At 31.2% G+C, this 72,089-nt stretch overlaps 3 protein-coding genes, 1 long non-coding RNA gene and 1 pseudogene across 4 annotated transcripts; 2 read left to right on the top strand and 3 right to left on the bottom strand.

The window, feature by feature from the left end:
* The first annotated feature begins 15,026 nt into the window (after nt 1-15,026).
* On the top strand, nt 15,027-17,614 carry LOC114181413 (protein trichome birefringence-like 19). The gene is made up of 2 exons (XM_028067865.1): nt 15,027-15,575; nt 16,773-17,614. Exons 1-2 carry the CDS (start codon nt 15,108-15,110, stop codon nt 17,562-17,564), a joined length of 1,260 nt encoding a protein of 419 aa, XP_027923666.1. The 5' UTR covers nt 15,027-15,107; the 3' UTR covers nt 17,565-17,614.
* Nucleotides 17,615-17,782: 168 nt separating this feature from the next.
* LOC114181748 lies at nt 17,783-21,504 on the top strand. The gene is made up of 4 exons (XR_003603908.1): nt 17,783-19,887; nt 19,973-20,599; nt 20,682-20,774; nt 20,924-21,504. It is a non-coding gene; the product is annotated as an uncharacterized LOC114181748 (long non-coding RNA).
* A 20,078-nt stretch (nt 21,505-41,582) lies between these two features.
* LOC114181291 lies at nt 41,583-47,271 on the bottom strand (annotated as a pseudogene).
* Nucleotides 47,272-50,857: 3,586 nt separating this feature from the next.
* Nucleotides 50,858-62,185, bottom strand: LOC114180351 (cell division cycle protein 27 homolog B-like). The gene is made up of 16 exons (XM_028066654.1): nt 61,950-62,185; nt 60,034-60,106; nt 59,716-59,825; nt 59,302-59,348; nt 57,916-58,013; nt 56,904-57,208; nt 56,587-56,742; nt 55,758-55,968; nt 55,116-55,339; nt 54,908-54,973; nt 53,711-53,830; nt 53,250-53,326; nt 52,791-52,910; nt 52,478-52,697; nt 52,080-52,361; nt 50,858-51,266 (listed from the first exon to the last, which is right to left on the bottom strand). The coding sequence occupies exons 1-16, from the start codon at nt 62,052-62,054 to the stop codon at nt 51,216-51,218; spliced, it is 2,265 nt and encodes a 754-aa protein (XP_027922455.1). The 5' UTR covers nt 62,055-62,185; the 3' UTR covers nt 50,858-51,215.
* A 4,916-nt stretch (nt 62,186-67,101) lies between these two features.
* On the bottom strand, nt 67,102-70,480 carry LOC114182668 (tryptophan synthase beta chain 2). Its single transcript, XM_028069581.1, has 6 exons — nt 70,318-70,480; nt 69,588-69,918; nt 69,131-69,347; nt 68,228-68,765; nt 67,769-67,867; nt 67,102-67,504 (listed from the first exon to the last, which is right to left on the bottom strand). Exons 1-6 carry the CDS (start codon nt 70,388-70,390, stop codon nt 67,248-67,250), a joined length of 1,515 nt encoding a protein of 504 aa, XP_027925382.1. The 5' UTR covers nt 70,391-70,480; the 3' UTR covers nt 67,102-67,247.
* Nucleotides 70,481-72,089: the final 1,609 nt, after the last annotated feature.

Raw genomic sequence — 72,089 nt, 5'->3', positions numbered from 1 at the left:
TTATAATGGTTATAAATTATAAGTAAATATCATAACATTTAACAAGTCTGAACAGTAATTACCTCAATAGAGGGCAACAATAGAAAACTATATTGAGGATCCCTTCCAATCATCTGTATAACTTCTTGATCACTCTCCATCCCCAAAGCCTTCATAACTACCATGAGAGGGACCTATAGAATAATTTTAATGTAGAGAAGATAATTTTAATGGAAAAAAGCGCTAAATGAAAGCAAATAAGTCATGTTTATAATGTAGGAAAAGTAAACATGTGTAGCGAATTGTTTCAATTGTAACCAGAATTTCTCATCTTCCATCACAATAATGGTTTTTGAGCTTATTTTTTGCGTGATGCTGGAAACAAATGATGTTATGCTGAAAGCCAAAATAAATAAATAAAAGTTAAGAAGAAATCATTAGCCCAAATGAGGCACTATCGTACCGAGAATCATTACTTACTTACTTTCCTTTTCTGTCAATGTATGTGATTACTCTATTTTTTGGCAAATGCTCTTGTATCAAAATTACTTGGAATTGATTGGTAAAATATAAAATATTATATTATATTCAAAAATGAAAATTAATTCATTCAATTTAGTCATTGTATCTAACTTGGAAAAGGGGAATATTACCTCCAAAATATCCTCCAGGATCAAGGGGGCACTCACCTAACGAAAGAAAAAAGTAAAACAGACAAGAGTTTTCATACAAAAGAAAAAACACAACGGGAAAATGAGAAAAAAGATATATATATATATATATATATATATATATATAATATCAAATACAAACCAACTTGAGTAAGTTCAACTTCGTCTCTCCCTGCAATAGACAGTTACAACTCCGCAACATGATAAGCATCTTCCCAATTTCAATGTTAAGCGATAAAAATAAAAAATCAAGTCAAAATTAATAATAAGATTCATTCAGCACATTCTTATAGTACTATTTACCCTTTCGTGTTGACTTGTGTCACCAACATTTCCACGTGTATACTCAACATCAACATATATACCTTTTTTATCAGACAACATTGAAGAAAATCATTATTCAACACAACAAATAAAATTGTCATATATACACTTAAAAACTTAATCAATCTCACGTTCAGTCACTTAAACGACATATATTTGGAGTAAGACGTTCTTCCCCTATCGATGGTTCCTTCACATTTAAAAACCTGCAGACGTGATCAAAAGCAGATCTAAGAAGAGGAGAATAATAAGATATCAAAATAAAGAATAAAATATGCTCTGTACCTCAGGTATATATGAGGATGCTTAGTAGCTACGATCAAATCATTATCGCGAACTATTCTTTGTATATTGATTTTCACAAAGGAATTAAATGAATCTAGGTGTGGCTTAGCCCATTCCATTTAGCAAATTTTAAACATATCAAGAAATTATATTACATATAAACACTAAACAATATATAAAAATGAGTTTATACTTAATTCAACCTCTTTGTATGGTGATGATTGCACATCATTTATATATGATAGTTTTACTTACTTTCTAATGGACATGGGATCTCTAACCCAATTCATTATTATTGAGTACACTACGAGGATTTCCACTCAACACAAGTCAGGAAACTGGTATAAAATGTATTGTTATACTATTTTCGTCACATTAAAGTAACTTTGACGTTATTTTAGACATGTATGTTCAATATTTTACGTTTATTCATCATTTCTGTTTATCTTAAATTAAACTACCACACATTGTCGAAATTGTTACGGTATTTAGAGAATCATTTCTTCCACCAACAATAGGACTTCTAGGATTTTTCACTGCAATATTAGTGAAGAATGTTGGTTGCTTTAGTTTAGCTAGCAGAATAGACTCACTTGATAAGAAAGATACAACATCTGACATAGTTAGTCTATCATCCCCTTGATCTTGCACACACAAAAGGCTGACATTAATGCATCTTAACACTTCATTATCAACACAAGACTATTGTACATACACTTGTTATAATATGGAGTATGAACCTTAATTGCTAAGTAGAAAGCAAGCCAAAAGCTATGAGTTTAACCATATCTAAGAACCTGGCAGGTAGAAATATAGATCATATGCATGCCTTAAAATGATGTGCAAAAAATCAAATGATGAGAAAAGCAAAACTATGATGCAAACTGTAGTATGAGCCAAGGAATACGTGTAAAAACATTATTACTTCCTAAATAACTTGGAATGAAAAAGATGAAAATCATGTAGTACTTAGCACTACTGTGGTGTACCCTGTAGTTCTAAATGTTGTTATTGAGCTCAACTAGTTTGAGATCATAGCCAAGGCAATACCACATGGTTCGTTCATTTCATCTCATGAAATTGCTTCTAAACTCCCAAACTCCTGAAACTAAAAAAACTTACGAAAAACAAGAGAGAAAAGAATGGAAGCTGAACAATTTCTATTTTAGTGAATTAGAAACCCTCAAGATTGAGACATTGGTACTCTAATTAATATACAAAGCACAATTATTGAGTTGTAAGCATAAGACGAACCCAACCGAACCTAGCCTACAACATAACGCAACACAACATGAGAAACATTGCACAAACCTAACAACGCATACGAGAAACAACTTTGAAGCAACACGAACCGAACAAATCTGAAGAAATCTCGATTAAATTAGACTGAACCTACAATCTCCAAAGCAACGCACAAAGCACAAAAAAAATGAACATGTAATCGCACAACACATAACAAATATGATGAAATGGGAAGTGAGAAATTAACATGAAAGTGAAAGAAAAATCGGAAGCCATTACTGATAATGTTAATTTTTACCATTATCCAAGTTATATTTCATTAGCAAAATCATCTCTTCCAAAGGTTTTAACCTACTTAATCCTCAATTTTACCTTACTTTTGTAAATAAATACATTTTGGGTTACATTGATCTAAATATACCACTAATCCCCATTTTTGTGTCCTTTTTGTACATTGGAAGCTTTGCTCCAAAAGTCCAGACAAATGAGTGACCCGAAATAGCAAGGAGAAGAGCAAAAATGTCAACAGGAAGCGCCCGACGACACAAAGCCAGCGCCAGGCGCAAGAGGCCACCACCGCTAGGCGCCAGACAAGCGCCAGCCAGGCGCCATTGCTGTTCATCGCCTGGCGGGACCTAGACACCGCTGGGCGGTAGATAGAAGCTTTGCCCACTGTTTGCTCGCTAGCGCTTGGCGGTGAGAGGCTTCCGCCAAGCGCCAGTTTTCGCTGATGTGGCAAGTTGGCTCTTTTTCTTCTGTTTTCACGAGGGGAAACGTATCTTTGGCATTTTGGAGGCACGAAGAACACATTTTGCAGAGCTTGGAGGAGTGCTAAGGCTTGTGGGAACAACTCCATCTTCCTCTTTGTATCTCTTTCTCTTCCATTTCTTCCATTTGTAAGCTTGAGCTCTCCATGACAATGGAGAGCTAAACCTATTTTTGTTGGGGTTAGATGTAGCCCTGAAACTCTTGTGTAAATGCAAATGTTTTGATTATATATATGACTTTTTCATTAATTGCTAGTCTTCTTGTTTCTTCACTTAATGCTTGCATCGATTTAGCCATCCATTGCATGATTTTTGGTTCATTGGGTGTGGAACTATCTTTTTAAACCTAGATTTGGAATAAGAAAACTCAATGGAGCTTGTACCTAGGAATGGGGCTTGACCCATTGGTTGTCTTAAACCTTAGTGCATAAAGCAAATTTGCTTATTAAGAGTTCAAGGAATTGACTTTTAATAAGGAAATTTACGCTCAATCCATTAAGGAATTAGGGTTTGAGTAAAATTGTGGGTTGGCATTAGCATATTAATGAAGAGGATGTCAAATTGTAGTTGCATGAGAGCATAGTTGGTGAATTCTAACCCCGACAATATCAAGTCATATCATTTCTAATCTTTTCCATTCACTAAGTGCCTTTAACTTCCAAAGTTAAATTTTAATTATTTATGCAAAATTTAATTTCATACATTGAAACTCAAAATATGGATTTATTCATTAGTTTAAATTAGTCACTAATTACGCAATTATTTAGTATACACAAGTCTCTTGGGAAACGATATCCCGATCTTACCGGTTACTACTTGCGCGACTTGGTACACTTGTCAAAGTCTTAACAAGTTTTTGGCGCCGTTGCCGGGGACCTGTGTCTAATACTAGACTTTTGTGTGATTTTTGACTTATTTAGACTTAATTCTTCTGTTCATATTTACTGTTTTTGTTTACTTATATACACATATTATTTGGGCTAACTTGTAGTTTGAGTTTGCTTTTGTTGTTGCTCTATAGTTTATGCAGGGTAGGATCCGTACAAGGAGGACTGCATCTTCAGAACCACTCTTTGTCGATCCTAAAATAGAGAAAACTGCCCACAGAAACAATAGTGCCTCAAGGAGAAGGCGAGCTCAAGCACAACAAGTCGCCCATCACTCTTCTGCTTCAGACACTCTTCCGTCTACTTCTCAGAATCTTGATTCTTTTCCAGAAGAACAAATGGCTGAAAATCTTAATGGGATGGTAGAGGTCGTGAAAGACACACTTTGGAAGATTATGCAACGTTCACAAACCATATTAACTTCAACAGTATTGCTAGGCCAATTGTCAATGCCACCAATATGAAGATGAAGCCAACTCTTATTCATCTGGTGCAGAGTAATCAGTTCAACAACCTGTCTCATGAGAATCCCTACACTCATCTGGCCACATTCTTAGAGATATGCAATACTGTGAAGATCCATCAAGTTCCTGATGAAGCCATACGCCTGAGTCTCTTCCCGTTCTCACTAGTAGGACCCGCAAAATCTTGGCTGAATTCTTTTCCTGAAAATAGCCTCACTAACTAGGATGACGTGGTTGCAAAGTTCTTGAGCAAATATTTTCCTCAGTCCAAGGTTAATAAGGGAAAACAGGAAATCTCGACACTTCAACAAGATATGGATGAGTCTTTAGGCCAAGCATGGGATAGATTCAAAGGACTGCTGAGGAAAACTCCCATTCATGGGTTTCATCAACCTACACAACTCACTCTTTTTTGGCAGGGCTTAAATCTCAGTCAAAGCTGATGTTAGATGCCTCTGCCGGTGGGAGTATCAAGTGGAAGACGCCAGAGGAAGTGTATGAGTTAATAGAGAATATGGCAGCTAATGATAATGAAGCTTATACTAAGAGAGCCATGGTATTCTAGAGCTTCAATCTCAAGATGCTCTATTGGCTCAGAACAAGATTATGACTCAACAATTGGAGACCCTCATGAAGAAACTGTCACAACTTCCTCAAGAGCTTCAAAATGCCTCTATAGCTCAACTCCAACAAGTGCAAAGTTGTGAGTTATGTGGAGGAAACCATACCAATGGGCAGTGTGCTATGCAAAGCACATCTCAGGAAGAGAAATTGGAAGCAGAGATGAAGTGGCGAAATCGATTGCTGAAATAAGGGAAAAACAGAAACGATTACTGAAATGGAGAGATGAAGCAGAGATGAAGAGAAAAAATTGGCCTCTGTTAGATCACGTGGTAGAATAGAATGTACTAAAAAGTTAGCAAAGAGGACCTGAAAGAGTGAAGAAATTTTTTGCGGTTCATTTAAAAAATCTCTCAGACTTCCTAGGGGTTTAAAAAACCTCTAGTGTGTATATAAATTACCAGAGGTTATAATAACCTCTCTTAATAAACCCCAACTAAAAATCGGAATTTTTGTAGTGCTCATCATTAATAAATGGGTGAATTTATTCCTTTTAACCAAATTTTATTAAGTTTATTTGACGTTTTAAACGCGTTTCTAAGTAAACATTGAAGCGAAAATGAGTCAAATGATGTAAACAACTCAAATACTATCATGAAATGCGTTTAAAACATTAAATAAACTTTAAAAAAATTGGTTTAAAAGGACTGAATACATGCATTTCCAAAGTTGAGGGACTTAGTTAGTCTAAAGTTTCGAGGAGGGACTATTTTCAATTTCCATCAAAAGTTAAGGGACCAAAAACATATTTAACCCTAAAAACTAAAATAAAATAATTAAAAAGACTACATTTTTTATATTATATTTTTGTAAATATGTAAATACGCAATACTGTTATAATTTAAATCATTAACACTTATAAATTAAGTTTCAATTATTAGCTCTAATAGAGCAATTTAACATGAAGATGTAATAATTATTTTACTTTATCTAATTAAAAGTATTAATTAATCGATTAAAAACTTAGAAAATATTTATATGATTAAATATACTTTAAATATTTATATAAAGTATATATACAAACAAATTTAAAAAGAAAATTAAATTAAATTAAAAAAAAGTGGCGAACCAAGCGTGAGGCAAGTCAAAACAGGTCGGGATGATCCATTTTTTCCACCCGTAGTCCTTACATTTTGATGGTGAAAATTTGAAACACTTATAACTTTTTTCTACAAACCTTAGATTAAACACATTTTAAATTAAAGTTACTCAAAACGAGGAGAGAAATTTGATGACCAATCTGAGACCCAAGAAATTATTATATCTCGAAAAAACAACAAATGAGGTTATATAGATATTTTAAGTAAAAGAAAAAATAGTTTATTAGTTACATAATTTAAAAGATTTATTTTTTTTTATTTAAAAGATTATGATAGTGTTAGAATCGTGCAATGGAATGTTTGCGTGTGAGCAAAATCCAAGAGGGGTGAATTAGTTTAATTAATAAAAATTGTGCTTTTAAAATTTTTCCCTTTTTAATATCAAAGTTCAATTAAAATCTTTTCCTTTATTTTAAAAATCACAATAAAGAGAGAGGGGAAGACACGATTGACACCGTGTATTTATACTAGATCAGATAAAAAGACCCTAAATCCAATTGTTAATCTCTAAAAAACAAGATTAACTGAATCAATAAAATAAACCACAAATACAATCACAAATAAGAAAGTTTAGGGTTTAGGCAACACCTCTCTTGAAGTCACAATGAAAGACACCTCTTTTGAAATCCACAAGGAATGACCACCTCCTTTGAGTCCGACAAAGGATGAAAACACCTCTCTTGAATCACACAAGAGATGATGAAACATCTTCCTTGAATCAATAATGAATGAATACCTCATTTAAATCACACAAATAATGAACAACTTCTCTTAGCAACAACAACAACCCTCAATCACACAAGAACCCTCACACAAATAAAGAGTTCTCAAATACTCAGACTTTTCTAACTTCTGTAATTTGTAAAGAGAACTTTCACCTTCATTTATAGGTTAAGAATATATTGCCATGTGTCGGGACGAGCGATAGACGGGTCCAAACATTGAACTTCTTTCCACCGCTTGATCATTTGTGCAACACCACTATCTATTTTGATTTCACTTGTGTCCTAGATAAGTTTATTGTTCACTACCCTCATGGGATGAAGGTAGTCAATATGAGTTATTATGAAATGGGGCCCAAAATGTATTCTCTGCGTTATTTTCTATAGAAGCTCATCAAAGCTGAAATTGTGGGAGATTGACATTGTCACAGTAGCGTCTGATCTAAAGTATACCCCATAACCATATAGGCTATCTATGATGTTTGCCCGTCTAAGAAGTCCTCCATAATATAACTTTGTTGGTGAACGCGAGATAAGGTTTGGGATTGTGGAAGAGGATGAGGGAGTTGGTTGTAGAAGACTAAGTATTTCGTCAACAGACCTTGTAAACGTAACAAACAATTCAATTATTGTGGTAATGGGTAGATGAGACTTACAATGAATCATTTCTGCAACGTCATCATTTGTTGAGATTTGAAGAGCATCATACATAATGGCTCCTTCTTCATTCAATGTGGGTCTTCTGAACTACATCTTATTTATGGATATGGTGGTTGGAACCTCTAGAGTGGAGCATACTTTCAGGCTCAGAATGTTGAATGTGCAATTTTCTAGTATGTGAAAGAGTTTTGGACTTTCACATTGGAACTTAACACCATCTTCGCATTGCATCATTTGGCCACTGGAAAACAAGGCTGCAATGTAGGAATTTGAATTGTTCCCTTAGGTGTTGATGCCAAAGTGTTCCATGTCAAAAAATTGGATGTGTTGATCTTTTGATAGTTGTTATAGTTGGTAGGTTTGTTATGCAATACCAAAGTACACTAAGTTGTTTATGGAGTTTCTGTATTTATAAGGGAAGTAGTTGTGGGTCTTGTTATGGATTCAATTAAGGTCTATATGACCCGGTATCCCAATAAAGGTGATATATCTTGTCATAGTGGCAGAGTGCATCTGAGCCCATTAATATTTAGTGTGAATCAGGTCATGCATTGTAAGACGACTTAACTTTAAAAATTGAAGTTAGTAACAAGCTTGCCACTCTATCCCAATAAAGTGCATACATCTTGTCATAGTGTCAGGTTGCATGTGATACCATTAATGATTACACAATGTAAGACCATGTGTTGAAGTATCCGTCAGCTTTTCAAGTGGTCAAATTATGTATCTTTATTGGCACACTATCTCAATAGCATTGACAAGTCTTGTCCTAATGACAAGGTGCCTTTGAGGGAATTTGTTTTTACATAGCATAATCCCATTTAATTCAACATATGTTAGCTTTTACAGTTGTGGAATTAAATATCTTCATTCGCATGTTATCCCAATTAAAGTATCAGTTAGCTTTTATAGGGGTCAAATAATAAATCAACTTTGGCACTTCCCAATAAATTTAAGAATCTTGTCATAATGAGAAGGTGCTTTTACAAGTATTTGAAATATGTGTCAGCTTTTACGGTGGTTAAATTTAATATCTTCCTTGGCACGCTGTCCAGTTGAAGTTAGTCAGTTTTATTTAAGGATGTGGTGGCTTATTTTGAAACTTGTGGAGTGTTGTACTACAATAAGTAAAAATGGTTTTTTGTGAGGAGTTCAATGCATATAATTCCTTTAATGATGCTACTGATTTCGAAAATGGAAGGTTCTCCTTATGTAGAATTCCACATGGGGTTACTCTTCACCATATGTGTATCATAATAAGAAGTCAGTTGATGGGACCATTTGAGCCCCAACTAAGTCATTTGTGGTATCATGCCCCTTCTGAATTTGTTGCGGAAGGCATTGACGAGATTTTTTTTTTTCATTTTAACAAATTTATTGAAATTTTTTTTAATTAATTTATTTTTTTCATCTCATTTTGTTTAATATTTCAAAAAAAATTAATTATACATTTTAAAAATATATTGTTAATCTAATACACATATAAATCTTTCTAAAATAATAATATTGATATTGATCTAGTTGATGCTAATCTTATATAATTTTAGTATTTATAAATTAGCTTGAATCCATGTCCTTTGTAATAATGAGTAAGAACCGTGAATAAATTTTAATTCAAATATCCTTATTTAAATATAACGAATTTTTTTAATCACAATTTTCCTATCATTTTTTATATAAATTTATTGAGACCCACCTCTTTCAATCATACTCATCTCTTTTTACTAATGTATTTTTAGCTTTTCAACTTGGTATTTATGCCTCGGTTGCACAACAAACAAAGCACATGAACATGTGGTAGTAATTTTGAAATTTTCGCAATCTTTGATGCCTCGGTTATCATAATAATCAAGACAAAAACCACTATTATGCTTCAGTTCACACTGACATGAGGCCTAATGCCTGCCAAAATTTTCAGCTTTCTCACTATTTTGAATTCTTCAATTTGAATGAAAACGGTTCTGCCTCGGTTGTCCAAGACCAAAGGCATAAACTTCTTATTTGCTTCGATTTTATTTGAACCTGAGGCAGATAAGAGGTTCAATGATAGAAAAATCATTTTTTTTTGCACTAAATGACCTTAGTTGTGTTTGAACCGAGGCGAAAAGGGGTTTTCTGCCTCGGTTGTGTTTGAACCGAGGTATAAAGGAGTTTTATGCCTCAATTTTTTTCAACCGAGACAAAAGGATTAGGTTAAATAAACCCCAGATCAAAAACAGACTCACTTCATCTTCTTTATTTCTCTATTGCACGAGGGGCCCTTCTTCTTCTCCATTTCTCTACACGCACGAGAGGCACTTCTCGACACCACCCATTTTCTCTTTTGTTTCGTCGTCGTGTCAACAGCTTCATCTCCTACCATTGTTGACCTTCGACCCCCATTTCGCGATGATGAGAACAGTTGTTGCGCCACCATGTTCGTTCACGCATTACTTGGTATTTTCATAGGGTTTGTACTAACTTTTTCCCTATAAACCCTTTCTAGGTTTTCCATTCCTCTGTCCCTCTCATTTTCATAGGCAACGACTTTTTCTTCTTCTTCTTCTTCTTCGTTTCTTCTCCATGATTGTGAACAATGGCGGCGTATGCGACAATGAAGCCCACCAAGTCAGGCTTAAAGGAATCCCAAGAACAGATCCACAAGATAAGGATAGCCCTTTCCTCTAAGCATGTCAAAAATATCAAGAAGGGTTTGATTTAATTTTTCTTATAATTTTTATTGCCTATTAGACCTCGATTATCCCATAATCGAGATAGTAAGTCTTAATTTTCTACCTCGGTTGGTTCCAGAACCGAGGAAGTAAGGGCTTAACATGTCTCAGTTGTGAACCGAGACAGAAAGGTTACCTTTTTTTTATCTCGGCTTGATATGCTTCGAGTCTTAAACCGAAGTCAAATAGTAAAAATAATTGCAGTCAAAATCCTTTCTTTCACTAATGTTTATCTCGTCTCTTTTATTTATATTCATCTTCTTTATTCACTATAATTTTTTTGTTTGTATTTTATTTTGTTGAAGATGGAGGTGTGTTATGGAAAGTTTTTTTAAACTATTGCCACTAGTGTTAGTTAAATGCAAAATTAAATTAATATTTAACATATGCTAAATTAAATCAATTTTAAAATAAAAATGTCTTAGCGTTAAAAAAAATCGATGTTAAATTACTTTAATTAAAAAATAATTTAAAATTAATGATAAATTAACGTTGGCAATGCTGACATTACTTAGGGTCAAGTTTTAAAGGTGAATGCTAATAAATTAACGTTAATGGTTTTAGAGTGAGTTGCACATACAATTCAAACATGATATTATTCACTAATTAGCATCAATTTTTACTTATTAATGTTTGGTTTTCTACCAATACTAAACGTTTATTTTCTACTAGTGACTAGTTATAGGTGTGTGTTAGAGAGAGTGAAAGAGAAAGTGTAGTAAGACGTGTGTGTGAGAGAGAAGATAGAGAGAGAAAGGAAGAGAATGAGAATAAGAGAGTAATCATTTATCATTAAAAGAAGGTGCATTCTCAATTAGTCATAAAATTTCTTTTTAACGATTTGAAGAAATATATTTTTATCAGTTTTTGTTTTTCTTAAAATCTATGGCATAATTTATTTAGTATTCGCCCTCTCTGGTCACTTACACCATGTTCCTTACCCTTCTACACTCCATTCCAAACTTTCCCAGCTTCAGCTAACATTTTAAGAACCTACCAATTGCTCGCAATTTCTCCTTCACATGCCTTAAACTATTTATTTTATATCTTTTATCTGTTTTTTCCTTCCAATGGAGGACAAAAAAAAACAGCTGTTGAATATCTACAATCTATTATTCATAATATTCTACCCACCATGCTAACGTTCTTTAAAACTTTATATATAGATATATAGTTCAGAGGGGCATGTTCTTACAATGCATATGTTTGGATATATTAATATTAATGTAATACGTAGCATTACTTATCTGTTATATAATAATATGTAATACAAGGTAAGGTCAAAGGCATTTTGTTTTTGTTTAGTGATGTCACATAATCATTTCATGTGTTTTACAATTTTATATTTCATAAAAGAAATACAGATTAATCAAAACTGGACAAATATTCTCCTTTGAGAATCAACTCTACGAATTAAAATAAATTGTGTGTCCAATTTGAAATTTCATCTTACAAGTATCAAAACCATTTAAAATTTCATCCTGATAACATTTATTATTTAATAGACCTATTATAATATTTATGTTTCGGATATAGGGACCTAGCACTTTTCTAAAAATACTCAATTTGTTCTTATCTTCTCCTTATAGCCGCTTTTCATGTTCAATCTTTTTTTATCCGTTCTTCTTTCTCCCGTTCGGTTGTCCAGACAATCGGGGTACCTGTCGATAAGGCTCTGATGCTTAAGTCAGTTCAAGTCCGTTCGGGTGAGTGCAATTAATGCTGTAATAAATGTGAGGTAAAAAAGTTCTTACCAACTTACCTTAAACCCCTATTTATAATGTTTGACATGCGCATGTGATTAGGATTTTCTTAATTACGGTCCAATTGTTTTTTAAACATGATTACTAACTTGTATTACCTTAATTGGTAGATTTGGTTTTAACATGGCTGCCCGCAGTGGCGGAACTTGGACAAAAAATGTAGGGGAGCCAAATAGATTTGTTATATATAATTTTTTTTAGTTAGAAAAAAAGCTCTTCATCATTTCTCTTCATTTCCTCTACTTAAAATAAGCACACATAATAGTAGAATTCAAAAAAAATATTACTATCATTCACTATTATATCATGCTATTATTTCATGATATCAAACCATGAACACCATTTTAGATAAGCTCTTTGTACCTTATCAATTTGATTTTGTGGTATTGTCAAATTTGAGGCCGTTTTTCTCGTGTTGTAATGAATTTTTAAATTCAGTATATTATAACTCTAAGAATTTTAGATATTTATTTTTTATTTTCTTGAATTCTTGGTTCTCATGAAATTTCTCAAGTTTAGTTAACGTAAATGCATTTTTTTTATCTTTATCACAAACCTACCTCTTTAAAAAAAGAATCAATTTTTTTATTTTTTATCATAATCTTTCTAATATAAATTTATCATCTCTCGCCTATCTGAAAAAAATAAAATTTATATTCACAAATCACAATGATCACAATGCAAAACATAACAAAACTCATACCACTTTAATTAAATAAACAACACCGTATGAGTTCAAAACTTTTTTAAAAAAATTACCATAGGCAGCAAAAAAATACAAAATCCCTGAATTTCAGATTAAGGATTATAATAATATGGGGAAAATTATAATTAGGGTTCATACCAATTTCATAAAAGAATCCCTAAAATCATAATTAGGGTTTTATTAATTTGGGATAAACATTCTAAAAACAATCATAAATTTAGCATACATAAATCATAATAAAATACTAACCTTGATCTGAGAGATCATGCAATAATGTATACTTCAATCTCAATTTATGTATTTTCCAACCTCTATTTCCCAATCTATCTCTTTGTATTTATTTCTCTTCACACACTTTCATCATAATTTACATGGTAGAAAAATCTTATAGCGAGAAAAAACAAATTTAATATCTTTTATAAATCAATGTCTCCATTAAATTTTTTTATTTTATCTTTTATTATAATTTCATAATATAAACTTAATATAAATAATATATAAATATAATTTAAAAAATATATAAATATATATAAAAAAAATTCAAAAAAAAAAAATTGGGGGAGCCACGGCTCCCCCGGTCACCACATAGGTCCGCCACTGGCTGCCCGACCGACGGACACGTGCATGCTGTCGAAGCCACAATATTTATGACAACAAAGTTCCACTAGAATGAGCGGACTATGACCGCTCGGGTCCACTCTGAAAAAATTGCCACATCAACAACCCACGAGATTATTCGCTTGTAGTAGGTGACCTTCGACCGCTTATCCTTAATCCGACCGACCGAAGGTCTGACTAGAGATGTTGATAGGTCATACGGTAAATTTGTTTTCCGTTATCCACCCACAAATATATAATCCCACACTTAAATTTGAATTAGGTTAAGGTAAAGTTTAGTTCTTAAAAAAAAGTAGGATTAGGGTATAAAAAAACTACTCAAAGAGTTTCATTTGATTTGATTTGAATTAATGAGGATAAAGCATGAGATAAATATCCAGTCTTGGGTGATATACGATTAATTGATTCTACTTTATCATAAGTTCACATGCATGAAACATATATCTGAAGAGATATGTTGTGTCTGCAGGTTGAACAAGACAAAATAAAACGATGTGACAGCCTGTGTTGAAGAGGGATTCCTCATCATAATAGGCCAGCAATGCACCCTTTCGTTTTACAACATCATTTATCAATCTTAGCTGTCAAAAAATGCTAGCATGGTCCATTCATTTTGTACCTACATAAAGTGTGATGAAGCAAGCACATGAACCACTACGTACATAATTCTTCATAAAGAAACAACATGGACCACTGTTTACGAAAGCAATAGTTCACCAACATTTGTTTTTAGATGAGTTTTATCTATATGTGGTAAAAATTAGAGGTTAATCTATTACTCTTTTTAATACCAAAATGTTAGAATTCACAATCTATAATTTTTTTTTATTATAAATTAATCTTATCTTATCGATTTTCTCTTTATTATAAATTAATCTTATTTCTTATCGGTATAAGATTTCGCTTTGAACAGTTATTCTCAAACTTGATCTCCATGAATAAAAATAATTTTATTTAGGGTTAAATATGTTTTGGTCTCTTAAATTTTAGTGAAATTTCAAATTAGTCCTTCATTGAAATTTTTGACAAATTTAGTCCTTCATCTTTAAAAGTGCATGAATTTAGTCCTTTTAATCAAATTTTGTTAAGTTTATTTGAAGTTTCAAACGCGTTTTATGACATTGAAGTGAAAATGGGTCGGACGATGTAAACAATTCAAATACTATCATGAAATGCGTTAGAAATGTTAGATAAACTTAACAAAATCTGTTTAAAAGGATTAAATCCACACATTTCTAAAGATGAAGGACTAAATTGGTCAAAATTTTTGAAGATGGACCAATTCCAAATTTTACTTAAACTTTTTGGGACAAAAACATATTTAACCATTTTATTTAAAGTGAACCGATTTAGTAAGAAGGTATTAGTTTAATAAATTGAATTTTCCAAATTATTAGAAAAAGGAAAAGGAATATAGACATGTGATAAGTCCACCAGAAAATTATGAAATGATAAAATATTATGGTTAATGATGGGTCTAAAAGCAACAAAAATGAATTATTGGAGAAAACAAAGCATGGTTTTACACAGAATATATTTCCCCTGTTACTTATCCTTTATCCCTTCCTCTTGTTTTTCTCCTTTTCCATGAAGTTCCTACATACTGAGCTTGAATGTGGGAACACAACCCCAAAACAGACAGTGTCAAACATAAGTAAAGTAGTATGCATAATCTTTGTCATATTTTCTGCGACCACAGCAGTGTTGAAGATGAATAAATTTAAGGTTGCATTTGGTGATTTGAAGGAGCCAGAAAGCTTGCCCTCAACATCTGTGAAGAAGTGTGAGATTTTCAGTGGGGAATGGGTGCCAAATCCTGAGGCACCATACTACACAAACACAACATGTTGGGCAATTCATGAACACCAAAACTGCATGAAACATGGGAGACCAGATTCTGAGTTCATCAAGTGGAGATGGAAGCCAAATGAGTGTGAACTCCCCATTTTCAACCCTTTTCAGTTTTTAGAAATTATGAGGGGAAAATCTTTGGCTTTTGTTGGAGACTCCTTAGCCAGAAATCACATGCAGTCTATGATTTGCCTCCTTTCAAGGGTTAGTGTTTCTCCTACTTTTTCAAGATTCAGATTCATAAGCTTCTTTCTGGTCTTTGATTCATCTATGTCTTTAAACTTTTTCAAACATGATCATTCTTGTAGATAAGAGGATGGAAAAGATGACTCTGAAAATAAAATTTTCACTACAACGTTTTCTATTACCTTATATATCGATATAACTCCTATAAAATTGAAACGTTCCATAATTGTTGGAATACTTTATGTTTTGGCATAATTGGTAGGTATCTTAAATTAACTTCAAACTGAAAATAAAAAGGTTGGATGTATGGAGATATATTTTCACCAAAAATCACTTTTAATTGTAGTTTTTTAATACAAAAAAAAATTCTGTTTTTTCTAGAACTTATTGCCAATTTCTTTTAAAAGTTGGTGTCTTACTATTAAAAGATTGTCACTAATTGATTACTAAGTAGGATTAAGTTGTAAAGATATAATTTTCTAAAATATTTACTATGGTAACTAAATTATAAATGTTTGGTAAAAGAAATATTTACCGAAGTAATAAATAAATATAAAATGGTGAAAAAAATTCGTACGACACTGTTTTTTAAACATCGTTTTAACTTTATAGATAAAAAATAATTTTAATTTTAATTAATTTAAAAATCTTATAATTTTTATTTAAAGATCCATTTTTCAATTTCATTTCTTATTTTCAATTTTGTTCATATTTTGCATCAAACTATATTATTATCTTTTATTTGTTAACAGGATTGCATACCTTTAGATATCATTTTGTTAGAAGATGGCTTTTAAATTTTTATTTTTACAACTTGAATATGAACTAATTTTAACTTATATTCATCTTTTCTTTTATTATTTTTCCCCTTCCATAAGTTCTTATAGATAGCAAACATATTAATAGTAATCCTCTTATCTTCTTCATCCTTCTCAAGAACAAAAAAATGTTCCTTTTTACTGTTAAATCTTCTATTCTGTTCCTTCAAATAACAGCTTTGAATATCTTTTGAATGCATTTTGACTATCACAAGAATTTTAAACCCATTTAATAATTGAAAAAGACAAACACTACTATAGTTTGTTTGAGCTCCAAAATCCAACAAACATTTTAATCTTTTTCACAAACATGTGTTTGTGTTTGCACACATTTTTCCTTGTTGTATTTGTAATCTAAATAACTAAATTTGAAGTCTTGGTCTTTCTATCTTTCTAGGTGGAGTGGCCCATAGATGTTTCCAACACGAATGTCTTTGCCTTCAAGCAATGGAAGTACTCAACTTACAACTTCACCTTGGCTAATTATTGGACACCCCATCTAGTTAGGGCTAAAAAAGTGGATTCAAATAGCACCCTCTTCAATGTTTTCATTGATGAGTTTGATGAAACATGGACAACTCACATTAAAGAGTTTGACTATGTGATCATCAATGGAGGACAATGGTTTTTGGGACCCCTTGTGTTCTATGAGAAACAAAAACTTGTTGTTGGGTGTCAACATTGTGACCTAGACAACATCACTCACTCAAACTTGTACTATGGCTATAGAAAGGTCTTTAACACAACATTTAAATCCATCATTAGTTTAGAAAACTTTAAGGGCACCACATTTCTTAGAACATTTTCACCATCTCATTTTGAAAATGGGTTGTGGAATAAAGGTGGAAATTGTGTGAGAACTAAGCCATTTAGGAGTAATGAAACAAAGTTAGAGGGCTATGATTTAGAGTTACATAAGATTCAATTAGATGAGTTTAGAATGGCCAAGAAAGAAGGAATAAAGAAAGGGTTGAAGTTCATGTTACTTGACACCACACAAGCAATGTTATTGAGACCAGATGGTCACCCCAATAGATATGGGTATTGGCCCAATCAGAATATGACACTGTATAATGATTGTGTCCATTGGTGCTTGCCAGGCCCAATTGACTCATGGAGTGATTTTCTACTAGAAATGTTGAAAATGGAAAGTGTAACATCTACAAGTAAAAATATGATTCATTCATAGATAAATTGATAATTTGATTTTAAAATATAGCATTATTGTAATATTTCATATACTTTTTTCTTGATTATGTGAAAAATGTAAATCATACTTTGGATATTATTATTTATTTTCAAAATAATATCTTCGATGAGATTAAAAACTAATTAACATCATCGTAATATTTGCTTTTAAAATTTCACATTTTGTATGGAATGTGTACTTCTATGTAATTTTTTTTTAATACTTGCTTAAAATTCATTTAATCTTAGATATTTGTGTTCGTCTAAAGCAATCATTCACCATATTGGAAAATTTGAAGATGAAAAATACTAAATTGGTTTTCATTAATAAAATACAAGTCAATCACAATGAATATGATACTATTGAACCATTTGTGCTAGTTTTAGAGTGAAGTGAAAATTCTTATATCTTTAGGAGATTTGGGTTTTTGTGGTAAATGGATGTATGGAATTTGTATCAACTTCATTACCGGTGAATCAGAGCCTTATTATAGAGTTGTATCCATCAAAAGGAATTAGAAAAAATGGTCCTTTAGCCATTCTATTATTCCTTGGCATTATAGAAGGGTTGGTTAGTTTGGTAAGGAAAACAAGATCCAAGAGTATGTTATATAAGGGTAAAACTAAGGGAAAGTCTAGTTGACGTGGGATTACTACAATTTGCAAATGATACATTTTTCATATGTGAGGCAGACATGAAAAATATTGTAGTGTTGAAAAGTACTTTAAGATTATTTAAATTAGGAGTATGACATGTAAAATCTTGATCATGTTTTACTATTCGTACTCATGTTGCAAGAAGTAAACTAAGTATTATTTTAACTTGGTCACTCTTCTATTCATAGAGGTCTTGAGGAAAAGTAATCCTTACAAAGCGTTTTTAGTCGACATATAGTCTTGAAATATTCTTTGTTCTTCAAGTTGTGTTTGCCCTAGTAAAACATTAAGAGTAATGATCAAATGACTCCTTTTTTTTACTATTTCTCTTACCACCTTACCTGGCCTGACATATTTAATTTTTTATATTTTTTTATAATTTAATTAAAATTTGAATTCATTATACGGAAGCTCAACGTTGTCACTCGCGCGTGTGTGAAACCCACCACCAAACCCTTTTCTCTTCATCACAAAACCCTTTCCCCAAACCCCTCTCTCCTTTTTAGTTTTCAAAAATCCACAAACCCTGAACCTTCAATTACGAACCCCACCCACATTTGACGAACACCACCCGCGCACACACACGAAACAAAACTTGCTCCCCTCCACTGTGAAAAATCGAAAACCAATTTCTCCTTTTCCCTCCACTCAAGTTATCTCCTTTAACCACACAAGAATTGCGAAACCATCGAACCCAATTCTTGCAAGAAGGGCGAAAGCCACCGAAGAATCCCACTATAATCAAGAAGCACCAACCAAATATATCTTTTTTCTCCTCCACTGTGAGAAATCCATAAACTCGTTTCTCTTTTCCCCTCCACGTTGTTCTGACGACAAACACCACAAAAATCGCGAACACCAAAGAATCACACCTACAAGAAGCGCAAAAGCCACCGAACAACCATCCCATAAAGAAGCAAACACGAAAGGGTAACATTTTCTCCATTTTCGGTTAGGGTTTATCTGTTCAACCATTGTAATGTTTTCCTACTTGGTTTGATATAATGTTTTTAAGAAATTGGTCATTCTATGGATTTAATGGTTTTGAGAAGTTCGATTGGTTGTGAATTTTGTGGTTTTATGCATTTTGATATCTTGTGGTTCTATTGGTCTTTGCTCATATTGTGACTTTTGTGACTTGATGGTTGTCAGTGAAATACAATCTAGCAAGGAATTGAGCTACCATATGGTGTTATTTTTTCCATTTTCCATTTTTATTTTTGTTGATTTGTTTCAGCAGTGGCGCAACTAATATGTACATCAGTTTGTGAAGCTAAATCGTGATGGTTGGGTAAAATAAGTTGTTTGCCAGACTATTATTACAAAGTGTATATTTGTGGTTAATCGCGAAGTAATAGTTAGGTGTGGTCTTCCCTATTATATTTTTTCAATAGTAGTGTTGTATTCATTGTTTTCCTCAATTATCTATTTTGGTGATTGAAGCTTTATATTTGAATACATGTGTGTGTTTATGTATCTTGGAAAAGTGTTACCATTCAATGAATAATATATCCCATGTGTGTAAGCATGAGATATTTTATTTACAATATATCCTCTGTGTGTAACCATTAATTATTTGATTTATATTTTTTTTGGTGAAGTGAAAATCTGATTTGGGAATGATGAGTGATGTTAGTGAAGACGATGGTTGTACAACTTAGAGGAAGGTATGACTTAGGAAATAGTTTTATAAGCTTCTTCAATATATTTATTAAATAATGACTTTATGTGGTTTTTTTATGGTGGATGCAGATTTATTTCAGACATTCATGTCGGACGCAATATGTTGGTTCTTTGAATAAAAGCTTAACACCAGAACAAATTATTTGTCTAGAAAAAACACCATTTGCCTGGATGCCCAAGTTGAAAGAGTCTATGAAGATAAGTAGAAATCTTCTGAATGAGTTGGTTAATGTGTGGGTTGAGAGGAGAGGAGGTTTTTGCCTTAGTAAAGAAATTGTTAGATTTTCTTTATTAGATTTATGCTTAGGTTTAGGGTTGAGGGTGGTTGGAACTAAATTTGATTTGAATGAGGGTTTTGCTCATAGTGAGTGTAGGAAACACTTTGATGATGAAAATGTTGATGTCAAAATCATTTATGAATTCTTATTGCAACATCATGAAGATTTAAGTGTAGTTGATTTTTGTAGATTGTATGTATTGATAGGCATATGTGAGTTTCTATTGTCAAGTCGCAGTGGTAGAATTTTTCCAATATTGTTCAACATTGTGGATGACATTGAAAGTCTTGAAAAATATAATTTAGGTAGTCTTGTGCATGAATACTTGGTTGGGAGTCTATGTACTGCTTCATTGTTGTTGAGAGATGAAGGAAATGCAAAATACTTTCATGTGGATGGTTGTGTTTATTTGTTACAGGTATAATAAATTAATCATAAATTTGTTGTTTTATAAAATATGATCTTGAATTATTAGTTAAGTCTGTTAATTTTTTTTACAGTTATGGGCTTTTGAGCATTTGTTGATTTGGAAGAGAAAAGGAGGAACTCCCACCACCCAATTCCCATGAATATTGCATTGGATGGATGTTAAAGTAAGAGATTCCATAGTTAGTAGTAGTTTGAAGAAGAAAGCTATTAGTTTTATCTTTTTTACAATTTATAATTTTATAATGTTTATTAGTGCATCAATTTATTCAATGAATTAATTAAAGTTGTTGGTTGATGTTGTTAACAATGGCAGGTTTTGCATGATGTTGTCGTGTCAGAAGAAGAGCTTAAACATGTTGTTGTTCAAAAAGGTTTTCATGAATATGGGTATGGATTTGGCAAAGTTCAAATGATAGATGAAGGAGGGGGGTTTTTACAAGAGAATGAAGAGCTTATGCATGAAATTTTACAACAAGAAGCGACTATTAAGGAACTTAAGCAATCAATTCATAATCGAAAAGCAAAGATGAAGGAGAGGAGCAAACAACTGCCTAACGAATATTTTCCATGTTATGAAGAAAATGGTTCTCTTGCTCACACACATCATAATAGTTTTGATTTGGGTGGCAATTCTGTTGTTGAAGATCATGAAGTTCATAAAAGTAATGAAATTTGTGTCCAAATGGAGGAAAGCAATGTGTATGCGCGAATGAAGCATCAACCACGCACACGTTACAAAAGTCGTTCTATTCGAACTCCGTATGCAAGTTATGGGATAAGGAGGTTGATGAAATAGTTGGAAAATATAATGATGTGTGAAATAATTTGAATTAGAAGTACTTTATGACCTTCTTATATATGAACAATGTTCTTTAAAAAGTACTTCTTAGTATTTAATGGTATCTCTTGTAATTGCTAATGACAGGTTCCTACTTTTTGACAGTTAAATTTCTGTGTGTTTCCTCATTACTATATTAGAAGATGATATTCCTCATGATAACAGTAACCCCAATGGTTTTGTTTCAGCCAACAAGGACTCTGGTGAATCCCACTTAGGTTTCTATCCAAAGGTGGGGATGACCTTCGAAACTTTGGATGAAGTAAAGAAATTTTATAAACAACATGCAATCAAAAGTGGTTTCGGTGTCCGAATCAGAACATCTAACAAAGACGATGATAATGAGTTGTGTTACATCAAAACTAGCTTGTTCTCGAGAAGGAACCCGTGTGTCCAACATCCCCTCGGAAAAGAAGACAATCCCGACTCAAAGAAAGGCTTGCCCTGCACGTGTAACTGCTGTTAAAAAGGAACGTCATTGGTTCATTAGAAGTGTGGTTGACGAACACAATCACCATTTAAGTCCACAAAAAACAAGGCTTATGTGTGGTCATACGAAGATAAATATGCAGGCAAAAAGAGTAATTGATATCAATGATCAAGCGGGTGTACATTTGAACAAAAGTTTTTGCTCATTGATATTTGATGTTGGAGGTTATGAAAACTTGGATTTTATGGAAAGGGATGTTAGAAATTATATTGGTCAGCAGAGATGAGTGATGGTTAAGGATGGCGATGGCCAAGCTTTGTTTCATCATTTTGAACGACAAATCTCATATTTGAATCATATTTTGCAATTCTTGCCAACAAAAACTATTTACGTTTATATACATCTAAAACTTGGAGGAAGTAATTCCGGTGAATATTTTTCGGGATCCATGAACCAATCGAATATGTAATGTTGCCTGAGTGCTTGAAGTTGTTCTTGCGATGTGGAAAGAAGTAAATTAAATTATAACTAGTGTATAGCATGAGAGGAAAACGAAATTCAATAAAAGTCAATTACAGAAGTGTATGTGGGCATGTTTTTTTCATTAAAAATTGTTTCACCATCCCACAACTCAATATATCTTAACACCATCATGCCGCAATCATATCTCCAAATATGTGAACATAAATTAAATCACAATATGATATGAATATAGTAATATTGGATAAAATGTAACACAAAAATTGGTACTTACAAATTGGGTTGAAGGGGAAGAAGGTCTTGGGTAAGGACTTCAAATTTAGGTTTATCACCATCAGGAACATTTAAAAGCAAACCAAATAAAATTTCCATGTTACGGGCCTTAAAAAATCCAATACAAAATTTCAACATACATTTTAGTAATGAATGGTTGAATTTGACAATTACAGCAATTATTTTAAGAAGTAAGCTTACAATCGCATTATTTATTCTTTTTCTTCCATGTTGTGTCCTTCCAAGAGAGTCAAAGACAAAAAATTGACGTGTCTGACAGTTGATTGCATAACACCACCAATGTTGCTCATTGATTATTGGAGCAATACCTTCCAAAAAAAACAAAACAGTCATTAAACATCCACAATAATTATTTAATAAAAAAATTAAAAATCTTTTTTCTTACAAAATCTACTGTCAATATATTGTTTACTGAAATCAGTCCACGCGTCAAGAAAGTGTTGTAGTCCCCTAAGCTCCAAACACGTCTCTTTGCCTTTGCCTTTCTACTATCTTCTACAACTATGGTCTGCATTCAACATATCACAATTAAATTTTGATACACCATCATCAACAACATCCATTAAATATATAAATTTAAAAAACAATAAGAATTATAATATCGTATACAGAGGACCAAACACAACTCTCTTGATCAACCCATTTAATTTTCTTTGTCTATACATGAAGGTGTTGCAAGCAAACAAAATGGCCTAACAAAATTTGAAAGCGAGAATGTAATTTGAGTAGGCAAAATAATAAATTTATAAATATACATGACTTAAGGTCATTACTATGTTGCAAGGCTTTCCAAGAGGACAAAATCCACAGCACTCAATTGTGGTTAGTATTTGATGATTTATGTTAACAACAACTTTCCTGAAAACTTAAAATTTAGAATTAACATTATATAACCGTGAAAATACAATGATGAAATTTATATCCACAACAATAACATACCTGTCGTTTTCTAAGACAAGAATCTGATACAATTGAGAAAAGTCTACATCTAATGAACAATTTTCTGGTTCAATAACGGGAATAATTTCCATTCCATAATGATTGTATTCAAAAGTACATTGCTCTGGTTGATCATAATTACATGATTGAGGCTCCTCAACACCAAAGGCATCACCTTTATGAAATGAAGAAGCTTGATGTTGATGAAAGAAAGATGCATCAGGTTTCTCACCTCCACGAGCATACTTTTCTTCCATACTGCTTAGTTGGTCTTCTAATTGACGAACAACCTTATAATTTCTTATCAACTTCCTTTTGCACCATTGCTTGAATTCAGTAAAGGACATGTCATCTATTCCTCTCTTTTTTATGCCATCTTCAGCAATATTTAGGGCATCACGAACAACATCAATGTTTCTTTCCTCTTCAGTTAATTCCCAATCAAGAACAATCTGCACAATGATGTCCAAACTTTATACCTTATTGGTACACAAAATAGAAATTAATCAACTAAAGTAAAATCAATGCAATGAAATACCTTGTTATATTCAAATGCAGATTTGATTTTGTGAGTCCTAATCATCAAGGACGGCCAACTCAAAATTCTTGGGAAAATAACATCACCTTCAAAAGATCCTAACGAAAGTAATCGACAAACCAAAAGCTGAAAAAATTTAAGGAACTAAATAATCATCAACTTCACAAACACAAGGCTAACAAAATACAACTTGGCTAACATAATAAATACCTGCAAAATAGCCACTGACCTAGCTACAGTTATGGTAGACGCATTTTGATCTTGCCTTAAAGTGATAGACCTTGACCAGTTGTATTGATTCAAGTTGTCAAGGCTATCCAACAATCTAAATGGCATGTTTGTCACGGTCCTAGAAGTCTTAGGAAAATATAAAAGAGCAAAACATAGCAACAAATATAAACGACAAACATTGTCTACATTGTCATTGTCATCATCATCGTCACTTCGTAAAAAAATATATATCTTATTATAATGTCATCTATTGTTATTGGTTGATGTTCAAATAATGACCTGATCACCCCGCACACAAGACTATTGAATTCTACATCAACTCCAACAACATTCAAACCCAAACAAACACAAACATCTAAAACGGACAATCGTACCAAATGTTGCCTGATACATATACTTTCATGTTTAGGCACCCACTGACTAAGAGTATGTTTTAACAACACTCCATTGATATCCAGCGGTTTCACCATCTCAACACACCACCAAAATGGAGTGACTCCAATTCGATAGCTATGTCTTGGTCTCAATAAACCATTTACTTGAACAATGTAGTCTATTTTACAACGATTGCGAACCATAAGCTAAAATACCAATCAAATTGTTAAAAAACCATGTTAGAAAAGAACAAGATATGAACTTCATTAACTAAAATAAATAAATGGACCATAATCACAAACATTTACCTTCCTTGACACATCATCTTCTTCTTCTGCCATAGATATCCAAAATCTCCTACTCGAACAAACACTTTATATAAATAAGGTATTCCAATAAATAAACAGCAAACACGACACCCAAATAATTAACTTAATAAAAAATAAAAAGTAATGAATTAGTTAACATTTTTTTTAATTATGTCCATAAAAATTCAAAGTAGTTTATATTTAAGTTTACACAAGTATTTTAAAAAACATTTTTAATTATGCTATTAATCTCTTCAACTTAATAAATTTTTCATTTAATTAGTATTCTCAACTTAAAAGGAAATCCTTTAAATTCATAAAACAAAATGCATTGTAATTTTAAAATGATAAACTTAAGAACCTAAATAATTTTGTATATAACTATTTACTCCTTCAAATATAATTTCAGAAACTAATACCATATTATCTTACACATTAAAGACACTATATTTAAATGTAATTTCAGGAACTAATACCATGTGTTAAAAAATAAATATAATTAAAAAATAATTAACTTTAAAAGAAAATTTGAACTTTAAATCTAAAATAAATATAAATGAAAAGAAAAAAGAATTATATATATATATATATATATATATATATATATATATATATATTTATATCCAAAAGCCTTTTTTATCAAAAGTTGACTTTTGGTATATATATATATATATATATATATATATATATCTATATCTAGAAGTATTAGTCGATATTCAAAAACAATTCCGGAGTAAGATTTGGATTAATATGATTAAATAATTAAAGGATATTTTTTAAATTTAATTCTTTTTTAAGTGTAGAAGAAATTTTAGAAATACAGAAAAAAATTTCCATATGCTATTTGTGATTAACCACCGTCATGGAATAAATGGGCTTTTATATGGGCTTGTTAGGCCCACACAATTTCTAACTCAAACAAGTTAGTCTCAAATAGCAATTCGTTAATTATAAGAATTTCTCTAGGAAAAAAAATGACAAATTTAATTTAATTTACAAAATTTCAATTAATTAATTTTTTTATCTTCTAGGAAGAAACTCGTCCCAACATCGCATCAAAGTAATTTTAAATAGTTTTATACATAATTAAAAAGTAAGACCATGTTTTCCACAAATTTTCTTTCTCAGATAAATCTTTCAAGGACACATCATGTCAGTTTACAATCAATTTTCATCAGAATTAATGTAATTTAAAATTAGTTTTGCAGAAGTTCACCAAAAATGCTCATTAAATATTGTGTTGCTTTCCCTAGAAGTATGGGCCACAATAAAAAATTTAACATTCATCACCAACCTTTTTCATATATTTGAACTTTTAAATTAATTATTAGAATTAAAAATATTTCTTGACATTAATTTATGAGTATGAATTATTTAATAATTTTATGAATGAGTAATTTCTCTAAATTGATTTTCTTTAGTAGAGTCTTGTTTCTCTACATGATTTCTTCGTTTAGGATTTTATTTGGAATTTTTTAGAGAACATATAAAAGAAAGTGTTAAAATTATTGACAAATTAATTTTATTATGTGATTTATTTAAAATATTATGATAAACTTAATTGTGATTAATAAAGTATAAGGACATGGTGATTATTATGGAAAATGATAATAAAATAAAATAAATATAAAATAAATACTAACTTGAAGTTGATTTATATTTTATATTAATCTATTAAAAATGTGTGAGAAGAAAAAAGAAAACAAAAAAAAATAGATTAAATAAAGATGGTTGAAGAACACATAAATTAAAAAATGCTTACTTATATGATCTGTTATAAATCGATGCCAATACTTTAAAACTTGTATATGCATAACATAAAAATTAAAAAACTTAGAGAAACTATATGGGAGAATTCTCTTTTAACTTTTGAAAAAGGTCATTTATGTTTTTCTTTTTCATCTTCAAAAACTATTAATGAAAAAAATTATCCTTGTCGAAAACTTTGCACACATACATATATATATATATATAAAAGCTACTTTAAATAAATTTTTCCCAAAACTCTATCAAGAAAAATAAAGTTATAAATATTTGTTTCATAAATTTAAAACATCTTTACATGTCAACTAATTGTACACTACAAAAAATTAATTAAATATTAATTAATGATAGAGAAAAAAATAATCGATCAATATAGTAATTACTACTAAAATAATCTTTACTATAAATAAAAAAATTATAATTAATATGTGACTTGAAATTTAAATTAATTTCTAACATTAATTACCAAAGATTTAGTTACTAATTCTAAACAAATTAATCTTAAATAGCAACAAATTTTAAAAACCAAAAAGTTGATTATTATAAAAATAATTTTAACTAATTTATAAATTAAAATTTTTTTATCTAAAATAATTTCTATTATGAATAATAAAATTATAATTATTTTGTGAATTTGACTCTAAATTGATCACTAACATCAATTTAGATATTAATTATCTTGATAACCAAAAACTTGATAGTTAATATTAGTGATCAAAATAGAGTATAATTCATAAAATAATTATAATTTGTTATTCAATGACTATTGTAGAGATCGATACTTTTTTTTATATAAATTGATGTTTAAATTAGTTCCTAAGATAACAAATTATTTGTTATCTTTAAAATTAATTACTATTTAAAAAATTGTAACAAAATTTAACTTCTTTTTAGCTATGAAATTGAAATATTGAGATGGTCCAAAATGAAGCATTTGGGCAAAAAGATGCAACATGGTCCAATGCATGTTGACATGGTGACATTTAAGTAACTATGCATATTCACAAGATGCCATATGTTCACAATGATCCCAGACAGATTCAATGCTGCACTAAAAAAAACCACAAAAACGGTGAGAGAAATATATAAATCACAAAAAGTAAAATGGGTATTTCAAAAATATTAAGTATAGAAAGAAAACATGGAGTTAGAAAAAGTAATCTCACAAATTATGTTTTCTTGTTTCTTCACTGGGGTTGTTAATTATTACTACCTTCTTTTTCTTTTCTAAACTCAGAAAAATTAACAATATAACCAATCTTATTTTAACTTTTTAAAATGACATAGGAAAAGTAAAATATTTTCAAAAACCCAACTTAAAAATATAATAAATAACATTATTTAGATATATTAAAAATAAATAAATTACATATAAATATTAATCTACTATCATAAGTTTATAATAGTTTAAAAATTTAAATGTTATTATTCTTTAAATTATTTTTAAAAAAATGTTATATTTTTAGATTATATATATTTTGTCTCTGTATTTTGTGAAAGTTATGCAAAATATTAATTTTAAAAAATAACATGTAAATGTTATATTATATAATTAACAGCGAAACTTTATTTTGTCGCATAAAAAATACTATTTGTTAAAAATAAAGTTTTAGAGTGGATGTCATATTATATAATTAATAGTGAAACTTTGTTTTTCAAATAGAAATTTACATAACTTACATAAAATACAGGATAAAATAAATATATAATTTAGTTTAGGGAGGGAACATAAATTTTTAAAATAGTTTGATGACAATATTTAATTTCTTGAACAAAATTAGAAACATTTTAAGAAAAATTCTACTACCAAAAAACTATATTTTTCTTGTTATAGTATAAGATCTGTTATTTATATTTTATTAAAGAATATTAAAACTATAAATTTACTTTTTTGTGCCAATAGTTTTTTGAATGTGAAAGTTTGGCCAAGTGTACATTTGATTAATTTTTTTGTTTTCTTAAATTAAATAACTTTTATAGCTCATTACTATTTATTTAATGGTTAACATAAAAGTATTAATGCATACGTTAATATAACATATATTAAAACTAGTTATTAAATTGTATTATTATCATCTCACGCAAATAAATAATTGACATTATTATAACTTATAAACAAGTAACGTTTTTTATTAGCAGTTGGAAGACATGCATCAACGAATCAAAATGGTTTAGCTTCAAAGGATACATGTAGTAAATATAAAATTCAAAATCGGATTATATAAGTTTCTAAAATCTCTTCAAAATTATTTATATATCTCTAAATTTTTTAAAGTACTTTTTATACTCAATATTTAAAAAATTTATTAATTTTTTGTCTTGATAATTACTATGCTACTCTCACCATTATACCTTAATAATAATAAAGTTACTGATGATATATTTGTATTACATATTTATATTAAGTATCAACAATAACAAATTTCTTAAAAAATATCAATTTTAATATAGACCAATTCAAAAATTTCAAAAACTTATTTAACCGATATGCAATTTAAAGATTGTTGTCACAAAAGTTCAGGTTCAATCATTATACATTTGTAGTATTATCGAGTCTATGTGTTAGGATCTTATCTTTAAAAGACGTTTTAAAAAGTGAAAAAAAAATAAAAAAAATATTTAAATCGTTTTAGATCTCAATTTCTAAACGATGTGAGATTGATAGCAACTTCAATTATTTTAGTTTTTAATGTACAATAAATTTGATCTTATCCTTGGTGATTTACTGATGCGAATTTTTAAACAATTATGAATAAGAATTGATAAACGGACACCGAATATACCCACAATTCATTGAATGCACTTGTTATTCGTTCATTCCCATTCACAAAATATATATATATATATATATATATATATATATATATATATATATATATATATATATATAAAAAGAGAGAGAAAGACCCTTTTTTTCTGCACTCTATATAACATCAGAAAGGTCAAAACTTTTCACAATCACTCCTTCAAAAGGTTTGTTTCTATGTTCCTCTTCCTTTTGAGTACCTCTCACATGTCCCTTTCTTCTTCTTCTTCTTCTTATGAGTTATCATGAATTCTAGTTCTGTTATTTTTCTTTTTTGTTCTAACTGTGATTGATGAACAGAGTGAAGAAGGTTGAAGGAAGAAGAAAAAAGAAGCAATGGGGTTGGGAAGGTTGATGGTGAGTTTGAAATCAAAGATGAGGAGTTTGAAGATTGCGAAGAAGAGTGAGTATGATAAAGTGGAGAAGAGTGAAAGCATGAGAATGGAGATTAGAAGCAGAAAAGCCAGAAAACTCATTGAACAAACTCTCAAAGTGGCTGATTCACCAAAGTCCAAAACTTTTGCTTTTTGATGATGATGATGATGATGATGATGATTTCTACTCAAACATTTGTTAGTTCTTCTTCAATGTTGTTTTGCCTTCAATTTTGTTTCATGCATCATATGTAGTTTCAATTAGATCTTTGTTTTTGCTTTATGTTTATGCTCTTTCTTTTTCTCTCTCTCTTCTTCTCTCTCTCACTCTTTTCTTTTTATCAAGCACATCAACCAAAAGCTAAAGTTTTTTTATTTTCAATGTTTGGAACAATATGTGTGAGCTTTTTTCATGCCATTTTCTCAGATAAGAATGGAAAACCATACAAGAAAGGGGAAAAAAAAGATAAAATCTAATTTAGGGAAACAAAATCTTATACCTCTTTTTTTCTTTTTTAATTAAAGCAATCCCTTAAAAAATTTAAGGCATTTCTTGTTAAATTTCAAAATACTTGATTAGGGCAATTTTTGTCTTGTTTGGCTCTTCAAAATAATTATTCAGGTCTTATTACGGTTTCAGTATGTTGAAAACATATTGATGTTTTTTAAAAAAAAACAACATGAACAAAAATTATAAATTTAATATTTTTATTATTTTTTATTACTTGTCTCAGTGGTTATTATTATTATTATTATTATTATTATTATTATTATTATTATATTTACTTTAAAATGAAGTATTGGCTGCAAGATTGTTTTTTGACTACAGGATCAGTTTCTAATTTTATTGCCGTTTACACTATTAAAGAAACTTAAACAAAATTAGAAGTTGAATCAAAATTACTGTTTTTTAAAAATATGATTAACAAAAGGGTTTAATAACAGTTTAATTAAAATAAGTAGTTTATTTTATATATTGGGAATACGGGGAAACAATCATAAATCAAATTATTTGTACCTGTTTTACTGTTGGATTAGAATTTGATTCTATTGGGTCTTGGCCAACCCCTGTTGAAGAGATTGACAGGCAGAAAAATAATTGATACCATAATTTATGATTAGTTGATAATTTATTTTGTTAAAAATATATATTTTTAATTAAAATCATAATAAAAATATCTCTTTTTTCTCATCCTTATTATAGGACACATTTTATGAAGAAAAAAAAAGTTGTTCCTTAATTCTATAAGGTGTTTTTATAATTTTACATTTGTTTTCTTTTTATCTTAATTAAATAGTCTGTATATTTGTAGTATATATTAATTATTTTTTTAAAAAAACTTGTTAATGATTTATATTAATTTGATATATAAGTAGCATTTAAAAAACATTATCTAAATCAATTTTTTTCTTATCATGTTATTAATGTCTTATATTTTAATCCAATAAGAAATTTTCTATGAAATAATCAATTTTAGTAAAAAAAAAAATAGGTTAGAAAATGATTTATAGACCAAATTTAAAATTAGAGGCCAATTTTTTTGGTAGTCAAATCTTTAGTAGTGAATATATTAACAAATTTAGATATCAATTCATAATATAAATTATTTTTGTTATCAATTTCAAAATCAATTATAACTTTTATTTATAATAAAAATTATTTTAGATAATAACATTTTTTAAGTTATAAATTGATATTTAAATTAGTCATTAAAATACTTAATTATATTTAATTATTAAAATTAATCATCATTTGACCATCTTCTTTGTAAAGTAATGAGCATAAGCTCGTATTTAATGAAGTTAAATATAAGTAAATTTGAAATATTATTTAGTATTATTATTTCGAAAATATGTGAATATTTAAACCCAAACATTATTTTTAATAAATTTGATTTGAGAGTAATTTTGAAAAAAACAACTATTTCTTTATTGTAGAAAAATAAAAATGATTAATCAACTTACCTTAATATAGTTAATTTTAGTTATAATTGATATTACCAATGTTGTGTCAGCTTTGGAAGATTTGAAGAGGAAAATATAATGCAGCATTAAATAAGTTTGACCAGAAACCGAATTTACTGCATTTGTGGGGAAACTAAAGTCAAGACATTTATATGTAACGGCTACATCATTAGCTAACATTTATTTTTAGATTTTCTACAACCACAATAAATTATAACCTTCCTAATTTTTAAAAAATAAATTTGTTTTTGAAAGATGAAAAAGAAACTCTATTTTCATTCTATGTATCTGTATTTTTACTTTTTTTTATTATATTTTTGAGATCCTATAAATTTCAATATTGAAAAAGGACAAAATTATTTTTATCCTACAAATGATTACTAGTCATGACCAATGTATTACTCCCACTTATTATCCATTACATTTTAATTAAAGCAATAAAAGTCATTTATTGCTTTACAATAACTATGATATTTATATTAATGATTTAATCTCATATTTCTTAATACATGGAAACAAATAAATAATATGACGAAATATAATAATATCATCGAATTAACAAAAAACTTAAATGAAAATATAAAAAAATTGTAAACCCAATATACTTTAAAAAAATAATAAAAATCTATTAAAAATACTTAACTTTATCATGAAATTAAAGCTTGATAAGTTTTTTTGTTATCAGCTTTTATATTTTTTATTATCTTTTTAATATATCATTAATAACGAATGTTTAAAGACGGTAAGAACATCTTTTAAAACAATCTTTAATCAACTTTAATTACCTCTTTAATATGTTTATTATTAATTAGATTATATACTAAATAAAAGTGTCTAACATCTCAAAATTTATATCATAATGTTTTTTGTAACGTCCCATTTAATTATTAAGCGAAATTAAAGGAAAACGTCACACAATATAAATATTGTAGCGTAGTCCTGGTGCCCTTAACGCAACCCCGACAAAATTCGGGTACACCACGATGCCAAGGAAAGCTGAATACGAATACAACGTAGAATGTAGCGTAGAAATACGGAAAGAGATACATGGGCCATAGCCCTAAATAAAACACAAGAAAAACTTCAGCCCAGATGGCTAAGCAGCGGAATCATCATTTGCTTGTTGACCATGAGAACCTCGCCCAACTGCTCCCATCAACCAAGTTGATGATCATCGCAAGGAAAAACGGCCACATACAATACAAACATGTAACGAAACGGGTAAGCTAGAGCCAATCAACATATTCAACATGCAATCAAATATATTTTCCTCATCTCATCCACATAGCAACCAAACATATTATGACTCTTCATTCAATACACTACGACTCGACTCGACTCATCCGGATACGTATAACTCGGTCGGATTCAGCGGATGCTTGCACTTGTGGTGGATACCCCTGCTCGACCCTGAACTGCTCGATCCTGAGCTATGTGATACCAGTGTTACAATGAATCAAAATCTCTCCCACCACAAGGTTAGCCCTTAGTGAGTTTCAGACCTCCTGCTACTCCCACCACAAGAGTCAGTCTGCTCTAAGTGAGACTAACTGGCTCCTCGGAGCGTCAGGATGCAACCTTACCTTGAATCCTTACCTAGTTATACAGATGGGGCACCACCATGAACACCCACTAGTAGGGGCCATGGAATTGCGTCCCGACCATTGAAGCGCGACCCCGGAGGTCTCACCTAGAGACCCCAAGGAATTACACGCTGACACGGACCAACGTTCATAAATCAGCAATAAGAGAATATTGAATTATATTTTTCAATTCCATATCAACCCTTGAAGTTTAATCCTCATATCAATCACATCTCAAATCCATACCTCCGATCATCACCACCCCAATGAGTCTGGGGCCTAGTCTCATGTCAATATCATGTTCCTTTAATTTCAAACCACACATTCTTTTCTCACGCTAAGCCTCATACCAACCCATTCATCCACAATTCATGAATCATGCCAAAAATATACTTCATGCTCCATTACATACATGTTCATCATCATACAATCATACTCAACCAACATGGATCACTCGGGAAGCATTAAACATCCAAATCACAGCACTGTCTCGCCCAGCATCTCGCTCAGGCTGAGGGGTCTCGCTCAGGCGAGACGTGCTCGCTCAGGCGAGCCTCTCCCTCGCCTAGGCGAGAGCGCCAAAAACAAGGGCATGGGCAACACGGGATCTCGCTTAAGCGAGATCCCTCTCGCTTGGGCGAGTTGCCTGCTCGCTCAAAAGTTGAGCGAGCCGCCTGGGCGACTTTTCGCGCAAAAACTTAGGCGAGCTCCCTGTTTCATCTCGCCTAGGCGAGATGGACTCGCTTGGGCGAGATTAACAGGTCTCGCCACTGTTCTTCACTGCGACAGCCATGAAAACGAACCAAACCAGCATACAAAGCATTCTCATACATCAAGCGGAGGATAAAATCATACAAACAGAAATCCACACCATTACAGACCAAAACTACTGGAAAATAAGAGCTCTAACTTCCCGTACCTGGAATAAGCTAGTAAACGACCCAACACGCCCCCAACACCGAACGCACGAGCACAGCAGCTCAAGGAGCGAATGACAGAACTGAAAAGGTAGCGAAACAGAAGCACGATATGGGTTACTTGGGACCCTAGCTGTGAAATGAACGAAGGGAACAATGGAGACGGAAAAGGTTAGCACAGTACTTACATGGAGTAGAGCACCACTTCGAGCTAGTTTGAAGATGGCGAAAAACCTAACCCTAGCAGAGCTCTTTGTGTGAGGGAGGAGGGTTGACGGCTGCTGCGTTTCTGGGAGAATGAAAGTGAGAGTGGGATTAGGGCAGACCTTAGGACCTTATACGTTGGACCGGCCTTAGGCCCACTAACTTTAGGGCAGAAAAGTTAACAGATTTAAATGGGCCTTACATTTTTCAATATATTAATATCTAAAATTTTATAATACATTATTTTTAAAATATGTTGTATATAATTTAATAAATTATGAATATATAAATATAAAGATTATAAATATTCAAGATATACAAATAGTTGAATATTTTATAAAAGAAATATATTAAATACTTAGAATTTATATCTAGATATATGTAAATGAGAAATAATGCTAATCACTTTTGTTCTGTTATAATAATAGAAGAGAAGAAAAGAAAAGTCTGAATTTAAAACAAAATTTTGTGATAAATATTTGAGTTATATTATTCTGGCCACAAATATTTTTGTATAAAACATGGTTTATACATTGTTATATGTCCAAAGTTTATACGAAAATTTTTATAACCATTTTCAATATTATCTATGGATTGTTTGAAGAATAAGAAAGTAAGAAAAATTTAATTAGTATATATATATAATAGTAAAATCACGTAACAATTCGAAATACAACAATAAATGAATGATTTTGCACAATGTCAATCGATGAAAAATATCTTGAATGAGAAATTGGTTACCAATGTGATCAACAATAGTATTAGAAAAATTTTGTTAAAAGGAAACTAGCAATAATCACTGCTTTGGGTACTATAAATAAGATGAAGGGTGAAGATATTAGACAGAAAAAAAAACCAAAATAGAGAAGAGTCCATAATGTAAATTCATCCATTATAAGAAAAGAGAGAGTCATGATACGCAGTAGCAATAAAGAAGAAAAATTTATATATCATCAAAGTCTCAATATAACTTTTGGTATATTTTCCACAATAATTAAGGTATGAGGAGGAAACATCTATCATTTTATCTTTTTACTTTTATGTTTTTATCTTTTCATAATTTTTTTTATTTCTATATTTACCTTAAGTAAGGTGTCCCTAACCTTATTTTAATTTATATTTAGTTCCTGTTCTTATTTATTTATTTATGTTCATCTCAAGTTGTTCACTGGTCCTATTTATTCAATTTATATTTACTTTCATATATTTATTTATATTTATCTCTAATCATGTATTGGTTTTCATTATTTATTTCTATTTATTTTTAGTTATGCATTAATTCTATTTACACAATTATATGGTTTAACATCAAAATAAAATTTATGATAAATAAAGATTTGATTGTTGTAATTGAAGGCATGAGATGAGATGTTCTTGGATTACTTTGTTGGTTATTGTAGATTAATCACTCTATTTAAAGTATTGTCTTCTTTAAAATTTGAAATTTCATTATGATTTTGTACTTAAAAGTCGTCTCAAAAGATATACATTTGATCTCGAATCTTAAACGACTTGAGACCAGTAGGTGTATCGAAACAAGAAATACTATTAACTCTATATTCTTAACCACAAAATGGTACTTTAATTGGTGTTCTAGGGATGCTATTTTATATGTATATAAGAAAAAAAAGGCACTTATATTTTGAAGTTGTTAAAAATATTGAAGGTGAGATTGTTAGTTGCAAAGGAATTGGTGGAGAATAAAGTTGAAGAGAAGTGATGTGGGAAATGGGTGCACGTGAAAGTATTGAAGTGGGGTTGACGAAAGAGGACAAAGAAGGATAAGATAAAAGGTTGAAAAGCATTAATTGTTTGCATATGAAAATGAAACATCAAAGTGGTCACCAACGTGCTTCTCAATGAAAAACGACTTACCACATTTTTTTTTTTCCTTCAAAAACCATCTCCACCTTCCTACATCTTCAAAAACCTCTATGTCTCTAACAAAATTTCTTCACACTATCACCCAAAACATATATTTCAATTTTATCTTTGTTGCTTATATTTGAGTATATAAATACTAAAAATATTTTTTTCTAGTCAATCTTTATTATATATCATAATCTAGTTTTAGGTGTAGTCTTGTTTATGTGCACCCATCATCATTGTTCTGTCAAAAACAAGGAGGGTGAGTGGGCTTGTTTTTATTAAAGTAAATTTTGACTCATCCCATTAAAGAAAAGGCTGACACATAATTTCAGTAGTTTTATTATTTTATATTTTTTTTATTCTAATACACATATATCTTTTAAAAAGTAAAATTAATTGTGTAAATATTTTTTAAGTCACTAATTAATCAGTATGTTTGGAATGTGAATGTAATATGAAATTTTTAGACAGAGTAATAACAATGGTAGAGTCCAAAAACACACACATAATACATCAACCTTTATGTTAAGCCTAGAGCATATAATATATAAGAGCGATTCAATCATCTTAGAATAAGTTTTCTGGTAGTACCAAATATTAGGTTTCCTACATACTAGAGTCTTTAAAAAAATCCTATTCGAGGTCTTTGAAGTATGGTAGAGCAAAAGTCTCACACTCTCTTCTTTTGATTGAATGCTTAAAAACAATAAAACACAATGCTTAAAACATGAACTTTGATAAAATTATGAGTGTATGTAATTTGTTTTGTTTGGCAGACTATAGAAGATCATACAAAGTTTCGCTACATATATGATCAAAGAAAGATGGTGATATGATGATAAGTACAATAAAAGACATTAAGGAGACATGAACTTAAAAAATATTTCTAAAATTTTAATATGTAATGCAAGGAATTTCTTTTTCATCTGGCATCAAGTGATTTATGTCAAGTTTAAGCTTCATTCCAATATTTTTTGGGGTTCGAACTAAAGTTGAAATGTCGGTCAATTTTATCTAACACAAGCTTATGTTAACTCTAGTCAACATATCTCTTTAGTATGGTGTGCACTTTTTAATCACTTTTTGAAGTAAACAAAATTTTCAACCTAGGAAGGTAAGCGTTATCATCTATCAAAGAAGTTGTGTAAAGAAGATAAGAACAATTATTCTTGCATAAAACACATTCGGTGTTTCTAATCATCAAAACTCAACAAACAGTATTAGAAAAAAAAGATGAAATTTAATTGAGTTTAAAGTTGCTCAAATTACAAAAAATGATTTCAACAATCATTTCATGAGCCTATATAAAAACGTTTTTTTTTTCAAGAAATTAATAAGAGATCATTTTAAGTGTTAAAACTGTGCTAATTCTCTCCTTACCCTAAAATTTTTGTAACAACACTATATGTGTTCATCTTTACAAAGTATAATAGAGAGAATCTAAACATTGTATACGTCCAAAGACTTTACCTTCTCTAATGAGCAAAAAGTTGTGATATTTTAATCACACAGACATTGTATTTGTCTTGAACCATGAGTGACTTGTTGAAAGAATAGTTTATTGAGTCAAAAATGACTTGTTGAAAGAATAGTTTATTGAGTTAGAAGTGACTTGTGGAAAGAATACTTGAACATGTCAACCAAGAGTGACCGAGCCAAAATAATACTTGGGTTGAACTAGAAGTGCTATTTGAGTCAGAAGTGACTTGTCCTTGTTAAAGTAATACTTAAATGAGATTTCTAGAAGTGGCTAGAGACCAAAAGAATGTTTTATTATACTTTGCATTGTTAAAATATTTTGTAAAACTTGACTCGTTAGTCAAGAATTAAGCGTAAAATAAAAATAATGAGTATCTTTTTTACCTTAATCTTTTTGTATTGCATGTTATAATTGATAAGTTTATTTGAAGAAAATTAAAAAGTGAATTTACAAAAATATTTGATTGATCATATATTTATTTAGGTATCATCTGATCATACATCTTGCGACAATACAAACTAAAAAAACTGCAAAAATTTAAAACTACAATTCAATCATCTATTTTTTTCTTTTTTTACAAATTATAATATTCACCTTTTTAAATGAAAAACCAATTTTTAATACAAGCAAACTTAACTTTTATATAAAGGTTTAAGAACTTGCTTTAAATAGTATAAACCATATTTAACAAATAAATTTTTATTATTTATATATATATATACTAAAAAATACTTAATCATTGAAATATTTTTAAATCTTTAATTAATTAATTAATATTTTTAATAAAATAAATAAATAAAGACTATTTTTATATATGAAATTATTTTATTATAATTAAAAACTAAAATTTAATTTCTAAATATTAATAACTTATATCAATATATCAAGGCATATTAAGATATATAATGAAAAATTATCAAATGAAAATTAATCTAAAAATATTATATATATAAAAAATAAAACTAATCCAAAGAAGATCATTCGGCCACGATGGCAAAGCGAATAAGGGAGGGATGATCTTAGATTCTTTGGTTCTGACTTGGTAGCCTCACAAATAAGTTTGAAAGCGACAAAAACGATGCACATTCAAACCAAACACAATCCGACATAAAAACACTGACAAACAACAGCAGAAAGAATATACAGAACGCTAATCTTTATCTAACATCCCAATACCTAAAATAAAACATTGCCATGAGAGGAAAAAAAAAAAGTGACATCAAATTCTAATCATTCAAAGGTGAATGCTTGGGATAAAAATGTCAATATGGGATTGTGGAAGTACAAAATTATATTTAATTTAGTTTTAACATTTACATTTTATGATAATTTTTATTGGGAAACAGATGCAATTATATTATTCAAATATTTATTTAAAAAGAAAATTTTAACCCGAAAAATATGATATCAAATTGAAATATTAAATAAACAATTATAATTGCATATATTTTACAAGATAAATTACATGTATTTCAATAATTTAAAATAAAAAAGCATACATATACTTATTTTCCATATTGAGATTAAAATAAGTTCAATATTTCCTATTAATTTTGGAGTGAGCTGAAATTGACATTAGTAACAGAATTTATTAAACTTATAAAAGTAGAATAAAAATTAATCTTTAAATGATGATATTTCTTATTAAATATTTTCTTTTCTAAATTTAAAGGATTGAGTTACTCTTTTCTGAAATCTCATTTGTGTTTTTTTTTTTTCAACAGGACAAGGGAGCAAACGAAAAACACTGAATCTTCTGAATTCAATTTCATAAAAAATGTTGAGATTGCTCTGCATTCATAATGCACAACTAAGGTTTCTGTTCTTATGAGCAGTCCAACTCAATCCAACAAATGGGATAATTGAACAACAAATGGTTCTTTTATACTAACTTATCATAATTTTGAAATCCACCTCTACTTTTCTAAAAGATTTGACTTGACTTCAATATGTACAAAAAATATCCACCATTCTAGATGATTAAGGTTTTAACAGGATTCAAAACATTTATGAATGTATTCTTTGACAATGATGTTTCATATACTTTGATAGTAATACACGCACAATATGCATGTATTTATTTTTCTTGTTTAGTTTGCAATTGGACATAATTATTGGAACCCTGGAATGAATCTCAGACTAAGAACTAGACTGTAGCAAAGGCGCAACCGAATAAAAATAATAAAATAAAATAATCTATTTAAATTAAATTATTTATAAATATTTTATGTGTTTTAAACAACTCCAAAAAGTTATATTATTTTAATAAGTATAGTCATGTAATAATATAATAAATTGAGGAAAATACGCACTCTTATTTATATTTTAAAAATATTATATTTTACTATATTAAAATATTATATTTTTAAAAATATATATAATTTTATAGTTTTTTATAATTTTTATTTTATAATTAGTTAAAAAAAAATAATCATAAATGTAGTATATATTATTTTATAATAATAATAATATTAAAAAATTACGTGATGGATATTTACAAAAATAAAAATCATTTAACTATTTTAAATAAAGAGACATTATTTAATTACTTAATTTATTAAATAAATAATTTTTTGTTTAGTAAAATTTTAAACTATCCAATTATATCCAATTAAAATTGACACAAAAATTACCAAATAATATATTTGCCTACGATAATATAAATTATAATATAAAATAGTTATTTTATTTTCAAAAAACGACAAAAAATGAAAACAAATAACTTTTACGAAGTAAACTTGAAGATGGGATAATTACAACGAAAAAGAACTAAAACTTTAATATTTAAGTTGTCTAAATAACTGTCTTTTTATTTGTCTGAGAAAATGATATATATCATCCACTGAGGAATCACTTCAGGATTCAGAAGTGAACCTCTAGTATTTAGATTTGGTTTCATTTTCTTGTCAAACTGGTTTTTTTTCCATGTCGCTATGATAGAAGATATCATTCCAATTGAGATGATGCATTAACAAATTCAGATTTTAAATTCATTGTGATGTCTTTTTCCTCACTCACCTCATCAACAAACTCGGCTTTGTGGATTGGGTTTAAATATTAGAGGAAATATGACATGTAATTATATATATATAGATATATATAAAGAAGTCAAATCATCTTGATTCGTAGATTGGGTTTAAATATTAGAGGAAAGATGACATGTAATTGTATATATAAAAAAAAATTGTAGTCAAATCATTTTGATTCGATCTTACAAGCATTATTATGAAGTGTTGGTATAAAATCACCGTTTTGACACCTTTTATATTCATTTGACACATTATTTTTTTACTTTTCCATTATAAAAATCATGTCAAATGTATTAACATACTATTAAATAAACGTTACATATATTTTTGAAAGAATTTTAAATTATATTTTCTTAAAAAATTAAACTTTTTGCTTAAATATAAATTTATCGATATAAAAATGAATTTTAATAATATTTTGAATTCGCGTATAATGAATTTGTCCTATCAAAATTTAATTAATAAAGTAGATGTAAGCATTATTTTAAATTTTATTTAGAAAATATTCAGTTGAGAGATTAATTTAATTTTGGAGATCAAAATCATACTTGTTCCAAATATCACATAAGATGTAACTTATTACAATGTAGCTAAAAATTGTCAGCATGAATAAACTTCTCAAAATTACAACATCTCATGAAATGAAAACATACTTGGGTCTCCCAAGAGTTGCACCGGAAAGATGCACACTAATAGTGATTAGTGCGATAAAGCATCCGGAGTTCTTTGCAATGATTGCATGTCCATGGCCGTAGAGGAGGGTCCATGCAATAAGAATGGATTTTTTGAATTTGGCAAATATCACAATTCTCAAGGAGATCCTCAGGTTCCCGACCACGGCAAATTACACAAGCTCCGGTCTGTGTAGACTGTATAAGCAAAAGACAAACCACGGAGTGACAATCATATCAAGATGCTTATAAACTTTCAGTGACAATATACGAAACAAATCAATGCATACATGTATATGTATATCAAATGTGGGACCTAATCTCAAAATTTGTGATTAGAAAATGTGTTAAAAAAGTGTTCCTAATTTTTTCAATTATCATAAAAATCACAGAATAAAATCAAGTCATTTCATATATATTTTCTTCTGGCTTCTTATAGGTGGTGTGCATTACAGTATATTGAACATGCTCATGGACATTGGTGGGAATCATAGTCTGCCTAATAAAGGACAAATAGAAATCTAACATTACAAAATCATGGATATCATAAGGCTGACAGTGAGAATGTTGGTTTGTTACACAAATAACAATCCTTAATAAGTAAGACAATACTATTAAAATGATCAAAATGTTGGGTGGGGTAGAGTCCACACATAAAAGCATTCCAACTTAACTAGTAAAACAAAAGTTGCCAGCTCATGTGATATTGTTTTTTTAGGCCAAATAAATCCTACTCGCTCTCACTATATGGTTGAAACAACCAATTAAACTGCCACTTATTTATGCGCAGTCCAAATTAAGCAAAGAGCATAGAAGAAACATTAAGTTGCAGTAGAATCTATGACAGGCTTTCAGTGAATACCAGTCAATATTTTTAAAGATGTCAATATTGTAAGGAATGTATACAAGCCAACACTGTTGCTGTATAATCAATAACCTAACAACCACTCATTCCAAATTTTTACCCTATGTTGGGCCACTTCTTTCCTCTTCCTCTATTTTTTAAAATAATCTAGAATAGTTTTTTAACCGTACAAGCAGAAAGATTATTTTTAAAATTTGAACCCATGACCTCTAGGTAGCAATCTAACAGCTGAGTTAAGGCTCGTCCGTGTTATGTGATTTCAACTAATATGGGAAAAAAAAATAAAAAATAACACCCAAAAGAGATAACAGCTAATATAGCTTAAGAATGAACATACCTCAAAGGTAGTATGCGATAATCCTTGATCCATGGGGATAACAATTTCTGAGGCTGAATTGTTACAGGGGATTGTCTGGGAGTATACTTTTTGATCCGTGATGGCTGCATGCTCGACTTTCTTAATCATCAGAAAACTTTGTTTGCACAGAGGGCAAGTTGATTCTTTTCTTATTGAAGTCTATAAATATTGAAAAACAAATGAGAAATGAAAGAGAAAACCAAATAATATTAAGACAAATCTAACGAGGTTGACTTAATCCATCTTAATCTTTAAATAGTACATTTTAGAATCACCATCAATTCAAACGAGTGCATTCGTAAGAGAGCCTGGACAAAATTGATAAATATACTTGGGTAAATATTTAGTTCACTACAATACTTTAGTACAATAAAAAAAATTACAATCTCAGTACATAAACTATAATTTCGTTAATTTTATTTGAACTCCATTAATTGTTGAGGTAATTGAATACGTTAACATGAAGTCTTATCCTTTGCTTTTTTAATCTTTAATTCCTTCAAAGTTAATTTCATATTAACATTAATTTTCCCTTTGATATACACACGAAACAATTACTAAAGACCAAACACACTCAATTGTACTAACCATTGAATAAATTCAAATAAAACTGACAAAGTTAAAATTCTTGTACTAAGACTTTAGTTTTTTACTTATTAAACTAAATAAAATATAATAATACTTGTTGCATTGAATCGACTATTTACCCAATATGCTTTCACAAGGATTTCACTTAAGAAAATAAAGCAAAACAATGAGGTGGAGCCTCAAATTCTAAATGATAAAGAGAAGCATAAATTGAATGAAAGTTAAATTATATAGTTTAGTTAGGATTAGGAAAACAGAGACCAACTTTGAAATCTAGTCAAAAGAAAATGGCATGCTACAGAGATTATGATCATCAATTAATAGGCTTTTATTCGTAAAAATGGCAAATAAATGAAAAGGCATACCCTAAGATCAACCCAACTCTGGATGCATGGATAACAAAATCGATGTCCACACGGCAGAATTCCCCGTGTTGTGCTGAAATCTGTGAAACATATAACACATGACATCTCTGTTGAAGTAGGTAAGCCAGCACCATTATCAACCTGATCACCGTCGCTGAATTTTTCATCATCACTAGAACATAAATCTATTGACGTTTGCGGCACACGTACGGCATCTTCTACAAACAATGTTGAACTTCTACGAGTAGATATATGAACTGAATCTTTGATCTGTTCAATATCATCTGAACCACCATTGATAATACTACTTTCAGTTCTTAATCCAGCATTAGGTCCTTCACTATTTTGTAGAATAATGTTACTATTAACACCACCAGAAAGGCTAGATGTCGCTTCAGCGTCTGTTTGTAGTCTATCCGCTTTAAAAAGGTGGTCATCTGGGCTAAAATCCAAAATTGAAGGAGCCAACACCACATCATCAACAAGATTTCTCTAAGTCTTCTTCCTTTACGAGAAGGTCCAGCTAGAGTACTGACTCCCTTACCGTTACAAATGTTCCTTTTTCCTTTCCTTGACAGTCTAGACGAATATGAAGTTGATTCATCATGCTTAAAAAAATAGGGAATGCAGAGAAAAGAGAAGAAATTAGCAGGCATTCCGAAAGAACAAATAATGCTGTATTCAAGAGGATAGGAAAGTAATGCAAGTATTTTATAAAGCACCAACAATGAAGAAATGATTGAGAGATGCAGAAAAAAGTCCATCCAGACAAACAGCTAGTTTATCCTGCTACATATTTTGAATTATCGTTCAGCCTACATGTAATCTATGATATACATACCTACGGCATGCTTTTTCTTTAATTGACCATTTTGTAGAAGGCAAACCACATATGTTGCATGAAGCAAGTAGTCATATTTATTAAAGTTTGTAGATGAATAATACTGGCTACAAATTTTAAAATAATCCTTTGATGCAAAAGATATCAGAAAAGTCACCACTAAACTTTGACGATGACTCAAATCTAAAAAGAAAACAATCCTCCCATCCCCGTCACAGAACCAAGGTGGTACCTTTAGTTTTTAATTTATCAAGGCATAACAAAGAAGTGCAATAAGAAACCTTGCCTGATGCCATAAAAAATACATATAGATTTAAATGGAACACCTAGATGTGCAAGTGAAGTTTTTGTCTATAGTTAATGATCAACTCTTAAAACGGGTGTTAATGACTCCAGATATCACATTGTGAAAGTTGTGACCCATTCTAAATTCAGGCAACAAAATTATGAATCAGAACTTGCATCAAAACACACAGAATGTACATCATAAAGATTAACAATGTCCAAGAGGTGAACACAGAGAGTCCAGAGTTTAATTTACCTTTTTCATTAAACAAGAATCTTCCAAAACATAAGCTATTGAAATTCCAGAACCGAAGTTAGGATTTTGCCTTTCAGTCCCAGTATCATGTAACTCGTCACTGACGAATTTTTTCTTTGTCAACCTACTGGCCCGAGCAGTGAGTGGAACTTCCAGTAACAATCGCCCTACTTCATGTCCACTGAAAATAATAATGATAATAAGTGAACTTAAGAAAAAATATTCCACAAATGTCAGATTATACGAGAAGACCCAAAATAAGCTCCTATATAACCAGACAATGCACCCAAGATTTTCAAACCTAATAATCAACTACCATATAATAAAACCGATTATCCCAAACTAAACTAGAAGCAAACTCCTGAGTCCACAAGAAAGACGCCCATTATAAAACATCATATATGGTAGATAGAAAATCATAACTATTAATAACCAACTTACAATAAAGTTGTAGTATAGCACTAATGCCATGTTAAATGTTAAATGTCAACGTTACTTTCCTTCAGGTTTAAGTTGTTGGGTTGTGATTTAGGAATGCGAATAACTTCATATACAGTAACTTTCAATGTACGCCATACACAATCCAAAGCAAAAATTGCCATATCAAACTGATCAGCTCATGTTTTTTTAACGCTCATTCTAATTCCAAGAGCATGATGATGATGACATTGGATGCTGAGTAGAACAACCAATCATCATAAGTTATTTTCTTTCATTAACTCTGAAAAAATCCATTACACTTGGTATAATTCTTCCCTAAGGAGGGGAAAGAAAAGAAATTCACCTCTGCAAGGTATAAGAATCTTCTGGAACACGCCTCCCTTCCTTTATGCAGTCCACAATCCATTGGTGGTTCACTACCGGTATTTTAAACTTCATCGCAATATCGTATTTCTTTCCTTCAAATTTCCAGCACACCTGATCAATCACAAAAACAATCAATCATAAAACAGTTCTTCAATGGAAGCTTGCAATAACCTGTTCATTCATTCCAAAACTCTCTTCTTCCGCCTAAATTCTCACACAATTCTCTTTCCCTTTCAACACAGAAACAGAACATATACCTTCCTAAGTCACAACCTGGACATAACCTAAATTCACCACCGAATTAAGCTCTCTGTCTCATTCACTCAATCAACACACAAAACTCTTCGATTGAATTACCAAATTCAACATTCCGCACCAAAATTCTCCATCGAGTTAAGTTTCTCACTCTCTCACTCACATACACAAACACTCCAGATGCATTATCAAAATCCACCATCAAATTAATCTCTATAATCTCTAAATATATATCTGTCTGTCTATCTCTCCCAACAAAGAATTATTTTCTCTACCTCTCTCAATTAAGTTCCTTTAAGCTTTCTCATTATCTCTCGGTTATCTGAACCTCTCTCAATTTAGTTATCTGTCTCAGTTAAACATTCTCTTTACCCCTCTCAATCGTGCTCTCTCATTCTCTCCCACGAACAAATTAGAAAAAGAAAAAACTAACCAGATGCGTTATCGATTTCGACATTGTGCCGACGTAACTGGCGCCGGCATGTGAAATCAGCTTGATGAGATCGAACCGCTCGGACCCGTGGTAACCGCTAACCGTTGCCACCACGCTTTCCATGCCGTGAACCGGAGAATTTGCAACTTCAGCTCAATAAATAATAAAACAGCATCAGATTCAATAACAAAAAAACAAAAGCAAAAGTATAACAAGCAGAAATCGTGTTGAATGAAACCCTAGCACGAAGGTTATCCTCAGAATGATTCAACTCGTAATGTTTATGAGAAAAAAAAAAAAAAAAAAGCAGAAAAACTGTGACTATTTTCTTATTGACGCAAAACGTTCCGATCGAAATTCTAAGGGAGAGAGAGACCGTGAGATAGACGAGGAAGTTGAAAGGGTTCTTCTGCTTCCATGACACTTCTCTTCAGGGTTCAGAGTGATGATGACCGAAAACGTCTGGCGGTAAATGCAAATTGAATTTTCGATATCAAAATCAAAACCGAGGGAGGAGATTTTATTATTTGGAGTATATATGTTTTCATTTTCTTTCATTATAAATGTGTGTATTTTGTTTTTTTATTTACATTTTTAAATTTAAATTCATTGTGAGTGACCTTCATGAAACAAGTGAGATTTTATATAATATTTTAATTCCTCCAAAAATTTGCTGTCATTATTTTCCTTTTTTGAGAGTTCATTTTAATCTAATATATTAATACTTATATTAGAGATTTAAGGGGAAAAAATCAGGAATTTAGTTTAAAGTAAAATATTATGATATTATATTATACATTTAGCATTTCATGGAGATAAATTTTACAAGGTAAAAGGTAAAAATTCTGAAAAAAAAGGAAAACTTATAAGTCTTTAGTTTTTATTTCATTAAAAAAATTAATTTCTCTAAATCTCTTTTTCGTTTTAATACTTTTGTATATTAAAAGATAATTTTTTATTTTTTTTATAACATAATACAACTTCGAGGAGAGAATATCGTGAAGATTAAGTTGAGTTAATGAAATTTTTTAATTAATTTTTTACTAAGATTCAATTTCATTTCTTCCTAGTTTAAGTATTTTGTTAAGAGAAGATATTATTGGTATAGACTTTGACATCTGGATGTAAAAGGTTTGACTGGGTTATCAAAGTGAATAGAGAAAGTATTTTGTTAAGAGAGATTTTTTATGTTTTCTTGAAGATTTAATCATGTAGATTAAGATACTGGGTAACATGAAGCTAAAAAGTTTGAGCATGAGATGTTTAGAAATTAGGTTAATAAATTACCCTAACATATTCCAACATGCTTATTAAGTTAGGTGTTAGTTTCTATTGGGACATCTATAACAATATATAAAGAGGATTTCCTCTTTTATCTCCACATTTTAAAATATCAATTTTATCTTTTAAAATAAAATTATTTATTAAATTTTTGAAAATTGACCATTACTTTAACAAGTCTTTTATAAAACGGTCTATATGTACTTTTTCTCTTTTTCTTTATTTATCAACAATTATTTTCTCATCTTTTCTGATATATTTCACTTTATTTTTAATAAATATAATTTTATTTTATATATTATTTTAATAACATTATAATATCATCACCTACTAATATAATATCACGCATATTAAAAATGCGTACACACAGGCGTGATAACACCTGTGTTTACGCTGGTGTTTAATAAAGCCCTTCCAAAAGACGTTGAATGTCATAAATTACATTGTTTCATTGAGATGCTAGTGAAGATTTTCGTATTATTGGTTGAAAGTTTCTCAAAATTAATTTATTGTGTATGTATATTGCAAGTGTGGTGTGAATGATATATGTATATTTATACACACACAAATAAATACATGAAATACATATATGTGTGTCTATGTATGTGTATGTATATCATATTGTATGGATGATATAGGAAAAAAATAATAATTCACTTTGATCTATTGTAAAATGTTATGATTGTATTTTGTACAAGAATAGGTTATGTTGCTGGTAGCAATAAAGGAGATACTCATAGCTAGAAGGATATTTTAATTTTCTCTAGTAGCTGAGTGATGCGTATTTATGTTTATATAAAATATTCTGGAAACTTAAGAATCCATTGGGTTGTTTATTAATGATATATTTACACTAGTAGATGTATATGTTTTAGTTAGTTATGTTCAATTAGTATAGTCCGATTAAATGGGTCATTACATTAGTGGTATCAAAGTAGTTCAAACTTCGGTTAAAAATGTGGAAATCGGGTATTATTATGTTTTTGTTGTGTGAAAATGTATTAGAAGTGATGAAAGAAATTTGATTAGAATGTGATGTGGAGATTTAAATTCTTATTACATTATGTTTAAGATGACTAGTCAATCCTCATACAAATTATACATTCCATATGATACTAACCATAGAGATTATGGTCACTACATAATAGCAACAAAGTGTCACCACAGATGTTATGGGACAACATATAACATGTTGCATTGCATCAAATTGAGACTGTTACATGTTGAGACAATTCTACTAATTTATCACCACAAATTGAATAGGTTGGAAGTTTATTAGGCATAGACCTTCTAAATTCGTTAGATGATCTAATTCATATTGGGCAAGTTAGTGGATCAGAAATATGGAGGAAATATTTGATACGATTCAATTTTCAAAGGAAAAAAAGTTATTAGTTTTTATCATTAAATATCAATTGTTAATTTTATTAGTGAGAAGAGTTGAACCCACAACCTTTTCTATCTTTCATTTTGAACTCACCAAATCAATTTTATTTTTCCAAATTGTTAATAGGAGGAGAAAGCTCGTGAATTCAATTCCCTTCTAAATTCACCAAATCTAATAGCATAATTCAACACAGGAAAAATCATCTTTGTTGACAAACGAGACTAAGTTTGATTTTTTTTTAAATTGATAAATATTAATAGTTAGTATTTTATTAATTTATGAAGTTGAAAACACAAAATGAGTGGTAGGGGTGATACTCTTTATGAGACACTTTTGGACAAATATTCCTAGGGGAGTATTTTTCCTATAGCTGATTAAGGTGATTTTTCTGTATTGAATTGTGATATTGGATTTAAACAAACACTTCGCGGGATTTTATACCCAAGTGATATTTTTAAGGCTTTAAACTATACCTACAACAAAAAGTGTTGTTCCTACTACGAAAATTTCTATCCAATCACGAGAACTGGAGCTATAGGAGACAAAAGATGAAACCAGTGCAACAAAAGAATATGTGCCTCTTGATGGACTTGAAAAACATTGAAAGTCATTCTAGAAGAAATCATAAGAAATCTCAATTGGAGGTAGAATACTGCACATTTCCAATGAAAAGATAAACGTAAAAATAAGAAAGAATAACGCATATAAGTAACTTAGTTCAGTTCAAGTGTTAAGGAACTTCAAATTACATTCACGAAAGAATTCCCTGAGAATTGATGTTAAAACTTGAAGTTTCTTTCTTTCTCGGTAAACTTTTACTCAACTATCATAGATTTTTGTTATTATAATTGAACAACAACTCTTAGTTAATTTTTGTTAATATAAGTTTCTATCTATAGAGCATAATTAACGTAACAAACTTCCATAAAATACACTTAAACTAATGAAGACACGTGATTAGTACTTTCTACTATTGAGCTAAAAACCGCATCTTCAGACAATACTATTGTCTGTATAAGACCAAACATTTGGAAATCCATCATTACTTCATCAAGTAAAATGTGGATGGTGAAATAGTAATGTTGAAACACAGGTCAAGCTCCCAAACTTCACATTTTAATCAAGGCGCTGTCAAAGGCTCAATATGAAAGCTTAAGAACTTAGGCTGCAAATTAAGTACGATAGATATCTATAATCCAACCTGTGAAAGAGTTTTGGATAACGAGCCAAGAATAGAATTTGTTTCATAAATTAGCAGAGCACATATCCTGATTAATTGTATAATTATAATTAACAAAATAATATCCTAAATTGTAGGTGACATTTTTTTTCTAGAATATTTACTATCCCTAGTTAGGATCCTTATGTGTTGAAGCTAAAGGCTATTTATGTGATCTGCATAATTGAATAAATTCTATATTTTTCAATAAATTTTAGCCAGCCACAGAATGTGTCGTGTTATTAACATTTCTCATCATAAAAAGAATTCAAAATGACACATTTGACGCTTCTAATCATTTAAACCAGATATGAGACTAAAGAGTTGATTTATAAACAAAATGGATGGATAAACTAATGGTACACCTATTCTTCCCTAACGCAACTATTTGTACAAGTATAGGAGCTTCTTGGTACCTCTGATACATCATATCTCTAATCCTATTCGACTTTCCTACAAAACTGTATGCAGTTTTAAAGTTCCGAAAATTAGATGGAATGATGACTGTTTGGATGAATACTTAACCATCCATGCTGCTTCAATCTTGTATCTCGCACTTTAAAGGTAGAGTTACAAACCGTCTTCGAACTCGTCGGGTATATGCAACTTCTCAACAGCAGCCTGTTTCAAAAAGAATAAATAATGACAACAACCATAAGTTTATTCCGTGTACAACTATGATCATACAAATTAACAGTAAATAGTCAAAACTTAGTTCCTGACATCGTATGTCTCTATATATTAGTCTCTCAAATTTTAAGTCTCTAGAATCAACTTCTTTTTCTTCGATGTTAGTGCCTGAACATATTATTTTGTCTTCAGCCTAAGAAGCAAAACGATAAAAAAGATTAATTTTGACTTATTTGATTGTTACAAAATAAATTTTAAGTCTAATTCAACCTTACAAAACCATTATAAGGTGAAGTTCAAACCCATTTATATACTCTAAATTAGTCTTATCTCTAGTAGAAGTGAGACTTCTAACACATCCCCTCACGCTTAGGTATATACATCTCGAGCGTAGGACTGGACATTAATAAGTGGTCCGATAACAGATGAAACAATAGACCCAACAAACATCAAATTTCACTAAGATAAACTATAACCCATAACTTTGATACCATTTTAAGAAATTGACTTTAAACTTAACTCAACCTCACAAAACTAGCTTGTAAGGTGAGGTTTGGATCTACTTATATACTCTAAATTAACCTTATCTCTAATGGATGTGACTTCCACCAACATTGACTTTTATATTTTCATAGACTAAATAATAGTGAAATACAATTTCAGGAAGTAAATTGGTCATTTACTTTACAAATTAACTAAACATTCAGCAAACGAATCTGAGAGCCGAAGATCAGTTATTTGTAAAAATTGTAAACGCATTTAGAACAAAAGGATTGTTGTAACTCAGTTATAAAGCAAGTTCACCTTAATGGCAGCAGCATCTGTTGCAGATGGTTTCAAATCCAAAGCAACACCATAATGAAACATTGCTCTTTCATGCATGTTACGCCTTCTATAGATATTGCCCATCAAAGCATAGACACTACTTTCACGAGGAGCACACTCTTTTAACTCCTCTAGGACATCCAAAGCCTCGTCAAATTTTTCTAAGCTGATGAGTATGCTGGCCTTTTGATACATGGGAAGTGGATTTTTCTTATCTGCTAAGATAGCCTTCTCCATTATGGTCAGTGCTTCCCAGCTTCTCTGACAGACCACATAAGTATACTTTCAGAATAACGGATACAGAAACGCGAGCATAAGACAAATGCAATAGTAGTCTGTATGTACTAATACACCTAGAGTGGCAAGAGATTATTAACCTTTAAAGCATGCAAAGCAGTTCCAAGGTATGACAGTATAACAGAAGATCGTGGGTTGATTTGGAAGGCCATACGGAAATGATGTTCAGAGAACTCAAGCTTCTCTTGGCGAAGATACAGCATTCCAAGTCCATACCATGCCTTATAGTGCCTTGAATCAACCATGAGTGCACTCTGGTAGGACTTAATCCCATTTTCAAAATCTTCTAGTGCAACATACCTGCAAAGAACAGTGAATCATGACTCACGAGATCATGAAAAGTTGTTAAACCATGTTTAGACACGTGTATATATGTAAGATTAATGTTCATACTCATGTCCACAAAGGGTGTGAGCATATGCAAATCTGGGATTTAGTTGAACAGCTCGTTGAAAGCTCTTCAGTGCAGTTTCATGATCTTTCTGCAGGCTGTAGCAATTACCCATGGCACACCTGCCATAGTATTCAATACAAAAGACAAACCAGGATTAGTGACAATAATTAGAACAGAACAGCCAAAATAACATTCCTTGGTGCTAGAACAGTACGGTAATATTCTCATCAGCTTCACAAGCAAATAGCTCTAGAAAACCAAAATACACAAAAAAATGTCTAAAGTTTGGCTCACAGTAAGTGCACACATGCGCACTCACACACATGAGCACACATAGCAGATGTAATTTTAAGCAATCTGGAAAGAAGAGAGTAGGTGCATAAAAATGCCATAAGAAGAATTTTGAGTACAAAAACTGAATTGTTACACAATTAAAATAAAGCTCAATGTAACACTACCAAGATTGAGGAGCTAAGCGATCAGTTGAAATCAATTCCTGAGCCAGGTAACTTAGCTTCATATCTTCCTTTAAATGCTGCACCAGATATAAGTCAGTTTTTAAGGGAAACATCCAGTAATCATTTAAAAATTTAAACTTTATGTGGAAGGAAGAAGCTAAAGAAATACAAGGATATTCCAGGTGCCCCACATCCAAGTTTCCTTTTGAAATTTTGTAGAAGACAACCGTTAAAAAAGGAATCGTTTTACATATATAGTACTAGCTATGTAACATCAGAGAAATCATAGCATCAAACACATTCTAGATATAACCTTAGAATAGGAGCACAGAGCAAGGGCATCAAAACATTATTATCTTTCTGTCAAGAGACTTTATTGGTTGAAAGGACCAAATGTGCAAATCAAAATGCAACAAAGAAAAATGGTTTGCTTTTAACAAAGAAAATATATTTCAACTCACATAAAGGACTGTTGAGTGTATATCCATTCCTTCCAAACTATAGGGTGTAATCTGACGAGCACGACTAAAGGCACAATCAGCTTCCAAGTAATCAACTAGCTCAAAGTATGCTTTTCCAACCTGCATTAAAACATGCTCAAGTAAGGAGGAGATTTCAAACGAGTTGAATTAATAAAACAAATCCAACCACTATGCTGGAAGGGATAGTTTTTCTCATTTTAGCCTTCGAGACAAGATTGTTTCTGTATAAGGAAGCACTGATAAGCCAAGTTCTACGAGGCAGTTTTGTTTTATGGTGTTAGTCTTATATATGTGGTGTGACAGACCAGTAGGAGGCCTTTAAGATATTAGTTTGTCGGTGCTTAACATAAAATTGAAAATTCAAGGAAAATAATTTTACTTCATTATATATATTAGGGTCCAAAGTTTACAGCATCCTGAAACTTAACAAATATCCCAACACTTTCTATTTAGTAAGCCACTTCCGAAACAAACAGTGGACATCTAACTGTGTCAAATAAGTGCCATGTCAGACATGTTTCTGAAATATATGAACAACACCAAATTGTTGTTTGCTTTTTAGTTCGTAGTCTTGGCTTCCCTTGATCTCTTCCACCCACTATCTTATTGTCCATCCAAAAAGATTAATCTATTGTCGTCATTCAGGACGAAGCCTAGTAGCAATTTTTACATTTAAAGTAACCCTGACTAAAGAGTCTTCCGGGCTTGAAGCCTGAACAACTGCCAAACAAAACTTTTGTGCTGAGATTTAATTTAGGATCTAAAATTTAATTTAACTAAGCTTTTTTTTTTCTAGTTCTTTGTTTTTATTTCTATATTTATAGTCTCATCAAAAGTTGACAAAGATTTTATTTTATTCACATCTTATATTCATTGAATTAGGGCCCAAAGTAGTAAAAGATTAGTTAACTGGATAGTGAGATTAATTTCGATTTGAGGTTAGGACCTCAGACAAGGCTTCATATACAGAAAAAAATACAGTCTTTTTATTAGTGAGAAAAGTGGAGAAATGTAACTAAGGGCAGATAAGATATTCTTTCAATGAAGGGAAAAATAATCAAGTACTATAAAGAACAAAATTTGTACGTTCACTGAACAAAAATTGGAATAAAACAAAATAAGCATGACGAATCCCAAATAAATACCAATGAAAATGCATCGAGCTACCAAAATTACCTGAGAAAGAACCCAACCAGTGTTGTAATGCTTCTGAGGAAGTTTCAGATAGGTATCTAGCGCATCCTGCTCTTCCACAAACAGATATTTAGGAAACAAATACATCTTGGGACAAGGTATTTTCCCCATTTTATTTCCAATTTTAAATCCCTAATTGCAATAATAACCTAAATATCTGGATTTTCCCGAGAAAGAATTAATTAATTACCTGGCTCCTATATAAACAGGAAAGTCTATAGCCTTCACCAAGAACTCTTAGAAGGGTCAATATTTCTGAAGCGCCAGTGCTGATCTTAGAACCACCTGTTACTTGCCTGCCAATATGAAAAGTTGCTGCTTCTTGCTCATATGTTTTGGCTTCAACGTCAGGAGATGAACAAGAATTTGTAGATGTATTATTTAAAGAATAATCTGGAACATCACTACGAATCCCTACAATTAAAAAAATGGAAATCATTTAGAATTTGAACAAGGAAACTTTTTAGGCAGTAAGCACCATAAGGAAAATAAACGAATTAATCATAATCATAAATGGATATGTAAAGTTAATAAAGTAGTTCAACATAGTATGCTGACACCTAGCAATGGATAGTATTTCTATCTGGCTCACCACTTTAGACAAAGGAGATGGCAAGAAAATCAAATTATATGAACTTTCCTTCTGAAATCTTTCGAAAGTCTATAGCACAGAAGAAACCGACAAGAAATCTAACATTGTCAGCTGGGATGCAACTTGTACAAGGGAATGATTTCCCAAATATTGCAACTCAACTATTTGTTAATGGAAACATTTCCATATAAAAGAATAAGCTAATAGACTAGAGTAGTGGGATATATAAACATTCATCACCTTCATCAATGTTTTCGTTGGCCCATGACTGCCCTTTACGAATTGCCATGGCACGAAATGCCACATGGTTTACCTTTGAACCTCCCTTATAAGAATTATTATTTCCATTTCCCGATACAACAGCTGAATTAGCATTTGCGTTTACACTTTCACTACTAGAGAGCCTTGAACTACGTCGAGGACCAGAATCAGAAAATAATCTACCTGAAATCTGTAACAATATATATTTAGTTTAGGAAAAAAAGGAATAGTGGAAAATGAGAGATTTATTATATAATCTTGGACAAGTCAAGCACTCAACTGAGTGTGCATAGTATTACAATCATGCAAAACACAAGTTACTCATCAAAATAAATGGTCAATGAATTCATACATTATAGTATGGAAAATATATTCAACTATTCATCTTACAATGTATAGCACCAAATAAAAATCCACAAAGAACAGAATGCAAAATAACTATAGCTGAGTGATTGCAGAAAATTGAGTACCAATGTTGCAACCATATAAATGAGAATCAATGGTAATTGGTAACATGAATTAAAAAGGTAAACTCAGATACCCACCCATAACATCATTATCAGATAGAAACACAATGGATGTCAAACAATGCTGATAGCAAAAATGTCATTCCTGAGATAAGAAAATGCTAACATGAATTGTGATGTCAACAATCTGAATAAATCTAGATCACTAACAAATACCAAAACAAGAAAAAAATAATCTATCCAATTCTGCCATGGTTTACTCTAGATTACAGAGAAAATCCAAGACCGATGGCACGTTTATCTACAATTGATGCAACTATAGGTTGAACTATAGAACCAACCTTTCGTAACTTTCCTTCACCCACAAACTTTCTTCGAGGGGCTTGAATAGGAGAGTTGACAATTGACTTAGGAGAACTGTCAACACTAAGTGTAGTAAGATTTTGACAATTTGGCATCACATTCCTACACAATGGGGGTGGAGCAACACCTGACAACTGCAAAAAACGATAACATAACATGTAATTGACCAAGGAACCTGCATTATCAATTTATAAACTAAAGAAAACCGGGATGGCTTTATCCATGTCTGGATATATAGCTATTCACAATTTTTAGAACACATTAATAGGCATACATAATATAAAACTAGAATCACCTGTGCAACCATTGGAGATGGGGTGCTATAAAATGACATGTTAGATGAACCACTATTAATAGGTTGACAAGTAGCTCCTCCTAAAAGAGATGCTCCATGATGATACGCAGCAATATCCTTGAGACCTTGCATTTGGTTGAGTTGCCTTGGACTCCCTTCTTCGGGAATACAAGATCTGGGAGCAACTTCATTGCTATCTTCAGGTGATATATGAGAGTTTGGAGAGGTTGAACAATTCAGGTATTCCTTTTGTAGGCAAAAGGCAGCTGCTTCACCAAAAACTACACTTGCTTCTTCAGCAGCACCTAGAAAACAGTGTATGATAATAATGACGAATGAGAGAATAAGAAAAGAATATTAAGATTTACTCTAGAAAACAGTCATTTAGTTAAACCAATCAATTTGCATCAGTTTCCTGGCCATATGTCGTCTTTCCATTGAGTCACTTGACAGATTCACTATTTGTTAAAGTCATAAGCAGTATAGTAAGGAAGAATTTTTTTTATAAGGCTCATTACTGTCGAGGTTTTTCATATAGCACATGAAAACCATGACAATAGAGTGTGCCTGGTGCTCCATTACCAAAACAAAATGTATAAACAATAAGTACATCATTACCATACCATACTGTTTAAAATGGTTGCGTTAGATTTCTTATTTTTCCAAAGCTAAAAATAATTTCTTGGAAATGGGAAAAATGCATTTAAAAAATATGCAAGCAGCAATTTGAACTAGTAGGTTTGGCCAATTGCTTCATTAAGCATGTTCAGTCATTGGGATTTGTAGGAGTAATTAATATATCTAGGCAATCATGATGTGTAGGCTAGGAGGTTGAGTGTTGGATAACCTCTAACCTAGCACCTAGCTGCAGCATTTAGTTTTTCACCTTTTTTGTATCTCCTTCATCATATATATAAATATCAGGAATAGTAGAGGGATTCTAATTAAGCCCTCAAACATATTTTGTCTGTTTTAATCTCAACTAGATTCAAGTGCTATCATCTCACATTACCTAATATACACAACTCCTCATATGCAACCCACATTAGAGGATCCATTGACAGTGCCTGCTTGAAATGTTGTATGGCACTTTTCCTTCTGTCAGTGCATCTGAAAAGGTAGAATAATTATTAAAGGGAATATAGATATGAAAATAGTATGAACTAAAGCCAAGACAGGCATTTAAAGACAATTCAATGGAAACCAGTCACAGAGGACCAAATATTCATTGAACATACCAAATACTTGATGGGAATCAACCACTAAATGGCAACCAAGGCTGTGATGTAAACATGCAACCATTTGATAAAGGGATGTGCCAATAGAGAGAAGTGAGATTATCTAAATATTATAGAATCCTATGTGAAATTATGAGCAATATCAATCCAAATAGTTTTTGAAGAGCTGGTTATAAAATTCAAGAGTTGAAATCACCCTTGCTGTCTACTTTATGTGGCAACAAAATGTATTCTCCAATTCTTGATATGATTGTTTTGGAGTTGTCCATCCTTCTCAAAGAATATGCTTACAAAAACCAAAAAGTTTCACCGCAAGTTATTAATATTTCTAGGGCATAGTTATCAAAGCTAAGAAAGAAGCACTGCAGTGCATAGAAACGAACCCCAAAAAAGGCTATAAAGGTATAGCACATGGTTGGATAAGCAATTTAATAAATTTTATTTACAACTTATATAATTAATAGTTTATATTTATATTATATACATTCAAATGGTAAAAGAAAATTAAAAATGAATGCTCATAATCCATTACATATTTATAATTAACAATAAAAGGTAAAGGAAGAAACAAAAGAAAATTCACAAGATATATTCATATATCAAACATAAGATATAAGATATACTAAACATTAGATAACAAGCGAGAAGGCATTGCACAGAGAAAACAACACAGGAGGTTGGCGGTTCACAGATGGATGCATGGGAAAATACAACTAGGGATTTAAATTATAATGGTTGAAGCAAAATTTCAATTTTACTCCTGGCACCCACAAGAAAAGTAATGTCTTTTAGGGCAAAATGGGGTTTACAAAAAGGCTTCATTTAGTGTAGCTAGAATGCTAGGGCCATTGGTTTGGTTACAACTGTAGCAGTCCCTATTTGAGAACATGCTACTATTCAAACTTTGTAGCGCCTGATGACTGCTCTTCATGCTATTCATCACTATGTTCAAGGGAAAATTGTATAAGTACAACTCTTAGCTTCTTCTACATACCAATGAAAAGTGCAAAGTGGTAAGAACAACAACACTAATTTGGTGTCATTGTTGAGTATATGTTATGTGATTTTGCAAAATTAGTTAGATTATTTAATTTATAATTATCAAAGAATATATATTGGGGGAAGGGTAGTCAACATTGATATGAAGACAGTTCAGCAACCTGTAAATGAGCCCTAATAAATAATGACCAGCTGCACCATTTGGAACCTACATAGTAAGAAAAACAAAATTAACAAAATCATTAACCTTCATCCAGAAATGCACCAACAAACTATAATAAAAAGCTACTTGAAACAGAAGGGATATGTCAACTTAGGTGAAAAACGAATCAATAATAGCAAACTCGACTTATAGTACATAGTTGAATAACAATGATAAAAAAACTAATGGACCCCAGTACCAGAAGGCTTCTTGCTATGAGAATGTACGAAAGAGGATCATGATACGCAAAATATGAATGATAATAAATTTAAAATTCTTTGGGGAATACAATATGGCCACCTATATATTTTTATAATTTAATAACTAGGAGATAACCATTAATCTAAAATACATTCTAAACTGTGTTTTATACCTCTGCACTAGGGTCATTGATAGGACATAACGCTGCTTCAGCTTCAGTAAGAAGATCCATATGAAAGCATGATATGGCAAACAAGTACCGTGACTGAGCCATTTGGGAGCCTTCAAGTAATAAATAAGGAAAATAACGTGTCAAGATAAATAATAAGAAGCACTGCTACAAAATGACAGCAAGTAAAGGAAGTGAAACATTCTATTACAAGTTAATTAAATAAGGGGAAATAAAGGGTGGTGATATGATATTTAAAAATAATAGGACATAGCTCCAAAACTGACCGAAACGTAAATAACTAAGTAAGGGGGAAAATACCCTTTAAGATATGGTATGCACAATAAGCTTGATTGCTCTGCAAGTAACAGCCAGCTAACAATTGCAAATTTGTCTGCATTAAACAAACACAAATATCAAACACTGACGAAGAAAGTTTAAAAAATGTCCTTTAGCAAGTGATGTAAACTTAATAAATAGCCAAATAAAGGATGAAACAAACTTCATGGGCAAGTAATAGTTAACGATGTTACAAGGGTACAAAGATGTTAACTAGGTATATTCCAACACAAGGATCACAAGCACCAATGGAGATATTAAATCATCTAGAAATATGACAAAATTATAATATATAAGTAGATGCAAACCTGACCTAACCATACTGATTTTGTGGAGTTTAGTTCAATTTAAATTTAACTTTCTTAAGATGGTATTAGAGTCATTAATAACTTATCCTAATGAGGCACTAGGCCTATCGTGCTACCCACAATTAGACCATCTCTCTATTCCCACGTTTGATGCCTTCAACGTGAAAGGACGTGTTCACAATGCCACATCATCTAGAGATATGGCCAAATTATAACATATAGGTGAACACAAACCTCAGTTTACTAAGCTAATTCTGTAGGTTGAATTAAACTTAATTTCTACTTTATTTAAGAGACAGCTAATTCTGTAGGTTGAATTAAACTTAATTTCTACTTTATTTAAGAGACACATACGAAAACACATGTACCTTAGCTACAAGTACAACAAATAATGACGATACATCATACACATCAATTCAGAAAAACTTCACCAACACGTGTAACAATAATAAGTTAATAATAAAACATATCAATATCAAATCTTAAATATGGACGTCTCCTTTCCCACAGATCTGCATGATTCACACTTGCCGTAAATGAATATAATTAACAGCAGGTTGCGTTATGTTCAGGGTAACAAGGGTTTTTCCTTGTCAACAGATCAAAACACTATCTAGCCCTAAACTTAAGGTTAAATTCTGCAAAAACATCTTCATGTTACACAAGCAACCATTGCATGTCGAACAGTCAAACTAAATAATCGCTTACAGTTCTTAGGCTTAGCTCTTGAGGGGCTGTATGTACACCACCCGACCAACATCTATTGGCCAACTAAGCAAGTCTCGCATGTGACTGTCTGAGGGTGCAGTCAATTAGCCTATCCTTCTTTGTCTCACATTGCAAAACCAATATGACATAACTGTTGACAAAACACTCAGGCATTGCTAATAGGAAAATGCTCGAAGAACATGAAGAATTCTTGAGCCCTGCCCTTGAGGGCCAGTATAATGGTCTCTACGACCTTCTGTGAACCTAGCAGGTGTATTCTCTAGCGTGAACAAAAGTCAATTTCTAAAGCCAGTAAAAAAACTAGAAAACCTTTTTGGAGCTTCTTTACTGAAAAAAAAAAAAAACTATTTTCCAGTAAAAAAGAAACCTATTTTTTTCAGTAAAAAAAAACTTTTAACTAGTGTCCATAGGCTTTATAACAAGTATCCCTCTTCCAGTGACTCGGCACAAACTCACTCCAAATTTTGAAACCACAAAAACCATCACCCATGTTCACCACTCTAAAGAAACCTATTAAACACTGAAGGAAACTCCAAACCTCAATTGAATCACCCTATTAACGCAACAAGATTAGAACAAAAGCAAATCAAAATCTCTCAGTTGGAGAAACTTCCTCAAACGAATCGAATCGAATCGAACAGCTAACGATACCCTGACCGAAGTCATCGATCTTGAAGCACAGGCAACGTAACAGAGTAAGGAAAAAAATTGAAGTTCCACACGTTTGTGGGCTTTAGTAACTAATTTCTTCTTCCCTCTAGGTAGGTTTTGTACAATAAATTTCTAAGAAACCAGATAAGAACTAAAAGAAAAGTTCAGTGCATAGTGCTGAAAAGAGGATAAAATGCAGTGAAACATCACCTCGGAGGGAAACTGAGCACAGAGACGCTGCGAGATGAATATGGCATTCGAGTGCATGAAATGGCGAAGACTCTTCTGCACGCAATCCACAAGTATGGCTTCCATGGTTTGCTTCGCAATGTTCAATTTTTTATCGGGAATTGAAGAACATAACCAACACAAAAAGAGGGAGTGAGAGTGGGGTTTGGGTTCTGCTGTGATTTGTTTTGTTGTTGGTTTAAAATTGGGGGTCTCACGTGTTCGCTCTCTTTTTTGAAATTCAATCACGTGATGAGACACCCAATACAGTGCGTTTTCTGAACTGAAGTGCTATATGTGCTGAAAAGATCGTGAGGATCAAAATAGAAAAATTTATAAATAATAAACATGGTTCACCGAACTATCAATATTCTTTGATAAGGTTGAAAATAAAAATAAGATATATAATTTATTAAATTATTTATCTTTAATCACTTCATTCATAATTTAATTCTCTTTATCATTAGTCTTTTCGTTACATAGTTTATGTCCCTTTTTATTTCAAATAAGATATTAGATTGCATATCTAGATAATTTATTTTATTTAATAATATATTTTATTACCAAAATTAATGGGGCTAAAGAGTGACATTTTGTTTGACAGATAAAAATGAAATAAAGAAGAAAAAGTATTTTCTTTTACAAATCTATGAAATATACATGATAAAGGGAATATAAAAATAAAGCTTTTTCTGGTGCAAGATTTTATTTCTTCTTTTTATGGTTCGAACAAGCATTTTCCTCTTTTTGTCTCTTCTACTCTTCCTTTGTGCTTCCCCTCTACAAAACGCATGAATCAAGCTCTCATGCCTTTCAATGGAGCTATTGATCTTTGCTTCCCCTCTATTAAAGCATTTTATCATTTTCTTTGCAATTACGGTTCATTCTTCTATTTCTTGCTCTTAATCGATGTGTTATATATGTTGTTGAAATGTCTTCTAATCATTTTTTTCAAAATTATGGTTCAGCTCCCGACCATCCTCGAATGCATATGGTGTTCATCGTTTAAGGTGAACTTATTTTCCAATATTCAACGACTAGTGTTGAATATTTTTTTTGTTGTTAAGTATATTTTTAGTCCTTGAACTTTGATCTAAAATTAGAATTTGTCTATGTCCGAAATTTTGATACATTTTGGTCCTTAAACTTTATAAATGAATGAATATAGTCTTTTTTAACCAAATTACATTAGCTTTTTCCAAGATATCGAACACATTTTTCAGCAGATATTGAACCAGAAATGTGTCAATAGTGTAAACAACTCCAATACTAATACAAAACACGTTCGACATGTCCAAAAAAGTTAACGTAATTGGGTTATAAGGATTATATTCATTCATTTTTTAAGTTTATGGATCAAAATGTATCGAAGTTTCAGACAAAGATGAATTTCAATTTTTGGTCAAAGTTCAGGGACTAAAAACATACTTAAACCTTTTTTTTAACCAAAAGAATAGAGAAAGGAATGGAAAGATTGTACAAATGCAAATATGTGGCCGATTTTTAAGCTTATTTAAGTCATTTTGTTCATCCACCGAAAAATTTGGCGATACATTGTGGATAATTCTTTCAAGGTCAAATGTGGCTCATTAATTTGGATTTGGATTAAAAATTTGAAACTTCAATCTTTAATAAACATTGTGGCATGTTAATTTTTTTACATTCATTTCTTTTACATTTGGTTAATCCTTTTTACTCATTTCATGTTAGGAATCCAAGTGTGAGTCTAAGTCCCACATTGACCAGAATTGAGAAAGTAGAGCACCATATAAGGATCAAGGCCCATAAACCCATTGCCTTAAGGTTTTGGGTTGAGAGTGGTGTCAATGTCTTATGTGGTTGGGCTCAGGTCTCATTGGTGTTGTTCTCCCCGGTGAAACCCCCTCTGTAAAACCTAACAAGTGGTATCAGAGCCGATGGTTCAGACGAGTACAGTATGGTCCCTGTATCGAAAGTCTTCCTGGCAAGGGTTCCAGGTAAGCGTGTCCCGTTAAGATGAACGGCGGTACGAGAAGGGGTACGAGAAGGGGTACTCGTGTGGTTGGGAATGCTTCCGCTGGAGGGGGAGTGTACCAATGTGGTTGAAGGGACTCACCCTTGAGGGGGAGAATGTTAGGAATCCAAGTGTGAGTCTAAGTCCCACATTGACCAGAATTGAGAAAGTAGAGCACCATATAAGGATTAAGGTTTTGGGTTGAGAGTGGTGTCAATGTCTTATGTGGTTGGGCTCAGGTCTCATTGGTGTTGTTCTCCCCGGTGAAACCCCCTCTGTAAAACCTAACATTTCATTACTTGTCTATTTATACCATCTTCAGTGTACCATTTTCGATTTAATATACCATATTCGATTTCAACATGTTTGTTTTGCATAAACAATGTCACTCAATCTCAAAAGTGAACCTTGAGAAGGAACTTGTGCAACACATAACAACTCTAGCAATCAACAACTCAAATAGATAACAAAGCTCACAAAACACACAAGGAAACTCTTTTTGTATTTTTATCAAATAGTTGGTGTGCAACAAGAAAGTTAACATAGAGTATTTATAATTGTTAAGAGTAGATTTCATTCACTTCATTCTCATGCATTCACAAACATCTCAATTTCATATTCAAGCAAAATCAATTCACAAGATTACTCAAATCATATTCCTAGAGACTTTGAGCCTATGATAACTCATCAAATTTCAACTCCTTGAATTCTAACAAGTGAAATCATGCATTAAATTCAAGAGTCTTAAGATTACTAATGAATCATGTTCTACCCCTAGATACAAGCTCCATTAGGTATTCAATTTCAGTTCTAGGTTCAAAAAACATTTTCCAACACATCAAAAACCATAAATAAGTCATGGGTAATCAAAACAAAAGCAAGCATTAAGCATGGAATCAAATAATAACATTGAAATGGAAAATCATGTGTATATTAACAACACAAAAATACACGAGAAATTTGTTCATTACATCTAATCTTAACAAAAAGGTCTAGCTTTCTATGGTGGAGAACCTAAGGTTTACAAATAGAAGAAATAGGGAAAAGATGGAAACAAAGAGAATATTCAAGCCATCTCCCTAGGTTCTTGACAACTACTTCATGCTCCAATTGTGTCTCCCATTCGCGTCTCCAACTTCAATTCACAACCCATATTCCTCTCCTGCGTTAAAAGGGAGAAAACCACCATGAATGGAGGAGAAAACCCAAGGAGGAGTGAGAGAGCTTCCCAACACCCCTAGCAACCTCCAAGAGGCTCTCCAAGCACCCAAAAGTGTTTCTCTATCGTGCCAAATAAGGAAATCTTCCAAACTCTCGCGAGAAACATGTTTAAATACCTATTTTTGACACATTAGTTTCATTGCCGCCAGATGTCATCTCAGCACTGCCAAGCGTTATCAATAAAATTGCAAAACAGGCAACTCTAGAGAGTCACTGCCTGGCGAAATTCCTCCATTTCCAGGCGTCGTTGGCCACCGCTTGACGACACTTCTCCACCGCTAGGCGTCGTTGGCCATTGCTTGGCGGCATTCCTCCACCGCCTGGTGGCAGTTTTTACGAATTGAATGATGATCAACCCTACTTTTTCACCGATCATCCTTGTGGGAACTCAACCTCACTCTCACCGCTCAGCCTTGTGGGCGCTAGCCTCACTTTTCACCACTTAGCCTTGTGTAGTTTGACAACATTTTGTATTTGAAGCATTGGGCGTGATTCTAGTGGCACCTAACGCAAGTATTTTCTTCAAATTGGTCTTCTCTTTCCCAAAACATACTCCCTTGAGTTCTTGCTTGTTTTTCTCCACCACAAATGCTTCCTATTAACTTATTTAACACACTCAAAATAGAAATGAGAGGTAAAACAATCATAAAATAACTAAAACACAAAACAATTCAAAATACATTAAAATTGAGAATATAACAAGATAAAAGGTAAGAAAGAATTGATTTATTCATGACAGTAAACACACAAAAATAGGTAAAAGTGGATGTTATCAGTGTGATCATTTAATTGGAAAATGGAAGTATTGCCAACCTTGCAAGTTTCTTTGAGTATGTCTTGGTTCGGGTTGGTGAATTGATTTTTCCTGCTGATTTTTACATTATTGATATGAGAGAGGGATTCTTGATTTTTATTACTGATTTCTCACGAATATTTATTTATCATGGGTATTTTAAGAACTGTTTATAAATGGGTCGGGTGCGAGTATCATACTATCTATACTCACATGTATCCGTTATCCACGAAAAATTAAAATTAAAATTGAATTTATATTTTACTTAGTTAAATTTAATTCAAATTGAAATTTAATTTATATTTCATTAGATTAAATTAAAATTTTATTTTTATTTTATATTTTCTTGTAATTTATTTACATTTTATTTTAAAAATTTATAAAATATATTTTTCTAAACATCGGTAGATATCCATGGGTATCCGCAAGTTTTAAGAAATCCACATGTATTTTTTAAATAGATAGCTGACAAGTAACGAAATGGATAATAAATAAATTTTGTTGTTGCAGGTTGGGTTGCAGATAGACACAATTTGTATTATCATCCATACTTGGGACTCATGTTTGACATATGAGACCTTTCAAATTTATTTTGACACGTGTATCTTCCGGATTTTGACACATAATACGTTCTAAACAATTTGACCCATGACACCTTCTAGATTTTAATATGTGATATCTTCTAAATAAAAATGATCAAATCAATTCTATTTAAAAAATATTGAAATTCAATTGAATAAAAAAAGAATAATAAGTTAAATATAAAAACTAAATTTTTAATTAATTATTTTTATCATATATTCAATAGTTTCACAAAAGTTTTAGGTTGACAAAGTCAACATAAATGTATTTAATGGGCACGTGAAAATTTAAGCATGCACCAACTCCGGACTTATATGTTTCTAATCAATGATACATCCAGGTAAACATAGGCCACATGCAAAGCATGCGATTTGATTGGTCTTATGAAGCAAAACCAAAAACGTCACCAAGAACTAAGCGAGCGCATCATTTCATATTTCTAACATTATTGTATCCTCAGAAATTAATTTTTGTGAGCTGGCTTGCAAAACTAGTCTATTCATGTTCGATTATCAGTGGAATATTTAAACATGATTTGACCGATGTTAAATAAAGAAATAATAATTATAAAATATATAAAATAAGCTTTGAGAAATGTATATAATCTAATAATAATAAAACTAAAAACAACATATATTTCTTGAAACAAATGGAAATAATAAACTGAGACACATAAAAGTGTTGAGAGAGCTCAAGGAATGACTTGAGGAATTTTGGCCAGTGAAGCTTTAACCTTGTCCTCTGAGAATGAAAGATCAACCATGTTACCTTGCAAATACTTTTCATAAGCTGGTAGGTCAAAATGGCCATGTCCACACATTGCTGTCAAAATAACCTTGGCCTCCCCACTCTCTCTGCAACGAATAGCTTCCCTAATGGTTGCAGCTATGGCATGAGTTGGTTCAGGAGCTGGTATCAACCCTTCAGACCTAGCAAACTGTATAGCACCTGTAACCAAAAAGACAAACTTTCATCCTATATCATACTAATTTGGATTTTTTACTGACTTTTTTTTAATGACTGTATCTTCAAAATACACCGATTTATATTGATTTTGATATTTTAAAATATATTAAAGATCGTTTTAATATACCAAAAGTAATGTATTTGAAGACAAAGAGGACAATAAAAAAAACTCAATAAAGAAACCGAACTCGTTAAGCATATTATTGTTCTAAAGTGAGGTGAAAGTGAGATGAGAAGGAGAATTACCTTGAAAACATTCTGTTTGTGGAATTGAAATTGCTTCCATTAAACCCAAGTCAAAAACATGTGAGATCAATGGTGCCATACCATGGTAACGCAAACCCCCTAAAAATAACAAAAATTGTTAATACAAGGATATACACTATTAAATGTGATGGTAAAAAGATATCATCATACCCAAAAAAGAAAACCTATGTTGATTTTCTCCTTGGAAGTTTGTTAATACAATTAGTCCTTGAATTTGTCAACTTTCTGACAAATTAATCCTTCTGTCATGAAGTTGAACCAACCTTGGAACTAAATTTGTCATGAAGTTCTCACAAATTGGACTAATTTGCTTTGCTGAGAAATTCAAGGACTAAATGTGTAGACACATATTTTCAAGAACCAAATCAACACAAGCTACCACACTTCCAAAAATTAAATTGTAGAACGGCAAACTCTATCAGCATAACAAATCATTACCAGCGTGAATTGGATCCGGAACAAAGTCATGTCCAAGTGTGTGCATTTTCATCAATGGAGTAAACCCTGCTGTATCACCATAATCATATGCATACACCCCTTTTGTTAAGGAAGGACATGCTGAAGGTTCAACTGCTCTAATAACAGGATTGATTTTCTTATTGAGCTTCTCTCTAAGGAATGGAAAACTTAGCCCTGCAAAGTTGGAGCCACCACCAGTGCATCCTATAATGACATCAGGTGTTTCACCAATAGCTTCCATTTGTTTGATGCACTCTTCCCCTATAACACTCTGGTGAAGCAAAACATGGTTCAGTACACTCCCCAAGCAGTACTTGGTATCAGCATTTTTAGCAGCAACCTCCACAGCTTCTGATATGGCTATGCCTAAACTCCCTGGGCTTGATGGATCCTCTTGAAGCATTCTCTGACCAGCCTCAGTGATCATAGATGGAGATGGATGTACTTTTGCACCCCATGTTTGCATCATCAACCTCCGATAAGGTTTTGAATCATAAGAAGCACGTACTTGCCACACCTATATTTACAAACCATTCAACTAAACACCACAGTTTCATAACCAAAGCTACAACAAAATCATGTGCTTAGTTCCATCCTCTCCATCCGAATCATTCACTTACTTCTAACTTTGTTGGCCTTGGACAAAAGTATTGAAGATAAACAAAAAAAAAAAAAACAGAAGAAGGGGCAAACAAGAAACTATCATTGATGATTGCTTTCAGAGTGGTGCAGTTTCAATTACATTTTTCTTGCTAGTTATAAACAAAGATGTATGCCTGAAAACACAGTTAAATATACCAACACTAGCAGGAAATTAGTAACATTTGATTGAGCAAAACCATTAGTTCAGTTAGTTGAGTTCTCAGTGAATCCAACTCATACCTCACAGCCAAGGCCAAATATGCTGCAAGCAAAAGCCAATGCACTTCCCCACTGTCCAGCACCAGTTTCTGTGACAACATTCTTCACACCTTCTTGTAAATTATACCAGGCTTGTGGCACAGCAGAGTTCGGTTTGTGTGATCCCGCTGGGCTTACTCCTTCATACTTATAGTAAATCCTAGCAGGCGTATCAAGAAGCTTTTCCAGCCTCTTGGCTCTAAATTTATCATAGCAGATGTATTAGACAATATCTTCAAGAGAAGTGCTAGAAACATACTAATTAACACACTTTTTCCAACACTTTATACTGTTAGTTAAAATTTATTGGAAACTGCAAAATTGTAAGTAAAACTCAATACATAGTAAGAAGCTTGATCCACCAAATTTTGTGATTTTCAATAAGTTTTAGCAAATAATAGCATTTCAAATAGGTCGAAGGAGATAATAGATATCAAACCTAATGAGAGGGGTTGGGCGCCAAAGCTTGTAAACATCAAGAACTTCATCTGGTATGTCTATGAATCTGTCACTGGTGATCTCTTGTCTGATTAACTCATCAGGAAAAAGGGGTGACAAGTCATCTGGTTTGATCGGTTCAAAAGTCTGAGGATGCAACGGTGGAGGTGGTTTTATTGGAAGATCAGCAATTACATTGTACCATTGGTGGGGAATTCCTATTGATTTATCAGCATCACCCAAAGTTGCTCTCGCTCTGCACCCGCTTGAAACCCTCTTAGGGTGCATTGGCCTTACACTCAAGGCAAATCTTTGAGACCATTGTTTTCCAACTGAAGTTGACAAAAACACGAACAAGTCATGAGCAATAGCCAATTTATACAGCTAAACATCAGAAAGTAACACCAGTAATCAAAGGTCAAAACGAAATCACAATCCCCATTTCATTATATATATACCATTTAACAATCAAATCTGCAAATCTGAGTTTGACAGTGTATTGTGTCTGCACTATTTTGAATTAATTATTCTAAGAGTTTTTTGTCTCGGACTTGAATTTTTTTTCCCCTTGTCTGATTCAATTATAAGTCGAAAAATATCAGACGGTGTTTTCAAAGTTTTCATCTTATAACACCCCATAAGCATAAAACGCCTGAAAATTTGTGGAATGAGATTTGAGTTTAACTGGTTGTAGAAAAGTAATATACTTATCATTTCAAGCAAGAAAGTACCTTTAGAGTGGAAGCATGGGGAAGCAGTAGAAGGTGGATCAACCGGGAAAACACAGTGAGACATCATCATCATCTACTTTTTCTGATCAGGGCATGGAAAATTAGTTACTCATAAATGTTGCAGATGTAGAACTTTTATTCTATCACTATATAATAATTTAGTACAGTGATATTTTAACTTATTTTTTTATTTATTTTAATTTTTTAGTGATGTATATGATAATTTAATGGTGATTTAAATTGTAGATTAAAAACAGATCGAATGAATTAAAGTATCGTTATCCAATAATTTAACTCTAGCATTAAAAAACAAGACAGAACAAACCAACAGTGGTAGGTTTTAGAATTTGAAAACGTTGACTTGTGTCACCCAGTAGTGCCGACATGTTGACAGTGTTTATGGAAACGAGTTAACTTAAATTGTGCAAACCAAAAATTTTGTTGCTTTTGTAAGGATTTTCTTTTCCTTTTTCATTTTCATACAACTGATAAATTTACATATTAATATAGCATTAAAATTTAGAATTAAATATGTTTTAATTCTTTAACTTTTAGTGAATTTTAAAATTAGTTTATTTCAAAATTTTGGACCAATTTAGTCCTTCATCTTTCGAATTATGTGAATTTAATCATTTTAATCAAATCTTGTTAATGTTAAGTTTATTTGACATTTCAAGTACGTTTCGTAATAGTATTTGACTTAACATTAAAGCAAAAATATGTCAAACATTATAAACAACTCAAATACAATCATGAAATGTGTATGAATCATCAAATAAACTTAAAAAAATTGATTAAAAATACTAAATCCACGTATTTTGAAAAGATAAAGAATTAAATTGGTCTAAAATTTCGAAATTGACTAATTTCAAAATTAATTGAAAGTTAGACGACTAAAAACATATTTAACCCTAAAATTTATAAATAGAAATAAAGTTTAAATAAAAAAAAACAACATGAAAAGAACACAGGGAGTATTCAAGATTAAAGCAAGTATTTTAATAAGTTAATTATTTATAATTTAAAACTTAAATATCAATTAAAGTCGTTGATAATGTATGAGAGATAGTGTGTTCTCAATTGCATATACTTAAATTTCTTTTATTAAGTCGTGTCTATCTGGATGAAAGAAAATGCTGCAGCCGTTAGCTAACTATAAACGTGCTCTTCGACAACCGATAAATCAATTTTTTTTTTAACTTCGTACTTAAGTCATTTTAAGACTTTTAATTATTCCAAGAAGCTAGAATTTAAATATAAAAAATAGAAAGAATTTGACATTTCTTTATTTGTTACATTGACTTTTTCATGTGATAATGCTAACTTGTGGCCCAACATCATTTCCTTCTTAAAATTCCTTTTCGCATTTAAGAGTGTGATACAACCAAATGACTACTACATGACCGGATCTCCGGCTCAGATTTTTTGAGGTTTTAAAATAAGAGGATTTCTTATGTACCTCAAAAATTTCTTCTCCATGCTTAATCTTATGTTTGGATGGAGTATTTTAAAGATGCTTAAAAATTAAAATATTTTGTATTTGAATTATTTGTAATTAAATTTCATTCATTTTTTAAATAATTTGTTTAGATAAAAAAATTAAAATACCTTACATTTCAATTTCTTGTTTGATTTTTTTTTTTGAATTTATTGTGAGATAAAATTTAATTTTAACAATATTTATTTTACGCTTAATTATGTTTTGAGTTCATGATAAATTTCAAAACATGCTCGACAACTCAAATGGGCCAGGCTGACCCAACTACGCAACC

This window comes from Vigna unguiculata, chromosome 4 (genome assembly GCF_004118075.2).
Source record: "Vigna unguiculata cultivar IT97K-499-35 chromosome 4, ASM411807v1, whole genome shotgun sequence".
Classification (NCBI taxonomy): Eukaryota; Viridiplantae; Streptophyta; class Magnoliopsida; order Fabales; family Fabaceae; genus Vigna; species Vigna unguiculata.
The sequence above is the reverse complement of the archived record's forward strand: the minus strand, read 5'-3'. Positions and strand labels throughout refer to the sequence as shown.

Bases quoted from the DNA above. Each gene is read 5' to 3' on its own strand.
- LOC114181413 (XM_028067865.1), top strand. From the start codon at position 15,108: ATGAAGTTCCTACATACTGAGCTTGAATGTGGGAACACAACCCCAAAA. The intron at 15,576-16,772 runs GTTAGTGTTTCT...CTATCTTTCTAG, and splicing joins TGATTTGCCTCCTTTCAAGG to GTGGAGTGGCCCATAGATGT.
- LOC114182668 (XM_028069581.1), bottom strand. From the start codon at position 70,390: ATGATGATGATGTCTCACTGTGTTTTCCCGGTTGATCCACCTTCTACT. The intron at 69,348-69,587 runs GTTTGATATCTA...TGATAAATTTAG, and splicing joins CGCCCAACCCCTCTCATTAG to AGCCAAGAGGCTGGAAAAGC. The intron at 67,505-67,768 runs GTAATTCTCCTT...TTTTGGTTACAG, and splicing joins ACAAACAGAATGTTTTCAAG to GTGCTATACAGTTTGCTAGG.
- LOC114180351 (XM_028066654.1), bottom strand. From the start codon at position 62,054: ATGGAAGCCATACTTGTGGATTGCGTGCAGAAGAGTCTTCGCCATTTC. The intron at 59,349-59,715 runs GTATAAAACACA...CTTACTATGTAG, and splicing joins TCAATGACCCTAGTGCAGAG to GTTCCAAATGGTGCAGCTGG. The intron at 52,698-52,790 runs GTATGAACATTA...TGTTCTTTGCAG, and splicing joins CACACCCTTTGTGGACATGA to GTATGTTGCACTAGAAGATT.